Genomic DNA, 72089 nt, shown 5'->3' with positions numbered 1-72089 from the left:
TTTCATATTTACTGTTTCTGGGTACATGGTCGTGTGAAGTACACAATTCTAGGTTAGCAATAAATGCATTTCCACTTGTGGAAAGCTCTATTCTGTGACTTTGGGCTGCATTTTTGGCATTATAAAATTTTGTCTCAGCATTATTATCATTCCTTTGAAGATCACCTCATCTTTTCGTGGCTGCTTTTAAAATATTATTTTTATTTTTGGTATTTTGGAGATTCACTATAGGATGTCAGAGAGGATTTAAGACATGTAATTTTACTTGGAATACACGGTGATTCCTGAATCTTGGATTTACATCTCCCAACTGTTCTAGAAAGCTCTTGGCTATTATCTCTTCACATCTGATCTCTGATTTAATATCTCTGCACTGTCCTCTGGGGTTCTGCCTGGGCTTATGTTAGAGCTGCTCATTCTCCTCTTCATCACTGTTACATGTCCCTTCGCATTTTCGAGTTCTTTCACTCTTGGTACAGCTCTTTGGTAATTCAATCAGACTCTTGGTTTCACACATTTTATTTTTAGCTGTGCATAATTAACCACCCATTGAGGTTTTTTTTTTTTTCAAAATTAATTAACATTTTTATTTTTGGAAGTTCCAATTAGTTTTCAAACCTGTTTGGTCATTGCTGATCATCTTTTGTTGATTGTTCACCTTCATGATTCTAACCTTTCTCTGTGTACTTCAGCCACTGTTGTTATATTTGCGTATCAAGCTGTGCCATCTTTGGGTGTTTCGAGTTTGTTCTCATGGATAGGCTCCGTGTGTGCATGCTCAGTTGCTAAGTCATGTCTGAATTTGTGACCCCATGGACTGTGTAGCCTGCCAGACTCCTCTGTCCATGGGATTCTTCAGGCAGGAATACTGGAGTGGGTTATCATTCCCTTCTGCAGGGGATCTTCATGATCCAGAGAGCAAACCCATGTCCCTTGTGTCTCATGCACTGGCAGGCAGATTCCTTACCACTGAGCCACTCGTGGATACCTACTTCCTTCCGTTTCTGTGACCTTTCATTGTGAGGTCATTGCTTAGTCCTAATCCCTGGGACACTTGTGAGCCTAGATTGAGGATGTTTTCCTCCTGCTATGAGCCTGGATTACCAAAGACTTGGAGACACGGATGTCACCTTTAAGCATCTCAGATCTCCAAGATTCCGAGGTTTACCTCTGTCTTGCTCTCGGTCTTAGTGTTAGGATTCCAAAAGCAATATGATTATTGATGCTCACTCTCAGGGCAAGTGAACTCCCACTTTCTGTGCGTTGCTACCTTGTCCCATTTTGGGTCTAGCTCACATTCTGGGGAGTAATTGGAGGCTTCCACATGCCCCACCAGCTAGCAGTTTATGTCAAAAGTGAACATTTTTCAGGATAGTTGTTTTTTTTTGACATGAGAGGGTGCCATGGAGGACTCAGTGTTCCATACTCCCAGAGTGGAAATTATTCTATTATTCTGTGCTAATCTCTTTACTTCCTCAGCTCTCATAAATACTGCATAATAAAGCTGAGCCTACTCTCAACCTTGAAGTATTGCTATGAGAATTAGAAAGCATATGAAGCCTCTAGCAGTTGCTAAACAAATGATCACTAATAACAATGATGATGGTGATTAAATATTTGCTGAACTTAGTTGAACATATATTGACTGTTGAAGATGCATAGACCTTGTATATATATGACCTCCTGAAGGCTGAGTGCAGAAGAATTGATACTTTTGAACCGTGGTGCTGGAGAAGACTCGTGAGAATCCCTTCAACTGTGAAGTAAACAAACCAGTCAATCCAGTCAATGAAATCAGCCCTGAATATACATTGGAACAACTGATGCTGAAGCTGAAGCTCCAAAACTTTGGCCACCTGAGGTGAACAGCTGACTGCCTGGAAAAGACCCTGATGCTGGGAAAGATTGAAGGCCAAAGGAGAAGAGGGCGGCAGAGGATGAGGTGGTTGGATGGCATCACCGACTCGATGGACATGAACTTGGGCAGACTCTGAGAGGGACAGGGAGGCCACATGCTGCAGTCCATGGGGTCTCAAAGAGTCAGATATGACTTAGCAATTGAACAACAACAGCAACAATCTTGTAACACTCCTAGGTAGGTAATATGCTTTTTTTTTATAGGCTAGGAAACTGAAGCTCAGAGATAATAATGAGCAACATTCTTATTAAATGATATAAAATATATGATAGAGCTAATTCATTCATTCTTTGAACAGATGCTCCGTGGTGGTGGTTTTGTCACTAAGTCACGTCCGACTCTTGCTTTCCCATGGGCTGTAGCCCGCCAGGCTCATCTGTCCATGGGATTCTCCAGGAGAGAATGCTGGAGTGGGTTGCTGTTTCCTTCTCCACCCACAGATACTTACTGAGTCCCTTTGCAGTGTTTGCATCAGGAAGCTCCTGGATAAAATCTCCTTTGAGGTGAGCTTCAGCCCTTTAGGCCAATGGCCCCTGGTAATAACCATGCTCCTATAAATGAGATGGAGCTTGAGAGCCCTGATTTATAAGCACTGTGATGCAACTTTGTTTGAGTTAAGGTGAGGATGGAGTGTGCAAGTTATAATGTGTCGTTACTAACTTAGAAATTAGTAATGTCATTAGAGGGCTTCATGGGTGGCTCAGTGGTAAAGAGTCCACCTGCCAAGGCAGGAGATGCAGGAGATGTGGGTTTGATTCCTGCACAAGAAAATGACAATCTATTTCAGCATTCTTGCCTGGGGAATCCCATGGACAGAGGAACCTGGATATTTACAGTGCACGGAGTCACAGAGTTGGACATGACTGAGCACGTACACACACAGTGTCATTATAAGGGAACGATGGGTACTTGAGAGTGTGCAGCCTGGCTCATAAATATCAGGGGGTCTTGGTGAGAGCCTGTCTGTGGCCAACAGGCTCTCTGGTTCTCTGCAAGAGCTGGCTGGGATGACAGAAGTACCTAGCATCCTGGCTGCTGCTGCTGACATGCTCAGTCACTTCAGTCATGTATGACTCCTTTCAATCTCATGGACTGTAGCCCACCAGGCTCCTCTGTCCATGGGAATCTCCAGGCAAGAATACTGGAGTGGGTCGCCATGCCCTCCTCCAGGGGATCTTCCAGACCCAGGGAATGAACCTGCATCTCCCATGTCTCCTGCATTGCGGGTAGATTCTTTACCCACTGAGCCACCTGGGAAGCCTTGGCTGCTGCTGCTCATCTACTGGAAACTTCTATGACTGCTTGCCACACCCAGCTCTTCCAGGTGCCTGATTAAGTTTGCTCTGTCACCTCCTCCACCTACTCTATGTCCTGCACCCCATAGTCTCCTGGATGCTGATACCTGTGCCCGGGAGTCAGACCCTCTTCTGCAGGTTTCCCCCAGTCTGGGGAAGACAGATCAGGCTTATGGACAATGGTGCAGAAGGGTCCCTGGCTTAGAAGCAGTCACCTGCCTTGGCTCCACCTTGGGAACTGTCAGCGCAACCTGTAAGTAAGACTAAATTGGATGCATTTACATATGGGCCTGGACATGTGGTGGTGAGAGAGATGAGGCTGGCGGAGAGAATGAGGGCAAGCTTTTTATTTTTTTTCATTCAACAAGCACTCATTTAGGACTTCCCAGGTGGTTCAGTAATTATGGGTTTCCCCTATAGCTCAGAGGGTAAGGAACCCACCTGCTAATGCAGGAGACACAGGAGACACAGGTTCGATCCCTGGGTTGGAAAGGTCCCCTGGAACAGGAAATAGCAACCCACTCCAGTATTAAGACTGCACTTCCAATGCAGGGGGACACAAGTTCAATCCCTGGTCAAGGAAGTTTCAAGTGCCATGCAGTGTGACCAAAAACGAACAAACAAACAAAGCAAACAAGCCATTCCCTTATCTAGCATCAAGTCTGCACCACTCCCAAGAGTCAGAAAGAGGATCTGAACCTGATTCTGTCTTGACTCCACAGCCCCTGCCCCTGCCACCGATAGTAATACCCATGTCCCAGGGTGGTTACAGAGCTTTGGTGAGTGTGGGCAGCATGGTACCCGGCATTTCATAATGCAGTCTATGCCATCTTCTTTCTTTCTCTGAGCTAAAAAAAAAAAAAAAAATCTTAAAAGAAATTGAAAATCTGTTGCCTTGGAGAAGTTTGAGAAGGAACCAGAAAGTGTGTGGGAAGGAATTTGTTCAGCCTCTGCCTGGGCGGTCGCACTGGCTCTGGTGGACTCTGACTCCTGGCATCCCCGCTGATGGGGGCATGGAACTGCCTCCTGCCTCCAGGTTTTGTTTCCTCCACCTAAGCCACATGGCTCGGCCGTTACCATGAACAGAAGGACTGGAGAGGTTGCCCTTTTCAATGATGAATTCTGCCATACTCAGCCTTATCTTTTAGTTATTGCGATTTTGCTGAAATTGAAGACGTGCAAATCTGACAGATTGAATATCAGCTCGGAGGCTGTACTTTTCATAGTTCTTGCGGTTTGGGTGGATTTGGGAGAGAGAAAACAGGAGGGAGGTTCTTTGTGAAGAACACATCATTTTCCTGAGTAGTCATTACAGAACATGATTAGACTGTATGTATCTAACTATGCAGAAACGACGCCAGCAAGCATCCCTCCTTTATTTCTTTGAGTCAAAGAAGCACTTGAGGTTTAATAAGCTGAATGGAACACAGGCAATGGGATGAGGAAGGTGCAAAGTCACGGCCTCCGCCTTCTTCCACCTGCTCCTGGGAAGTAGTGGAGAGTCAGATGTGTGGTGTGGAGACTCGACTTCTCCTATGGACATGTCTCTTCACGACTCTGAGCTCATCACTCCTTCATAAAGTAAGGCTCTGCTAGTCTGTGCCTGTGAAGCAGAGCCGCCTACGCGGTGGGATAAAGCAACACTCATTTAGCACTGTTACTGCTCCTGCTTCTGGGGGTGACCGGGCTCAGCCGGGCGGCTCTCGGTCTTCATCGCTCAGGGCGGTATGCTCACCTGCAGGCTTCCCTGGACACATTTGAAGTCACCCTTGTGCATCTGGTGGGTGCAGTGGGCTGTTCGCTGGGATCTCAGAGAGGCTGTGGGCCAGAATATCCACACGTGGCCTTCCTGTGGCCCTTGGGCTCCTGCATGGCATGGGGACTGACTGGGTTCCAAGAGTGAGTGTCCTGCAAGCCTGGAGGAAGCTACTTTGCCATCAAGATTGAACTTCAGAAGCCACTCAACTCCATGTCACTCATCCTCCTCTGTTGGACACTCATCAAGGTGGCTGAGAGCAGCTCTTGACTGGGGGCAAGGCAACTGAGACCCACAGAGCTGAAGGAGGTGGTCAAGGTCATAGGGCTTGGAGAAGGCAGACGGGACCTGAGCCCAGGTTTATGTGACTCTGGGTTGTTCCCTCAGCCTTGGCTCATGACTCAAGTCCAGGATCCAGCCAGTGACATTGAATGGTGTCAAGCCTTCCTCCTCGGCCGCCTTCCAGGGTGTGGCTTCTGTTGCTGGTGTGAGTGTGTGAGATGTGGGCTTCCCCATCATGTGCCAGGCTTGATGGGGCTAAGTGGATTTTTTTTTTTTTAGCGATGATGGACATAAATCATTTGGTATAGAAGATGCCTCCCTACTGCTGGTGTAAGAGAGAGAGAGAGAGAGAGAGAGAGAGAGAGAGAGAAAGGCTGGTTGCAAGGTAGCTCCAAACAGTGAGCCCAATAGGAACAGGAAGGGAAAGCACTCTTGGGAGAGGAGTGGGCTGAAGGCATGTGCTGCCTCTTAGGGATGCCTTGGGTGCATCTTGTCCTGAAATGCAGGCAAAGCATCAGCAGTGATGACCACAGATGTGGAGGGTTAGGCCACGGGAACGGAGTCCTTCAAATCGGGCAGGCATGGCTACAGCTCTTTCTGGAATAACTCAGCCAGTGGCATGTCACTCAGTGGTTCCCAAACCTCAGTGTCTGAACATGTTATCAAGGAGGCCTGTTTAAAAAAATCCAGATACTCTGACCAAATCTCCAGAGATTCTGACTCAGTCCTGTGGGGAGGGTCCTGGAGCCTTTAACAGTCATTCCATGGGGTTCTGGTGTCGGAAATTTCCGAAATGTGCGCACAGCGGGCTGAGGGCATGACCTAGTGATTTTCCGCTGTGGGTTTGAAGTTGCTATGATCCAGCTCAAGAGATCTAACCTCTTTGACCTTCGCTTCCTCCTGCTATAAAATGAGCCGCGAGAATGTCCACTTTGGAGGGTTGCTGGAGGAATGTGGGGTGGTGCACATAGAGCTGCTTCAGTTCTCCATTTACAGGGGGTAAGGGGTAGACTCAGTCCCCAAGAGGAGGACTAGTTAGTGATAATCAAACATCAGGTGACTGGGGCTCCAGGTCTGGCGGACACCGGCTACATTAGTGATAATTCATTCCTTCAGGATTTGACTCAGACAGGAAGACTTCCTTCCTTAGACCTCTACTTAGAGCTTCCAGGACCTTCTATGTGTCTCTGTTCCAAAATATTTGCATACGGCATTAAAGTAGGCTGCTCATGTATTTGTGTCCTGGGTTGTCTAGCTCACCCTTTTAGCTGTAGGATCCAGCACAATACATTTTGCAAAGTTGTACTCAGGATATTAAAGCAATTTTGTATGCAGCCCCCTTGGCCTCTCATCATACGATGAGCACTTGTCCAGGGTACAAAGTCTGAAATATCATCATTTAAGAAAATTTTTGAAGAACCCTCGCTCTTCCTTATGGTTCGGGCTTCAAGGGCTTAGTGGGTTGCAGGATCGCCATTCCCTGACCAGGGATCAAACTCACATACCCTACATTGGAAGGTGGATTCTTAACCACTGGACCACCAGTGAAGTCCTGTGTAGAGCAATCATTTTTGACAGCTGTCCAGTATTCTACTGAAGTGTTGCCCTATCCATGTTTAAAGGACTCTCTCCTTGATCATCAATATTTTTGTCATCGTAAATGACGTGGAAGTGAATATCTTTGGGTCCCTAGTTTGTGTAATGAGCTCCTGAAAATTAACGAGAAAACTAGAACTTCTTTAGTAAACAATTTAGATGGGTCATCCTAACAGGATGGTATACCATTGGCAAGTATGTAGAAAAACAGCCAACCTCACAAGACAGAGCATGCGAAATAAAACGTGCCTTATATTTTGCCCATTAGGTTAGCAAAATTAAAAATAATAGTAATGGTTACTCTTTGGAACATAGAGTCATCTTCTTTGTAAAGAAGGCAGCTTTGATGTAATGCTGACACACCATCATATGGGGTCCAGCCTGGAGGTGGAGGGAAGGTATGAGAAGCCCCTGGGAAGATGAGATTCTTGATCTTGGACTGGAAGGGTCAGTAGCTGTTCATTCACCAGATGGGAGTGCGGGAACAGAGACAAGCAGCCCAGGCAGAGGAGATGGCATTGTGCTTGTGTAAGTGTGCCTGCGTGTGTGTGTGCACACACAGAAGGGTGAGTGTGTGTGTGGGCACTTTGTCAAAACCAGAGGCTGGTCGGATGTGTGGGGATTGTAGACCGTGAAAAACCTGTGTTGGGGGGACTATCCTCTGAATGTGACGGGTGATACAGAATCAGAGAAGGGACCTGGTTGGATCTGGGTTTTAGGAAGATCTCACTGGCCAGTGGGTAGAGGCCAGGTAGGGGGCTGTTGTGATATCTTAGGGGAGAAATGCTGACCCTGGATGTTATGAACTAAAGGTCTGGGTCCCAAAGACGCCAGATTCATATGCTGAAGCCCTAACTCCCAGGGTGACTGTATTTGGACACAGTGCTGATGAGAGGGCGATAAAGATCAAGTGAGGTCACGAGGGTGGGGCCTTAATTCCATAGGTCTGACACCCTCTCTCCTGCCTTGTAAGGTCATGGGGAGAAGGCGGCTGTCTACAGGAAGGGAATCTCAGCAGGAACCAAATCGACCTTGACCTTGGACTTGCCTTTCCCCAGAACCGTGAGAAATCAATGCCTGTGTGTTAGCTCACCCTGACTGTTTTGTTATTTCCAGCAGCCTGAGCAGACTAAGTCACCAGGTCCCGGTGCAGAAAGATGGGGTGGAGGGAAGGAGGTGAAGGGCCCATGTCAGGAGCTCACCTTCACTTCTCCCAGTGGCCCTCCCCCAGGCAAGTGTCACTGGACCATGTCCATCTGGGTCCACGGGGACTCCTGGAAGCCTGTGATGGCCCGGTGAGCTTGGCACATTGCAAACCTGCTAACCGCGCGTGCCGCTGATTACATAACGCAGTTAGTGATCTGCTAGTGAATGGAGGCCCAAATGTTGCTCTTTGCAGGGTAATTATGCTGGATAAGTGAATGGCTGGAATATTTACAAGATTCTGTCCCTTGGTCGATTTCTTTTCTCAGAAGACAGCCGCTGTGTGGGGTACAACAGAAGAGAGAAAATATCTCTGGGGCTTATGCAACATGGCGTCGGGAAAGCTGGTGGTGTTTGAGAGAGGAACATGCAAAATATTAAGTTTGGGTAGAAAAGAGCATGCAACTGTTCCATCCTTGAAATGCATATGTTCCTCCGGATGATTGGCACGGTGCGGGTCGCTCTTGCCTGTTTCCAGCCGAGGAGCGGTTCTCATTTCCAGAACTGGGGTGTGTGCGATGAACTTGCTGTGAGGTTGGGCCCCATGTGGTGCTGGGGTGTGTGGCTAGGTGTTGGGGTTCAGCTGATTTGGATTTGGATCCAACTGAGTGAGCTGAGGGAGTCCAACATCTGAGCCTCAATTTTGCTCATCTGCAGAATGGGAACAACAGTGTGTTTGCAGAGTTGCATGATGGGTCTATAGGGTGAGGCAGGTAAGGGCTCCAAATGAGGCATGGATATAGCCCTATGCTTCCTCCACCTCCTCAAAGAGGTCAAGGGCAAGCTCAGGGTCAGAGAGAGTGGGGTCCCTGGGGATCCTGGGAAACCATGGTGAAGGCTCCCGTGGTGGCTGCCTCCTCCCCATGGACTCAGTTCAGCTGGATTAGGTAGCGGCCTGGCCAAGTGAGGGCTTTCCTGGTGGCTCAGTGGTAAAGAATCTGCCTGCAATGCAGGAGCTGAAGTAGACATAGGTTCAGTCCCTGGGTTGGGACAATCCCCTGGAGGGCATGGCGACCCACTCCAGTATTCTCTCCTGGAGAATCCCATGGACAGAGAAGCCTGGTGGGCTATAGCCCACCGTATGACAAAGAGCTGGGCACGACGGAAGTGACTTAGCATGCACGTGCTAGCCCAGTGAACATGCAGAGGGCTGGGGTTGGGAGGAGGAGAACTGGTTGAAGGCTCTAGCTTCTTCCCAGAGAAAAGAGGATTGGTTTTTCCTACTAAGTGCCAGGCACTGTGAAATTACAAAGTTTTGAGAAGCTTCTGTCTCCATTCTTCAAGGGAAGCATTTGAGACTCAGAGAGGTTCCTTGATGTTCCATTGATACACTGCTCACAGATGGCTGGCGCTGGGCTTGAGCCAGGCTCCAAGGTGTGTTCTCCCTCAGTGAGGTCAGGGTACAGGAGGCTGCTTCGCCTTTGGGTGCGTGTGTGTGCGTGTGTGTGTGTGTGTGTGTGTGTGTATGCATGCACGCTCAGTCGTGTCTGACTCTTTGTGACCCCATGGACTGTAGCCCACCAGGCTCCTCTGTCCATGGGATTGTCCAGGCAAGAATACTAGAGTGGGTTGCCATTTCCTCCTCCAGGAGATCTTCCTGACCCAGGGATTGAGCCCACTTCTCTTGTGTCTCCTGAATTGGCAGGTGGATTCTTTACCTACTGTGCCACCTGAGAAGCCCTTGGGTGTGAGTGGGAGGCACTTAGTTTTCATCCTCAGACTCAAACAGTGGAGGTCCTTAGCTGACCGGGAGGTCAGATGGAAGCTGTCTTTGCCCTTTGTCCTCCCAGCAAGTCCCAGGCTCTGCATCCAATTGGCTTTTCCCCAACATGATTCCGACTTCCTGACAAGGGCCCTTGACCTCCAAGCACCCTCACCTGGCTCGGCCCATGGTGAGAACCATCCTCCTACCACCTTCTGACATTGGCCACCTTCCCAGGCTCCGGGAGGCCCAGCTCCCCTATGAGGTGGGGATGATGAGCCTGTGGATGGGGATGGCTCTCATAGGGCTCTCTCTGGGCAGAGCTGGCCACTTCCCAGCACCCCCATGCACAAGGAGGAAGTCCTAGGAATGGTTGCCAGAGCAGGTCAGAGTCCGGGGAAAGCTGGCGTGGCCAACTGTGAGCTGCATGGCTTCCTGGCTGTGCCTCAGTATACTCATCCATCAAATGGGCACAAGAGTGCTTCCTTCCAGGGTGGTTGGCAAGGACTCCAGGAGAGAATAAGTCTGGTGCTTGGCACGTGCCTGTGTGTGGGAAGTGCACTGTCTCAGGCCATGTGTCATCACTGTCGTCATCGTCGTCCTCGGGTCCACGAGCAATGAAGAGTTAGACCGGAGCCAGACAGAACTGCGGGTGTGGGCACGTGCTCAGAGGCACACGCAGGGTGTGTGGGGTCGATCGCCGCACGCCTCCTAGCGTACTGAGGGCGCCCAGCGCGCGCTCGCACACATCTGCTGCTCAGCCACCGTCGCTTTTCATGACTCCAGCTTGGGTCTGGGTCCCAGGGGGAGGGACGGTCAGCACACAGTGGGGCGGGCGCTGTGCTGGGCCGGCAGGGTTTCTGAGCTAGGAAAGGCAGAGCCCCTGGAGGCTCCGAGGGAATCAGACCCCACCCTGCAGATCTGCTGTGACATGGGCTGTAGGCTGGGTGTGTGGGGCACTCCCCTGGGGCAGGCGCCAGGCTAGGGCAGGGAGGCAGGCTGAGCTCTCAAACAGCCCGCAGCGGGCAGACAGACAGATGTGCACGTGATGAATCGGAGGTGAGAGGGGCTTGGAGATCTCCTGGGTTGCAGTCTCCATCGGGCCCTGGCCTTAGCCGCCTTCCCTGGTCACCTGACCCACGGAGGCTCTTACCCGAGGCTTGCTCTCATGGCTTTGGCCCCCCTGGGCAGCCAAGGCACGTCCTGGGGCTTGGCCGGTCTCCTGCTGCCCCACCGCCCAGCACCCAAGGCTGCGCTGGCCCCGGGGGCAGGGCCTGGGCGGGTGCAGGACAGGGCCGTCTGTCCAGCTGCCTCCCCTAGGTGCCCGCGTGAGCCGCGCACACCCTGGGCCTCAAGGGTCTTCATGGAGACATGGTCCCTCCTCTCGCCTCTTTTGCTCCGTGAGCCCCACACATAGTAGGGCTCGTCGGTGTTTCTTGAACTGGTGAATGAGCTCGAATTGGTAAATGGCTATGTAAACTCTTACATCGCCTCAGAATAAACACATTTTTTTTTTTTTGACAGCAGTTTGGAAACTCTTGACATTGTTGAGTTGAAAAAAACAAAGGGTCGTGATGTACTGTGTGGAATGTTGTGAAACCCTGTTGGCATTTCCAACCTAAAATAACCAAATGCACTAAATATAGTTTGAACCTACGTTAGGTGGTATCTTCTGCTAGCATGAGAAGTCAAAAGGTTAAGAGAAATTTAGGAGAGGAAGAGCTTGAAACAGAAAATTCTGCCTGTTAATGTGTGTGTGCGTGTGCGTGCACACGCTTGTAAGTGTGCGTGTGTCCATGTAGGTGAGCACATGTGTCCATGTGCGAGCAAGTGTCCATGGAGGTGAGTAGGTACATGTGTGCACGTTTGCTTGTATGTGCCTTGTGTGAGCGCGTGTGTGTGAGCACGTGTGTGTGTGTGTGTGTATGTGTGTGTATGAGCACATGTGTTGGAGGCAGTCTTCTATTGCAATAACTCATCATGGGTCTGCTGCAGAGCTTTAGGGGCCCATGAAAGCCTGTCCTAGGTACACAGCAGCTGTTCAATAAATGCTCTTGGGTTAGACTCAGTGAAGGCCCCTGCTTCCCCCCACTTCTCTTCGCCAGGGTGTGTTATTTGAAAATTGCTAGCCAGCAGAGGAAAAAAGCCCCAGTTACCAGATTAATCTGGTGCAAAGATCTGTTAAGGTTTCGACCCTAAAGCACTAGGCTCACCTGTCCATCACGCTTGAGTTCCTCACCAGCGTCTGCTCCTCAGGGACCATAGACATGGAGGTGGACATGGAATTCTGGCTCCCAGGTGGGTTAGTTTCCTGGGGCTTCTGTGACAAAGTACCACCAAGTGGGCATGTCAAACAACAGAAACGGACCGTCTCACGGTCCTGGAAGTCCAAGATGAAGGCGCCCTCGGGGTGGGCTCCTTCTGAAGGCCGTGAGGGGAGTCTAGCCAGGCCTTCATCCTTGGCCTGTTGATGGCCATCTTCCTGTCCGCACGTTTGTCTCTCTTGGGCCCAATTTCCCCTTCTTCGGAGATCACCAGTCATATGGGATCAGGGCCCACCCTGATGGCCCCAACTTAACCTCTGTGAAGACATTCTCTCCACTCCTGCTCATGTCCTCAGGCGCTGGGGATGAGGACTCCAGCATATGAATTTTGGGAGGACGAAATCCAGCCCCGGACACTGGGGCCCAGAGCATGCGTAGGAAGGCAGCATCCATGGACCATCACAAAGGACTTGGACCACGGTAACTTGGAAGCAGGGGAGCAGTCACTGACTCTGCTTAGGAGGACCCGAGGCCTTCCCAGGAGACTATATGTAGGTGAGAGCGTGGAGTGGAGCAAGGGTCTCTGGAGTGCCAGGTGAGTGGACAGAGGGCTGCCCTCTGGCTGACCACGTGCTGAGCTCAGAAGGATGGCTGGCCGAGGAGGCTGCCCACAATGCTGGACAGCACCTCCTGCCACTGGGCTGTTGGGGAGAAGATGCTGCTGGTGGGCAAAAGCCAACACCTGGGCTTTGAATGCCAGGCAAGGACTTGGGCTGGAGTCTGAAAGTCACCGTAGCCTATCAGAGTAAAGTTTACCCTGGGCAGGCACAAGATCAAATGTGGGCTTTCACTTGTACCTTGAGTCTCAGTCTCTCTCTTGATGAATATTCCTTGGGTAATTCTTTCCTCGGAATCTGCAGTTACTCTGTCGTTGAGTCCATCAAGGGTGCACAGCCGAATGAGCTTGGCCACATCATTTAGCCCCTCTGAGGCTTGGTTTCCAGGCTGCAGAGTGAGGGCGTGGCAGCATCTCCTTCCTGGGGTGCTGGGAGAAGGAGGCATTCTAACGGACTGACCACCTCGGGCCTGTTCAACAGTCAGGTGTCCATAAATATCCACTACTCGGGATGGAGGAGAACAGGGAAGAGAGGAGATGGATGAAAAGAGGCAGAAGGGGAGGAGGGAGGGGAGGCGAGAGCCAGGTGCGGGGAGCATGGAGACGAAACTGAGGGGGCCCTGAGAACAGAGCACCCCCTCATCCCTGCCCTGGGTGAGCCTGGGGTGGGGCCAGGGGCGGGCAGGGGCGGGTTGAGGCCAGGAGGAGCCGAGAGTCCTGCAGAGCCCGAGCAGTGCCTTGATTTGGCGGATCTTCCTCCCCCTGTAGGCACTCCCTGACCTGCAGCTAGCCTTGTGGATGGAAGGAGCGCAGGGCTGGCTCAGCGTCTGTATTTCCAGTTTGGACACACAGATGGCTCCCAAAGATCACCTTGAAGATGAACGGTCCCCATGGCTGCACTCTGTGGCATCGGGATTTGGCTTCTTTCCAGGCAGAGTGTCCTCTGGAGGTGGGCATGGCTCTGACTTTGCCACTTTAGTTGCTGTGATGCAGCCCGTGGCGGTCTGCGTCCCCTTGCCTGGCACCTCCTGGTGGTCTGGTCGTATTAATGACCTGGTGTCACTCTGCGGGAGGACTCTTGCCTGTGCTGAGGAGTGGGGTCTGGATCCACGTTCACTCAGCTGTTAGATGGGGCCCCTTGACCCAAGGCTGGTATGGCAGCTGTGGTTCAAGCCTCCTGGATGCCCAGCTGGAAGGTCCTTGGTCCTTGCTGTTGCTACATGGATCTTGAGGTTGTGGGAAGAAATGAAATGAAGGCTCTGTGCACTGTTAATGTGCAACAATTGACTTTCTGGGGAAAAAATTCCTGATTTGGAGCTTTTGCCAATTTCCATGGTGTAAATACTTCTAGCCAGTTCTAAGCCCCTAAAGGATGCTGCTGGGCCCTGAGCTGGGAAGAGCCGAGTACCGTCAACTCCTGGTGTGAGTCAGATCCCCACACCACTGATGCCCTGGGGGTGGGAATACAGCTCACACCTATTAGAGAGTCAGTCCTGAATTGGAAGGACTGATGCTGAAGCTGAAACTCCAACACTTTGGCCACCTGATGTGAAGAGCTGACTCATTTGAAAAGACCCTGATGCTGGGAAAGATTGAAGGCGGGAGGAGAAGGGGACGACAGAGGATGAGACGGTTGGATGGTGTCACTGACTCAGTGGACATGAGTTTGGGTAAACTCTCGGAATTGGTGATGGACAGGGAAGCCTGGCATGCGGCAGTCCATGGGGTGGCAAAGAGTCAACTGAACTGAACTGATCAGAGAGCAGATGGTGTGATTCTCTTCGGGTGTCACACAAAACATTAATGCATGTTATCTTGTTGCATCCTTCCATGGTAGAGTCTTATTTTCATTCTCTAGATAAAGGAAAGGGGACCCAGTTGTCTAGGTTCCCCAGACAACAAGAAACACAGCTCAGCCTTTAAAGCATGAGGATGATGATAAAGATGGTCAATAGTAACATTTACAGAAAACCTTCTTCGAGCATGTCTTGTGCCAAGAGCACACAACATGCTTATGAGGTAGGCTGATGATGAAGATGCTTTGCCCCAAATGCAGATGATGAAACAGAAGCTCAGAGAGGTTAAGGAATTCACCCTAGGCCACACAGCTTGGAAGTGGTGGAGCTGTCACTCGAGCCCAGGTCTTTCTGCTTCTAACACTCAAGTTACCTCCCCACTCTTCCACTGCTGGTCTCCTCACATGCCTTCTGCTGCCTTCTGTTGGCAAAGACTCTCTAGCTCTAGCCCCCAGGCTTTTACAAAAACAAATCTCATTCTGGATGCCCTGCCAAGCGCACATGGAGATGGAGAAATGCCTGGTGCAGATGGTGAGCTTGAACACTGGACCAGTGTTTCAGAGTTCACGTTGCTGTCCCTGATTACAGCCTCAATGGCCTTGGGCAGGTCTCCTCACCCCTCTCACCGTCTCTGGATGCTGAGACGCGGCCCATGGGAGAGGAGGGGGCGGTGAACACAGTTCTCCCTGGCGGTGAGTCCAGCCGGTCCTCAGCTGGTCTGGGGAAAGCACCGAATGTTTGCCCCTGGAGCCACAGCCCAGCTGGTGAAGGGTGAGCAACAGAGCCTTGGGGACAGGCCAGGTTCTGATGCTTTTCCTGCCCATCCTGGGAGAAGAGAGGGTATTGCAGGGCAGCTGGTGGGTGGCCAGTGAAAGAACGTTTTGTAGCAAGATCTCTGTGCTCAGAATGACCCAGGTGGAGCAAGAAGCTGAGTGAGGTTGAAGCCTCGGGGGATGGGCTGGGGGTTGCTCAGGGATCCAAATGCCATTCCACCCAGCTGGGTCTATTCCAGCAGAGCTGAGAGAGGCAGGTGGATGTTTGGGAAGGGAGATTCTACGAGGAAGAGGGGAAAGAGCACAGGCCTTGGAGAAAGAGACACCTGGGTTCTTGGGGATTGTGGGCAGGTCACTTTACTGCTCAGAACTTCAGTCTACCCAACTGTATAATGGGTATGATAATGTACCCTCCCAGAGGTGAGACAAAGAATCTCAAGTGCCTGACACAGTGCTTGGTATACAGCAAGCACCCAATAGATAGAGATTTCCTCCCTCGTCCTCATGGTCCACATCACTCCTCTTTGCAAATGGCCAGGGGGGAAGTGTTGACTTCCAGGTGCTCCTCCAGCCCCAGGGATAGGCATTGGCAGGTGGCCTCCTAGGACCTGCCTTGCTCCTCCCTGGATGCCCTTGCATTTCCGGGCTCTGGACCGAACCTTCCAGAGCTGAAAGGTGGCATTGTGTACGTGGGCTGACGCCTTTGGCCTCCCAGAGCTCTGCAGAAGCTGGCTCACTGGGGCCGGGACAAAGCCCTATTATGAAGGGCGCTCACACACACACATCTGAAGTGCATGAACCTGCCGCCCCGGCCCGCCCCGGCCCACGGAGGGCTGGCATCGCTCTGCCCAGCCACTGTTCCCACAGCACCAGGGAGGTCACCCAGGGTGGTGCTGCCCAGGGGCGCCTTTGTGGGTGTGGACCCTGCGCCTGCCTTCACTGAGGTGGGACCAGCTGCTCTACACCTCTGCTGTGCTCCTGGCCACAGGCTGTGGCTCTGGTGGGAAGGAAGCGTCTGGAAGGAGCGATGCCCAGATCCTGTTCAGCATCAGGGTGGGAAGCCAGGTCCCAGGTTCCCTGTAAAATGGAGTAGGTGTTACCCGGAGGATGCTGCATGTGTTGGTGGCAGAAAAGAGGACCACATTTGTTCTTTTAGTCAATCAATGTTTGTCAAGAGCCCACGATGGGCCAGGCTCTATGGATGCACAAAAACCGGTATATACATATATACACACTCAGAGAGGCAGAAACTCATGGCAGAGTTGATTGAAGCCTAGGTCTGCCGATTCTCAAACTTCTTTTTTTTTTTTCCCCTAGATTTACATTTTTTCATCCACAGTCACGGCTGCATAAACCAGAGGAGAAGCTGCGGAAGCCAAGGCCCAGAGAAGGTACACAGCTAGCCACTGTCACACAGCAGAGTTTGGCACCCGAATAGGGTTGAGAGCCCCAGCCTGGTCTTGCCAAGTCTGCCAGCTCTTGTGTCCTGAGATTGGGGTTCTTTGAGTCTGCAGCACAGACTGGACAGGAGGGAGGGGAGAGGAAAGGGCCTTGTGGTCGCCTGGAAGACGGGAATGGAAGGATGGTCAGTAGGTAATGAGACAGCGCCTGGTCCGTCTCCTGCAGGAAGGCAGTGGGGGTTCAGCCAGGTGAGGACAGGTAATTTCAGCAGGGGTGAAACTGCAAAATCCATGTTGCCATTTTGACTAGTGAACTGATTTAACACTGGGGCCTGTCTTACTGTGGACAGTTGGGCAAGGTGAGAAGGGCCCTTTGCAGGCGCCGTAATTCCCCATCCCACCATTCCCGGGGGCAGGGAGGGACCATTACTTGAAAGAAACTTCAGCTAGAAAAGAAGTTTACCCTCCTCAGCTTTGCCTGGGGTGCATTTCTTATCTGTGAGTAATAGGTTTTTCACAATCCACCTTTTATGTTCATTTCAATAATGCGCCCAGCTAAGCCAAGGTTCTCTTAAAGGAGAAGGCCCTGCTTATTTCCCGAGTGGTACAACCCAGCTAAGAGGCGCAGCAAACCTTGGGAGCCTCGTCTTCCAAGTCACCTTCTTGTCAATGAAAAATTATACCAAGAAGACATATTTCTGCAACATTTAGACCAGAAAACCAAACAGAATGAAAACCTCCAAGTCCCAAAGATTTCAAAGCAAACACAGCTTTAGGGGCTTTTGAAGGGGAATGTGAAAACCCCAGACGGTAAATATACCGTATGTCTTGCAAGTCACACGTGCTGGTCAGTGATCCTGCGACCAGAGGTCACTGTGCCAGGCTGGTGTGAGGGGCCCTTCTTCCTGCCGGGGCAGAGGCTACAGCACCGATCTGTCTTTTGTATTCATGAACCGTGAGTGTCTGTCTATATCCTTGTTCACATGGGTGGGACATTTCCTAATCCTCTGCACAAGCTTAAAGTACCCGTCAAGCAAGGTGGAATTAACCTCTATTTAGGCACTCTTCAGGGGCTTCCCAGCCCTGTGAAAGTTTGTTTCTTTCCCGTTCACAGGGCCGCCCTGGTGGCTCAGTGGTAAAGAACCTGCCTGCCGACGCAGCAGACATGGGTTTGATCCTTGGATCAGGAAGAGCCCCTGGAGGAGGGCATGGCAACCCACTTCAGCATTCTTGACTGAGAAATGCTATGGACAGAGGAACCTGGTGGGATACAGTCCGTGAGGTCACAAGGAATCGGACCCAACTGAGGGACTAAACGACAAGGCACTCTGCAGCAATTCTGTATAAATTGTTGCAATTCATTAACGAGGGGTGGTTATTTATTTATTCATGTTTTTGCTTATCTATTTCCAGGTGTATAGGCAACAAATGCTCAGAGAGGCCAAGTGATGGCTCAAGGTCACACAGCAGGTACGGAATGGAGCCAGAACATAAACCTGCTTCTAAGGCCCTTCCATCAATTCTATACCATGGCCGGTCATCATGCCCAAGAAAGTCTCAAAATAAGTCCCATTCCATCACATCGATTCCTCCTCTCCCTGTCTTCCCATGGCAGAGTTGGGTGCTGCTTTTTACCACATTCATCAACTTTTAATGTCTTGCTTTTTGAAAATATCTATAGCTGTGTGTCGAAGAGCCGAATGAGGGTGCCTAGTGGGTGTCCGAAGGTTAATTTCCAGCCTGTTAATAAACAAACTCCCGGGACTCACATAGAACATTTTTTAGCGACTTGCAGTTTTGGTAAGTGACAGTCTTGCAAATTGCGGGTAAAGAACTTAAGTGTCTAATTAAATCCCGAAGATGTACAGGAGTTTGAAACCCGTGATTGATGTTCACGGAGGTGCGGGTCCCTGATGGAGGCTGCCTGACAGAGACTGCAAAGCCCGCTCGGCGACTGATGTCTTGTTGTGATCTGGGTTGTCATTTTTTCATTACTGATTAAAATTAAAAATCTGCTTGGCAAATCCATTGTAAAAATTCCCTTCATGAGCATCGACGGGTACAAATTATTTTGTCAATCGTCTGGCAATCAAAACGGGGCTGGAGACGGTTTTCTAGCCCACACTCCTTTTTTATTCCCCTCGCGCTCACGCCAGTGACTTTTCACAACAAAGTTTTCAAAAGCGAAGGTAACAGTCTTGGCAGTGCTTAAAAAAATGGAAGATTCATCTCTATTTTTTTAATGAAATGTTCTGTTTAGGTGTGCGCCTCCCCCTGCCAAGAGTGGAGGGGCAGGTACGTGGTGGGAGAGTCAGTCTGTGCTCTATAATTGTCTAATGCCTTGTAATGACAGGTGGATAATAGTAATAAAAGCCTTTATTAGGATAGAAATCTGTTTTGAGAATGGAAGCGTAAATTGTCTAAAACAGCAAGGCAGAAAAGGAATCTTGCTAACCTGCAAGCCAAATGGAAACTATTTACAGCGACTCCATTGAGATGGTTTTTGATTTGCACCCACATGTCACTGGAGGATGAAGGAGGAACAGGAGATGCGCAGGTGGCCTGGAGCTGTGCACAGAGCGCTGCGTGGGGACACCCAGATTCCAGGCTTGGCCCGCTGCTGTGTGCCTTTGGGAAGACGGACTCCCTCCCTGGGCCACATTTCCTCTGTTGTAAGATGAACTAGTTGGGTCACTCACCTGGCGCTGGCATCCTCTCCAATGCACACTCTGCCATCAAGTTATTCATCTGAAGTCTGGAGTCGGCTAGGCATTTAAAGATACCCAGGATTCATTTCCGAAGGCAGAATGTGGTTCTGGGGAGACAGCCTTCTAGTTTGTAACTAGATCGGGATGGATCTCGATCTGCCACCTCGTCTGGAGAATTTACTCTTGTCTTCGAGTCTCAGCAGGAGATGCAACCAGTCAACCCTAAAGGAAATCAACCCTGAATATTCGTTGGAAGGACTGATGCTGAAGCTGTAATTGTTTGGCCACCTGATACAAAGAACCAACTCATTGGAAAAACCCTGATGCTAGGAAAGATTGAAGGTAGGAGGAGAGGGGGCGGCAGAGAGTGAGATGGTTTGATGGCATCACTGACTCAGTGGACACGAGTTTGAGCAAGCTCCGCAAAATGCTGAAGGACAGGGAAGCCTGGCAGGCTGCAGTCCATGGGGTGGCAGAGAGTCAGACACGACTGACCAACTGAACAACAACAAGCTCTTGATCTGACTGGGCTTCCCAGATGGTGCCAGTGGTAAAGAACCCACCGGCCAATGCAGGAGATGAAAGAGATGAGGGTTTGATCCCTGGATTGGGAAGATCCTCTGGAGAAGGGCATGGCAACCCATTCCAGTATTCTTGACTGGAGAATCCCGTGGACAGAGGAGCCTAGCGGATTATGGTTCATAGGGTCGCAAAGAGTCAGACACGGCTGAAGTGACTTGGCATGCATGCACGCACCTCTGATGTGACTAAGTGATCAAATAAGCTAACATCCACGGAGATCCAGTGGGTGCCTGCCACATGGTAATCACTGAATCTATGAATTAGAAAAAATTCACAATCAAGTGGACAAAGAGATCTTTGAGGGCTTCTGAGAAAGAGAATGACTCCTTGGACATGTGGCACCCAGGCCTCTAAACCCTGGGAGATTCTGATCACCAGTCACCATGTGTGGATTTTTTCTCCCCAGCAAGCAATTCTCCCGACACTAGCTGGGTGTCCCACAGTTCTGGTGCTACCCACTCGGAGACAGAGTTAGATCCTACAGGTTAAAGGCTCCGTCCCGCAAGACCGCCCCCCACCTCCACTTCAGACAGCAATCATAAGTCTAGGTGGTCACCTGTGCTTCTGACTGGTGATTCTTGGCAGTTTCGGTGAACTCCCCCCAGCCCACCCTGCCACCAAGCCTTCCTCTACCCGCCCCCCTGCAGCCGCTTCACTACCAGCTCAACGGATTTGCTAGAGCAGAAAACAGAGCTAGTGAAATGTTTTACTTACTAGATCACCAGTTCATTAGAAAGAGCTATAACTCAGGAACCGTGCGATGAAAGAGACGCATAGGGCAAGGGATGCAGGAAGAGATGTGGGACTTCCGCGCCCTCTACAAGGCTGCCCGTCCCCGAATGAATCTCCAGTTGTTAACCCACCTCCAGCCCTCCCTGGGGTCAGGCAGGCGGAACTGAAAATCCCAGCCCTCCAATCACAGTACTGGTTCCCCTGGCAACCACCCTTAGGTGCTTTCCAAAAGTTACCTCTTTCCCATAAACTCAGGTGAAGTTGAAAAGGTTTGTTATGAGTATCAGGACACCTATATCGCTCAGGAAATACTGAGGGTTTTAGGACCTCGATGCCGGAAGCAGGGAGAAAGACCTGTTATGTGTTTCCTGTTTCAAATCACCATATGACACTTCCCACTAGCTCCCATAGGCAACTCCAACCTGCTGGTGGGCCCCTTGCTGGTGGGTGTTATACTCAGTGGATTTGGGGGGCACTGTTCTTAGCTGTAGGTGTTGGGAGGGCAAGAATTGATCTCATCCATTTCTGGGTCTTCAGATTCCTGCCTAGGGCTTTGTCCTAAATAGATGCTTCATACACGACTTGGAATAAGGACTGAATGCTTGATCTAGGACACTGACAGGGAACATAGAAACAGATGTCCCCCAACGAAATAAGGCTAATCACAAGGAGATGTGAAACCAGTGCCTGGTTCTGGGCACCCGGCTGTATCCAGCTTCATCCTTATAAGCATCTCATTCCACTAACACAATGTCTGTGTCCCAGGGTGGGATGCCATGCTCTCTGTGGTTCTTAGATATTCACAGGAATGAAGCTGCAAGAGGCACCTTCTGGAACTATAACTTAGACTTAGTTAAAAAATACTTCATTCTGTTTGAGGTTGTTTGTTTACAATTTATGCACGTCATTTTCCCCTTCCTTGCTTCTAAAAACCTAAAGGTTTCCATTCTTCCAGGGAAGGCAAAAGCAGAATCTATTTTTGAAAGACTGAAATCCCAGGGTCATCTTTAATGAAAAACAATGTGCCTTCTGTCTTTTTATAGACCTGTCTGCTTATTAAGTACCTTGAACAAATCACAGGACAGAGAAAGAATTTGTAAACAATTGAAATCAGGAGGTTCAGAATTCCAAATCTCCGTGCTTTTACAACTGAACTGCAATATTTATGTCTCTTCACACATTTGGCATGTGAGCCTCACACGGAGAATGGGATATTATAAAATGCAAATAAATCCACATTTTCCTCCCTCCATAACACAGCAGGAACAGGGCTGTTGGGAATAAAGGCCATGGATATGTGAATGGTTAAAAAAAAAAAAAGCACTTTAATGATTGGGCAATTTTCTATTTTGGAAAATGGTTCATTCCATTTTATAGGATGATTTCCCCAAACCTATATTTTGTGGATATTCTGCTAATGTGCCAACCCGCAGCTGGAGAGATGAGTGTGTGTTTTCCACACCCCTAAAACGGGAGCTCAGGCAAGCATTCCTGGATGCTGGTGAGAAGCCTGAATCCAGAAGTCCTGGGGCACCAGGTCCTCTCCTGTTCCCATCTCAGCGAGGCTGATTGCAGGCAGGACATTTGGGGGAGTGTTATCTGAGACTCCACTGTCCATTTGCATGTCCACCCACTTACCTTATGGACTCATGATTGTTGGGCAAGTTTAATTTAATTATTTTTCTCCCCACACTCACAGAAGACCTTGTATTACATGCAGGCAGTGGGAGAGCAGAAATTAATCAGACACAGTCTTTGCCCTCAAGAAGCACCCCAAACTAATTGGAGAGACAAACAGAGGCAAAATAGGAGAGAAGGGCTGGATAGGGGAAATCTGACAACAGGAGGGGTCACCTGTGAATTCCACTGGGGTTGAGGAAACTGTCAATCAACAAACCTTCTACCACACTTCCAACCTGTATCAGTGGCAGACATTACTAATTGATTGCGGCACACTTTCTATTTCAGCCAGGGGTAACCATTGCTGATGCATTGAAACTGGCCCTAGAGGTTAAGTCTGGGTGTTAGTTGGAGTCTGGTGGTTGGAGAGAGCTATGAGTTAGGACTCAGGAGACACGGTTGCTGCTGGTTCTCTGTATAACACAGGCAAGAATATTAAATGAGGGAATGATGGAGGATCTTTTAAAGTCTTTTCAGCTCTGATATGTTAGTCACAGGTAAATTACTGAGGACATATTTCAGTCGATACACACTGATTGGGCACCTAGTGTGTGCTGGAAATCACACTGAGCTGTGAGGAGTAAAAGACGCTGCCATTAGGAGGAGACAGGCATGTACATGGCCAATCCCAGTATCTTCTGAGAGTTAATGAAAAATAATAGCAGCCTGGTGAAGGGCTCTGGGAGATAGGAGAGGAAAAAGATGAATTGTGGGGAAGACTGGGATGGCTTCCTGGAGGAGGTGACATGTAACCTCAGTCTTGAAGGACGAAAAGGAATCTGATAAGCAGAGAGGGTTCGATTTGCTATGAAAGTGAGGAGATTCCTATTTGTCGCTCTCTCTGTCTTCATTTCCTGGTCTTCCAAGAGGGACCATAACCACCATCACCTCTCATCACGATCGAGCAAGACAGGGGCTGGGCAATGCGCCTTGGCATGTGCTCTATAAAGATTCATACAAATGTCCATTATGATTATTACATTCATTCATTCAGTCAAGAAGTATTTATTGAGCACCTACTATGTGCCAGGCCTCCTCAAACCATGGGGATAAAGAGGCCAAGGAGAGGTAAGCGTCTCTTCCTAGGAGTCTGCATTCTAGCTGGCATCTTAACTTGTGTTGAACATCCGAGTGTGTGAGCGTGCCAGCATAAGACACTTCCACTTGCCTTTGGAACTTGGTGAGGTTGACCATGGTGAATTTCACAGACAAGTGAAATACTATTTCAAGGAAATAGTTTGTCCTTAGGAGGTGGCTCTGCTCCCCTGGCGATCTCCCAGAACTTTTGTGTGGGTGAGACGAATCATCACCATCAAGGCAAAGAACATGAGCTAATGCTCATGGAGGGCTTAACATAGCTCCTGGCCTGGTCGCGCTCTGCAGACACAGACTGAACTCCGAGGTTTCTTGCAGGCCACTGGGCAGAGTCAAGGCCGCAGCCGCATTTGACCCTCCCAGGAGCTCATGGACCCCCTTACAGCTGTGGGCACTGAGGTTTGCAGCTGATGCCTGCTCAGGGTCACACAGCCTGCATGCGGCAGAGTGGCTGTAGCTCCAGGGAGCCCAGTTCAAGCCAGCTTGCCCCAACCCCTTAGCTGGGATCAGTTCCCTCACCTGGGTGTTCCCTGGTGCCCAGGCCTTGTGGGGACAGTGAGGGTGGGCAGGGTGAGGGGCGTGAGCCTGGAGCTTGGGTCTGAGCCAAGTCCTGGCTTCCTCGCTTGTTAACTGTGGGCTCCTGGTCACAGCGCCACTCTAAGCCTCAATTTCCTCATCTGTACAATGGGTAGGGTGGAGGGCAGCAGGAATGGGCAGGCGGAGGGGAGGCAGAGGACATGCAGACGGTGCTTAGGCAAAGGCCCTGCTCCCTTGGAGCCTCTGAGGAGACAGCAGGAGGCCTTTGGGCCTCTTTGTCATCCACCCAGAAGCTGCCACCACCAGGCCGCAAGCACAGGGTGTCCTGAAACGCTCCCTGCTTCTCTCTCGAGCTGATACATACTTGTCGTGGGCGATGTTCCCACTATCAGACATTTGGTGGAATCATAAAAATCCATTCCCACTCTGCTTAATACATTTTCATGCTTCTTCCTTGACAGGCCTGGGCACGTCGGATTTGGGGTCTCACTGTCTTGGAGCCCACGCTTCTGGTGTGCCTCAGAACGAAGGTGTTTGGGGACATCCAGGCAAGAGCCTCGGGCCGCTGGAACACAAGGAGAGAAGGTGAGGTCAAGGTCAAGAGCAAGGCGGGGACCCTGGGTGTGTTCACGGCTGCTTCTTGCAACCTCTGTCAATCAGAGACTTGCACACACTCAGTGCTGGGGTTTAAGCCCTGGTTCTAACTATGCACCCGCAGTTAATCTCTCCGAGCCTCAGTGTTTATGAAACGAGAGTAATAAAAATGCTCACCCATACAGCTAAGCAATTGCATGGAGTGATGCTGGAAGACAGCTGTGCCTGTACCCAGCTCCCAGGAAGAACCCAGTGATGCCGCAATAAGATGGTATAAATATCGTAAGTCAGCAATTGTAGGTATGTCATTTTAAAAAGTCACAGTAACCCGGGGGTTGGGGGAGGGTTTGTATCATCCTTCTTTTGTTGATAAGGAGACTGAGGTTTAGGGAGGGCAGTGATGTAGCAGAGTGATGCCCCAGGATTTTGCCAAATCTGCCAGTACGGTCTCCCTGCCAGACCCACTCGAGTCAGGTTCAGGGCCTCTCAGGGCGGCGATGGCCGGCTGGGGACTCCAGAGCCACACGCCAGCTGATTGCAGCAGGTTTAACTCCTGCTTCCAGAGGTCCCTCCCTCTGGAGATGCAAACACGCGGGTTCCCAGGACTGGAAGCCTCAGCATTTGCGGCCCTGAAACCTCAAGGGGGGTTTAGCCACTGTGGCTGTTCTGGTAACAAAAGCTTTTGATTTATTTTTCAAGCCAAGTGGCTAGCTGAGCGCAGCAGCTACAACCTGCTATTAGATGCTCCTCGTGGTGGTCTGTGTGAAGGGCTCAGGGGTAGAGACCCCGTGTGTGTGGCAGGATCCTAGGTCTCTCCTTTCTGGGGATTTCTTTTTTTAATTTAAAATTGGAGTATAGCTGAAGAAGTGATGCTTTTAAACTGTGTTGCTGGAGAAGACTTTTAAGAGTCCCTTGGACTGCAAGGAGATCCAACCAGTCCATCCTAAAGGAAATGAGTCCTGAATATTCATTGGAAGGACTGATGCTGAAGCTGAAGTGTCACCTGATGTGAAGAGCTGACTCATTGGAAAAGACCCCTGATGCTGGGAAAGATTGAGGGCAAGAGGAGAAGGGGATGACAGAGAATCAGATGGTTGAACGACATCACTGACTCAGTAGACATGAATCTGAGCAAACTCTGGGAGATGGTGAAGAACAGAAGAGGCTGGCATGCTGCAGTCCAAGGGGTCACAGAGTCGGATGTGACTTAGCGACTGAACACAGACACACATAGACATTGAACTTTTGGATTTTATTCATTATATGTTTCATTTTTAGCATCTCTAGTTCTTTTCAGGTATCCTTTTACTTTTCCATGCAACTTTGTTGAAGGTAGTGGCACCCCACTCCAGTACTCTTGCCTGGAAAATCCCATGGATGGAGGAGCCTGGTCGGCTGCAGTCCATGGGGTCACGAACAGTTGGACACGACGGAGCGACTTCACTTTCACTTTTCACTTTCATGCATTGGAGAAGGAAATGGCAACCCACTCCAGTGTTCTTGCCTGGAGAATCCCAAGGATGGTGGAGCCTGGTGGGCTGCCATCTATGGGGTCGCACAGAGTTGGACGCAACTGAAGCGACTTAGCAGCAGCAGCAGCAGCAGCAGCAGCTTCCTATCTCTCTTTGAAGATTTTACATATGCTTAAAGTTTCAACTTTTTATTTCTAGTTCTTGGGGTGAATTTCTCTATTTTGCTATGTCTTTTGATTGTACTAGACCTCAGGGCAGATTTTTCTTGCTGCTGTGGATTGTAATTTTTACCATGAGCTCATCTTTAATGGGGCAGCTTTCCATAGGAGCCTTGTTCTCTTGAGTTTTAGAGGTACCCTTTCTGGTAGTTTCACATGTGCCTCTTTGTTGGGATCCTGTGGGTTTTATCAGCTCTGGATGGATTTTATAATAATGTTTTAGCTTGGAGTTTCATGGGTGATCCATGCTCCATGGCTCCTGGCTTTAGGAAGGGGGTCGGACATAGACTCTGCCTCACTTAAGCCTGAAGATTCCTTTCTTCCCCTAGACTCCAGCTCCTATAATCCAACACTGATACCCTATAAGTTGTTTGTCTTCAGGTTTTATCAACTACTCTGGTTTGAGTTTTATCTTCATTTTGAATTCCTGGAGATTTTTCTTTCCTTGCTTTTGAAACTGGCTTTGTGTTGAAATAATTTGATGTTACATTGTATCCAACATTTTTATTGGTTTGTACTGGGGGTGAGTGGGGTGGAGTCATTCAGGGTCTGCTCAGTCTGCCATCTTGACTGGGCATCAATTATTATGGATATTTTTATTAACATGAGAGCCACTTAAGTCACCAGAAAGGAGACAACAGATGTAAATCTGTTTCTGAACTTTAAAGTTTGCTACCAATGGAAGGTATGAGGGGCTCAGTTTCCATTCCTAAAAGAGGGATTTAAAAAAAGAAAAAACCTTGTGTGTTTTATGCAACCTATGGAGACAGTTGCCTGCATTTGCCACATAGAAAGGGTCTGTGTTAAGGTGACCAATGTGACCGCCATCTGGTCAAATCCAATGGTGCCCTCCTCTTACTCAGTTCAACTAACTACTCCCTTCTTCCTGATCCTCTTTCTTTGCAACACTTCCAGAATACTCCTTTACACAGCTCCTGAAGGTTGGCCACCTCTGGGCTCTCTTCTCTGGGTACCATCTGGCTCATGGCCCCACCTCCCAGCTGTATCCTCAAATTCAAATGGCTTCTCCACCCCTACTGCTGTCACGATAGCCCATCGTCTTTTGCTAGACTGAGAAATTCTCTTAACTGGTCTCTTTCTTTTCCAATGTATCTTGCCATTATCCTGACTTCATCCAACAAAGTCAGGACACAAATGAATCCTGTAATTCCACGGCTTTGTTGCTGTTGTTCAGTTGCTCAGTTGTGCCCAACTCTTTGCAACCCTATGGACTGCAGCACGCTGGGTTTCCCTATCCTTCACTATCTATCTCCAAGAGTTTGCTCAAACTTACATCCATTAAGTTGGTGATACCATTCAACCATCTCATCCTCTGTCACCCCCTTCTCCTCCTGCCTTCAATCTTTCCCAGCATCAGGGTCTTTTCCAACGAGTTGGCTCTTTGCATGAGGTGGCCAAAGTATTGGAGTTTCAGCTTCAACCACCAATGGCTTCTCACTGAACGTAGAACAAAGCCCAATACAACCTTTATCATGGCCTTTAAGGCATCCTCTGATCCACCCCCACATTCCCCTGCAGTGTTATATCCTCCATCCCCCAAGAGTTCACATGCTCTAGCTTGGTCTTCTCAACTGCCCCGGGGCCTTTGCACTTGCAGGCCTTTGCCCCAGCCATCTTTTCACGGCTACTTCCTTCACATCATTCAGCCTCAGCTCAGGTGCTAGCTCCTCACTGATGACTCTTGCCAAGGCAGCCAACCCCCTCCCCCAGTCATTCTCTCCTCCATTACCCTGATATTCAAGACTTTGTCATCAAACATGATCTCACTTATGTCTTTACCCATTTATGGTCTCTCCTCAACAAGAATGTGAGCTCTACCAGGGCAGGGATGGGGTCTGCCTTGCTTGACTGTTGGTTTTCCAGTACTGAGAATAAAGCCTGGCATTTTGTAGGCACAATAAGTCCCCTACATACAAGCCTTCAAGTTGTGAACTTTCAAAGATGCAAACATGCATGCCAGCCCATGTATGCCAACTGTTGTACACTGGACTTTTCAAGGAACTGCACTGTAAGATTCAATTTTTTAATTTTGTGTTTTTTATGTATATATCATTTGTGTGAAGAGTATTGTAACCCTATTACAATCAGTACTATATAGCCAATTGTGTTACTTTGGTGCATGCGTGTGAGCTAAGTCACATTAGTCATGTCAGACTCTTTGCGACCTTATGAACTGTAGCCCACCAGGCTCCTCTGTCCATGGGCTTCTCCAGGCAAGAATACTGGAGTGGGTTGCCATGCCCTCCTCCAGGGGATCTTCCCAACCCAGGGATCGAATTTGCACCTCTCACATCCTCCTGCATTGTCAGGTGGGTTCTTTACCACTGTGCCACCTGGGAAGTCTTGTTAGTTGGGTACTGAGGCTAACTTTGTTGGACTTACAAACAAACTGGACTTATGAATGCAAGCTTGGAATGAAACTCAGTCACAGGTAGAGGACTGACTGTACTCGACAATTATCTCTGGAAGAAATGAGTGACTCTATGCCTAACATATCTTATCTCTTTCAAGTCTCTCAACAACCTTACAGGTGGAACTTACTGTGCTCCTTAAATGGGTGAGGAACAACAGGGATCCTCAGAGATTTCCAAGATTCCCAGAGTCCTAGAGTCAAGAAGAGGCAGAGCCAGCGGCCAGGTCCTTCTGACTGGATCCAAGGTCCGTCTTTATTGCCTTGTATTAAGTTGCTTTTTGTGAGCAGATTTGAGATTTGAGTGCAGAAGTCAGATTTGAGTGCAGTGCAAACAGTTGTTGAGTCAGGATCTCTTTTGTTTGAGAACAAAACCTTTTCTTTAATGAAGAACATCCAAGTCCCCAAAGTCTCAGCACCGGATGGCATGCTTCCCTGAAAATGCCCGCACGATGGGCAGCACTGTGCCGAGGCAGTTTTCTAGTCCACTGTGTTTTGGAGTTTTTCGAGCCATAAAAAGACCAGTGCGAAACCACAAAACTTCTATGTTTCTTACACTCTTAAAACTAAAGAAGGAAAAAAAAAAAAAAGAGGGGGAGGGGGAATGAGATTATTTGAACCATATTTTGCAAACCTTAGCTTCTCTCCCAGTCTGAGGAAGCCAGTGCCAAGTTGCAACTCGCTGCACATTTTTATGAGCTGGATTATTAACCTTTGCAAATAGATGCCCGTAGTGGAACTGCCTGAGCCCCTGTCTCTGGACAAGAAGAAGCATCACTAGGAAGCGCCCCAGATGCCAGGCCTTCCACCCCGGCTCCAGAGGTTGAATCTATGCTTTGGCCACACATGCTCACTGGCGCTGCAAGGAAGTCTCTGTTCTTTCATTTCCTTAAGACTTGGAAATTTGGGGAGTTGGCAAGAGCAGCGCCTTGGACCACAAGATAGGACCAACCCAGGGGATCATGAGACTTAATGCCTACATCACCCGGAAGTAGTGTGGAAGCGGGCAAAGGGCTTCCTGGTTTGACAGGCTAATTAGAATCCAGGCTTCAGCTGCGGATACTAACTCTGTATGTCCTTCCGCCAAGGACTGGATCCAGCTCGTCCTCAATTCTCTTGTTTGTACAGCGGGGCTCAGAAACTTGCCTTGTGGGCTGGGGGTGAGGGTTGAATGAAGCTGTGCCTGGTAGAGAACGTGGTGGGATGGCTAAGAGCAAGGACTTGAGGGTCTGTGTAGACCCATGTTCAAATCCCAATTCCATCTCCAACCAACTGCGTCATCTCAGGTCAGCATTGACTAAACACCTTCTGGTCTCAGTCTCTCCCTCTCATGCAAGAGTTTAAATGAACTAGTGCCTGGAAAGGTCTTGGCACAGAGCTTGCCTGACAGTTCTTAGTAAACAAATACCAGGACTTGCCTGGTGGTCCAGTAGTTAAGACTTGGTGCTTCCAATTCAAGGACTGGGGTTTGATCCCTGGTCAGGGAACTAGATCCCATATGCTGCAACTAAGATCTGGCACAGCCAGATAAATAAACAAATATAAAAAAACAGATGCAGTTTTTGTCTTGTTCCTGATATCCAGTCCCCAGGGCTGTGGGTGACACTGATCATGTTTGAAACGAGAATCACCAATATGAAGAATGTATTCTTAGGCTATTTGCTGATGTAAAATTTTTTCTAGGTTAGTAATCATAACGAGGTTTTGCTTGTGTGTTTCGCTTAAACTTAGACAAATTGGGGGGAAAAACAGAAAGAAATTTCTTTGTTCAGCAGAGAACATGTTTCAAAGAAAAAGTCATCAGCCAAGAATATTCAGACCCTTTTGTTATGTTTTGAAGAGATGATTATTTTGCAGGCTCTGGGGCACTTAAACTCTGTTCAGAAATTCCTTTGGTAAATAATAATAATAGAAAATATCCTTTGGAAATAATAGAGGGGATTTAACAAATGCCTTTCTTGCAGGGATCTCAAAAGGCTTCCACATAATTTTAGGGCTTTAGTGATTTTCTTAAAAGAGTTTGACTTTCTTTCCTGCATCAGTCAGAGTATGTTCACAGGAATTGGAGAACTTGAGAGCTGGAACGGGTCCTAGGGCTGACTCTGTCCAGTATGTCTGTTGAACCAGTGGGAGGAATGGGAGCCAGGGCAGGAGAGGATGAACACTCCTGAGAGCCAGCTCAGTGTTCTTGACTTGGAGACTCCCTAACTTCTGCAGGTCCCATGTTCTCAAAAAACAAAACAAAACAAAAAAACAACATCTGAAGGCTGACTTGGGATTGACATTTGACACATTTTTGCTCACTTCATCTTTGAGCTTTTGCTTGTGTGGGTTTGACAGAGAGGGACAGGTGAATTACCAGGGCCTAGATTTCACCTGGGACTCATGCCTTGGAGGGTGAGTGCCCAGGCAGGCAGAGGACCCAGGCTTGGCTCTGGAGTTGGGCTGGCTGCTCAGACGCCAGCTGTGACCTTGGGTGAGTTCCCTAGGCACTCTGGATCTCCTTGGCTTCCCTTTAGAAGGCAATTGTTGATCATTAATTAGGTGGATTTTTGGTTGGAAGTTGGGCTCCCCGCTGGTGCAGTGGTAAAGAATTCACCTGCCAATGCAGCAGATGCAAGATCCCTGGGTGGGGAAGATCCCCTGGAGGAGGAAATGACAAGCCACTCCAGTATTCTTGCCTGTGAAATCCCGTGGACAGAGGAGTCTGGTGGGCTATAGTCCATGCGGTCTCAAAGAATTGGACACGACTGAGCACGCAGGCACACCACCTCTACCTCTGTTTAGAATTTAAAGCCTGTGTGCCATGTTCATCCAGAGCATGGACCATCATTTTCCACGTCAGATTTGTCTCCCTGATTCAGGAAATGTCAGTTTACATCATCTTGTTTTTTTGGCTCCTTATCTATTGAGTGTTTTTTTAAAATTGAAGTATAATTGATTTACAATGTTGTTTTGGTTTCATGTGTATAGCAAAGTGATTCAATTACACATATATTTATCTATTACTTTATAGATTCCTTCCCCTTACAAATATTACAAATTATTGAGTATAGTTTTCTGTGCTATACAGTAGGTCCTTACTACTGTAACCTAATTGGTTATCCATTGAGTCTGTTCATTCATTCATCCAATAAAAGTCTTCTGAGCCCAACTATGTGCTAGGCATGGGATGTCATGATAGCTAAAATCCAGCCATGGAGAACTTGATAAAGAAAAGCCGGAGCAGTGAATCTGTGTCTTTATCCTGAAAAGGTGCCTCAGTCAGGATAAGATAGGTTACGCTGCAGTAACAAACAGCCCCCACGTGCAGTGGCTTAAATACAACACAGGTTTAATTTTGGCTTTTGCTACTTGTCAACACTGGTCAGCGGGCGGGCTCTGTTTCCCCTGGAGGCTCAGAAACTCAGGCTGATGGAGAATCACCTAGATTTGGACTTCCATCTTCACTGAGGCAGCAAAAAGGGAGCACGGTGAGTTGTAGAGAGACACTGTAGAGCTTCTGCCCATAGTGAGGCATCACTTCCACTCATATGTTGCCTGCCAAAGCAACATGAACACAGCTAATTTTAAGATTGGTGAGGACCTTCCGTTTTATTGTGTCCTGGAAGGAGGACGGTTACACCTACAAGCCTCAGTTTCCCCATCTGTACAAATGAAACAGGACCAGCTGGTCCTTTCTCTCCCTCTGTGGCAGCTGAGATTGGAGGATCGTGCTCTCTGAAGCAGAGTTGGTTCTGCTGCTGGGCCATGCAGCAGGGATTGCTCCCATTCACCTTCAGGGAGCTGGTGGAGAAGTGCGTGCAGCCAATGCTTAGAACTAATTTAGGTTTTCAATTTCTAGCATGATGCTTTTATTTTGGGCCTCCTTTCACTTCTGCTCTTAAATTCTGGCAGAAGTATTTTCAAGGTTATGCTTATTATATCAATTATTTTTCTAATCTCTTTTTTGAGTGAATTCATTTTTTGCAGAGCAAAGAGGGAGTGGTGTGAACAGGGCTTCGTCAGTGAAGGGAGGCCCTATTTTGGCAGGAGATTCGTGACTTCTGCAACGAGTAATTATGGACGGGGTGCACTTGAAACCAATGCTCACAGCGAATTCCCCTGCTGTTTCCAATTGGTTTTGCTGGTTAGTTTTAAATCTTGACCTAGCTTTTTCCACTGCTGCTGGAAATCCTTCCCACATGGCCACTGGCTTTTACAGAGGTGACTACATTTCTCGTGTTGCTGAATACGCAGGGGTCATTTTGAGATAGAACTTGGAGGTCTGTCTCTGCAAATCTCAGGCCACTACCTAGGGGTGTGCCAGGGACCCCCTTGAAGGCTTCATTCCAAATGATAGAAATGCAACCCAGTTAATTTAGGGTGACCTCTTGCCCTGGGGGTGAGTCTACATCCTAAGGGGTTCACAGAGGTGAGTGTGAATGGTCCATCCGTGGTCCTCACCTGTCTATGCTGGTACCACTTAGACTTCCTGACTCTGTGTGGTCCCTGGTAGGTTCCTTGCCTTCCCAAGGGTCTCCCAGATGCTTTTGGGTCTGCAGAGAGGCCCAGGGGGCACGTCCCAGGTCACTAAGAGCTGTTTGTAGCATCGCAGGCCCTCATGCAGCTGTGGTCACATCACTGTTCCTGGGCCGTCCTGCTGGGTGGGAGGGACGCCATGGGCTGGCTCTCCTAGAAGCAAGGCAGAGCTCTAGTCAGCTCTCAGAGTTGGCCAAACACCTCCACATACCACTGAGCACAGGGCTTCTTCTCAATAAAAAATACCAGCTCCTAACTCTCCAACTTAACTTTTGGCAAGTGATTGACCTGCATTGATTGACATGTGATTGACCTACACTGACCTACAATGATGGGGACCATGGGCTTGGGTGAAGATCAAAGAACCAGGTTTGAGATGGTGTCATCCTCAGGCCTGGGAGAGGGAGACTGAGACTCTTGGGTGGATCTTAGTGGGGCCACCAGTCCTCACTTGGGCCCCTTCCCTCAGCTTGGGGGTAGACTTCACCTCCTCCATCGGATGCCCCTGCCCTTCAAGGGGGCACTCAGGGTCACTCTTCATCTCTTTTTCTCTCATCCCTGGTCCATGGCGCTTCAGTGTTTCCGGCCTCAGAGCATTGGTTATGTTCGAGTCTGTTTGTTGAGCCAGTGGGGGCCTGCCTCTGTACCAGCTGGGGATGGGCAGAACCACTAGAAGGCGTGCGAGTGAAGCTATGAAGGCATCCACTGCAGGACTGAAGCTCACAGGAGTGTACGGGCTGGGCGAGCAGTCCATGTGCGCCTGCTGGTTTCACTTCCGATGCTGGAGCTTCCTGTTTCTCCGAAGGTGTCTGGGGAGGGAAAAGGGCCCTGAGGTGGGATGTGGGGGTCTGGTGGGGGGCAGGAGTGAGATGGGATCCCAGCCATGTGGAAGGCACCGGGATGAGTTGGGACCATGGGTGCTTTGCTGCCTCCAACCCTAGGCACGTTCTCCGGTGCTGGGGGTGGGGGGTCCCACCTGGAGAAGCGGGCGCCCTTCACCATGAAGCAGAGGTGGCCTGGGAGTCGTGGGGGATTGGAGCCGGTGCAGGCCTGCCCACTGCCACACAAGGAGGCCAGACAATATGTGTGGGCTGCAGCGTGCCTGCCGCCTACCGCTGCATCAGCCCTTCCCTCCAAGTGACACATGAAGATGTGTCTTGGGGCCCCTACTCTTGGAGGCCTTCAGGGAATGAATTCTGGGTCGCAGAGCCCCGCCTGGCCAAGCTGACGAATCACCCCCGCTTCTTAGCCTTGAACTGCTCAGAGGGTGGGTGTGTCTGGTCCAGCACATTTCGTTTATTCCACACATTTGTCGAGCGCCTACTGCATGCCAGGCCTGCGCCGCATGCTGGAAACACAGAGATGACTTGGGTCTAGCCTTGGCCCTAAAGCCCTGCTAGGCTGGCAGAGTCTCAGGCTCAGAACTAGGCCGTGCTAACGCAGATGTCATCACAGAGGTTGTCTGGGGCTGTGGGCCCAGGCACACACGGCCCAGGGCACAGGGCAGCCTGGGGAGGGGTGGGAGGTCAGCAGAGGCTTTCTCAGGGAGGAACTGCCTAAAGGATGGAGCAGGAGTTAGGCAGAGAAGCGCAGGAGGAGGAATCTATGAGAAAGCATGTGCAAAGGCCCTGAGATCTAAGGCAACACAACCCTAGAAGGAACCATGAGTCACTCAGTCTGGCCAGAGAGCAGGGAGGGTGAGAGGTCTTCGGGGAGTGAGCAGAGAGGCAGGGGAGGTCAGGGTGGGCCAGCATTTGTGGGAGCTCTTGGAGAGGGAACTTGCCTGAGCAGGCCTGGGGGTGTTTGTAGCCAGGATGTCATTTGGTCAGATCTGGATTTTAGAAGGCTCTCCGTCACCCTGACCTGACTTGGATGGGAGGGGAGGGACAGCAGCCAGGTGGGCCCCTTGTGTGTTAGTGTGACAGTCCCAGCAAGTGATGATGAAGATCTCGACAAACAAAGAGGTGCAGTGGATTCAACTACACCACCTTCCTTCACAGCCTCTGAGGGAAATGAAAGAAAAAAAAGCGGGTGATGGACACCCCAGATGTGGAGGAGGAAAGTCTGTTGTAGACGAAGTGAAAGTGTTAGTTGCTCAGTCGTGTCCGACTCTTTGCGACCCCGTGGACTGTAGCCCGCCAGGCTCCTCTGTCCCTGGGATTCTCCAGGCAAGAATACTGGAGTGGGTTGCCATTCCCTTCCCCAGGGGATCTTCTCAACCCAGAGACTGAACCTGGGTCTCCTGCATAGCAGGCATTCTTTACCATCTGAGCCATCAGGGATCCACCTCTAGACAGAGTGGCCTTTATTTTTCATGCTCTGTCTTCCTAAGACAGGAGCCTTTTCTGCTCTTATTGGGATGATCTGGGGGCTGGAACACCAGAGCTGGGGGTCCGGGTTCCTGCTGGTGGGGAGGTGTCCCCAGACACCATCCGGGTGGTTATGGAGGGGAAAATGGAGCTCCAGGAGGCAGACAGGAGGCCTCAGAGGGTGATAGAATCCCACAGTTCAAGTCCAGCCCATGTCAGTTGTGTGTTCCTCATGCCACTGACCACACATAGCTGCATTCCACAGGCTCCGTCCTGGTACCAGAGCTTCAGCCCGAGGTGGGGGACAGAGAGGCCAAGGCCTTGCCTCTGCTCACTGGCCTTCTATAGAATGTGCTGCAGCCACTGTAGAATTCTCCTTGAGTTTCAAACAAACATGCTCATCTAAACTGTTTTGGGCAGCGGATTATTAATATCACAGAGCTTCTGATACTGCTGAGTCTGCATCAGTAATGAAGTGTGAGTTGCTTAGTCACGCCTGACTCTTTGCAACCTCGTGGACTGTAGCCTATCAGGCCCTTTTGTCCATGGGATGCTCCAGGCAAGAACACTGGAGTGGGTTGCCATTTCCTTCTCCAATCCTTCTCCATTCCTTTTTCCAAGGGAAGTATGGAATTAACAAGGTGACGGCTCCAGCCAACCGACTTGATGTTTAGCAGATTAATTCACGTTTATAGTAAAATGGGTTTTTAACTCAGTGATTTAGCAGGCTGTGTTCTCAGCTTTAAACATTTTCTTTTTAATTTTAGGAGGCCATATTTTTTTATTTTCTTGGCTGTACCTTATGGCATGTGAGACCTTAGTTTCCCTACCAGGGATTGAACCTGTGCCCCTTGCCTTGAAAGTGCAGAGGCTTAATCGCCGGACCCCCAGGGAAGTCCTTGTTCTCAACTTTTCTTTCCCAGTTTTTTTCACTTTAGCCCTGTTGCTTTCCCTTTCTTCTCTCTTCTTTCTCCCCTTCATGTGATGGGCTTGCATGTTCCCTGACCCCGTGTTTCTCTGCAGGAGCGCAGCTCACATGCCCGCTGGAGCTGGCGTCCAGGGGCGTGGGTGCTCCTGAATCCAGGTCAGGGAGAGGGTGGGAGACAGCGGCTCTGGGCTCCCTCTGGCTCTGCCCCCGGTTCTCATGTTGGCTGGCTACCCTCTTCACCTCTCTGAGCCTAAACGTCCCCCTTCTCCAGGGGGACCTGCTGTATTACCTATCATGTCGAGCTGGAAGCTGATTAAGTGAAGTGATGCAAAACGCAATGGTTATAGGCTTGGGCACTCAGCAGGTGATCTGTAAAGGCAGGCAGGTTTTTTCCTGGCCGTGCCTCCTCTCCCGGACCAGGGCTTGGGAGCTGATCCAGGGGATAAGCCTGGGGCTGTGAGGAGTGTGGGCCCAGCCCTGTAACTCACTCATTGCCCATCTGTACAATGAGCTGGATTACCCACATGTTGTGTAAGTGCCTTTCGGGTCCCCTTTTGAGGATCCTGACTGTACAGCGATGGAGGAAGAAGAGGTGGGGGCAGACAGAGGCCAGCATGGCAGCAGTGGGCATCCCACCTGCTGTGTGGGCACCATTTGGCATCCATCCTTCTCCTGGTCCTTACCCAGCCCTCTCTCCTTCACTCTCAAACCCCTCCCAAAGTGAGTAGGGCAAATGTTACCAGCCCCACAGGGCTGGGGGCTAGAGGTCAAATCACACCAGGCTAGAGGTCAAATCACGCCAGGCCTTCAGGGAGAGTGAAGGACCTCCAAGCCATCACAATGAAGCTGTAGGTGAGTTGGGGAGGATGGGAAGGCTCGTGGGGACAAACAGCTTCAGTCTGGAGGACAGGGCAAGTGTAGAAGGACCAGGGAGACGAGCCCTTTCTGGGCCAGGCTTTCACTAGTGGTGGACGAACAGATGTGACTGTCTCCTCTGGGTAGGCAGGTGTGTCTTCTGCTTGTTCACTGGGCACAGACACAGACCCCGGTGGGCACTCTGAGGTCCAAGGAAGGGGAGGAGGTGATGGGTTCACTTGATGAGTAGAACGCTGGTAGCCGATTGGAGCCAGCCCAGCCCTCTTCCTTGCAGTGGACTGGAAGTGACTCAGAAGTAAACCTTCACTGTGCTAAGCCATTGAGGCTTTGAGGTCATCTGTTAGAGCAGGAAGCACACTCTGATACAGGAAGGGGACACCAGTGGGTGGAAGCTGGCAGGGACTCATTCAGAGCATCCATTTCTGTATCTGAAGATGTATTTATAACTGAATCACTCATTGGAAAAGATTCTGATGCTGGGAAAGATTGAAGGCGAAAGGAGAAGGGGATTGTAGAGGATGAGATGGTTGGATGGCATCACCAGCTCAATGGATGTGAGTTTGAGTAAACTCTGGGAGAGAGTGAAGGACAGGGAAGCCAGGTGTGCTGCACTCCATGGGATCACAAAGAGTCAGACATGACTTTGTGACTGAACACAACACAACACACTTTGTTGTACACCTGAAACAAACACAGCTTTGTAAATCAACTATACTACAATAAAAATAAATAACATTTAAAAAATGGTTAAGATGGTACATTTTCTTTTACATTTATTTTACCATGATTAAAAAAAAAAAGTGGTTGAAAAAACCCAAACAGTTCCTGGAGTTCCTGATAGTCACTGACAGGTCAATCTGATGCTGGAGAAACTAGCATCTCCACAGGTCAGAGTCTCTCCACGTGCAGACGCGGGGCCAGGATGGCTCAGTTCTGACCTCCATCCTCACGGAGAAACCAGTACGAAGAGGGAGGGATGTGATGGACTCAGGAACACACGCCATCTGAACCCGCCCCGATCCCTGCAGGATGGAAAACCATACTCAGTCAATAAAGGAAGACGCGCCCTCTGTGCCCTGAGACTGCCCCCTGGGCGAGGCAGCTGGGAGAGACACAAGGTGAGACGGTCGGGAGACCAGCCGCGCGTCGTGCCTCCCTGGCCGGGCTCCTCCGTTGCAGTGCACAGGCTTCTCATCGTGCGGCCTCTCTCGCTGCAGAGCATAGGCTCTTGGCAGACGGGCTTCAGCAGTTGCAGCACGCGGGCTCAGGGCTTGTGGTTCCCAGGCTCTCGAGCCCAGACTCAGTAGCTGTGGTGCAAGGGATTTGTTGCTCTGCGACATGTGGGATCTTCCCAGACCATGGATGGAACCCATGTCCCCTGCATTGGCAGGTGGATTCTTATCCACTGAGCCTCCAGGGAAGTCCTCACCATCTGCTTTCTGTCTCTATGAATCTGACTTCTCTAAGTGCTGCATATAAATGGAATCATACAGATTTGTTGTGTGTGTGTATGACTGGCTTATTTTATTTAGCATGAAGTCTTCAAGTTTCGTCCATGCTATAGCATGTTCAGAGTTTCTTTCCTTTTTAAGGCTGAGTAATATTCCATATAGGAAAAAGAGCATGTCAAGGCTGTATACTGTCACCCTGCTTATTTAACTTCTATGCAGAGTACATCATGAGAAACGCTGGGCTGGAAGAAGCACAAGCTGGAATCAAGATTACCGGGAGAAATATCAATAACCTCAGATATGCAGATGACACCACCCTTATGGCAGAAAGTGAAGAGGAACTAAAAAGCCTCTTGATGAAAGTGAAAGAGGAGAGTGAAAAGGCTGGCTTAAAGCTCAACATTCAGAAAACTAAGATCATGGCATCTGATCTCATCACTTCATGGGAAATAGATGGGGAAACAGTGGAAACAGTGACAGACTTTATTTTTTTGGCTCCAAAATCACCACAGATGGTGACTGCAGTCATGAAATTAAAAGACGCTTACTCCTTGGAAGGAAGTTATGACCAACCTAGATAACATATTAAAAAGCAGAGACATTACTTTGCCAACAAAGGTCAAGGCTATGGTTTTTCCTGTGGTCATGTTTGGATGTGAGAGTTGGACTGTGAAGAAAGCTGAGCGCCGAAGAACTGATGCTTTTGAACTGTGGTGTTGGAGAAGACTCTTGAGAGTCCCTTGGACTGCAAGGAGATCAACCAGTCCATCGTAAAGGAAATCAGTCCTGAATATTCATTGGAAGGACTGATGTTGAAGCTGAGACTCCAATATTTTGGCCACTTGATGCGAAGAACTGACTCATTGGAAAAGACTCTGATGCTGGGAGGGATTGGGGGCAGGAGGAGCAGGGAATGACTGAAGATGAGATGGTTGGATGGCATCACGGACTCAATGGACATGAGTTTGAAAAAGCTCTTGGAGATGGTGATGGACAGGGGAGCCTGGCATGCTGCAGTCCACGGAGTCTCAAAGAGTCGGACACGACTGAGCAACTGAACTGAACTGAATATTCCATTGTTTGAATGGACCGTTCATCTGTCAGTGGACACTTGGGTTGCTCCCACTTTGTGATTAGCATGAAGAACGCTGTTGTGAACACAAGGGTACGTGTATCTATTGAAGCCCCTGCTTTCGGTTCTTCTGGGTGTGTACCAGGAGGTGGACTCGCTGATCCTATGATATTTCCATCTCTGAATTTTTGAGGACCCACTCTGCCATGGCAACCTACTCTAGTATTCCTGCCTGGAGAATTCCATGGACAGAGGAGCCTGGCGGGCTACAGTCCATGGGGTCACAAAGAGCCCTCACAACGAAGTGATGCACACACATATTGTGAGAACTCCTTTTTAAAAAACCACCCCTCCTCCCCGTCCAAGCAAAGGGTTATAAATCAGATTTAAAAAAAGACAAGGGAAGAAGGAAAAAGCCCTACCTTGGGGGCTGACATGGTAGTCCTGACAGGAGAAAGAATTTATTTTGACTAACAAGCCAAGCAGGGATAATCCCAGGAGCTGGGCAGGAGGTGGAGGGGCACTGGGCGGCGGGGGCGGAGCCTTTCGGCCGGATGCCTGGACGGCCTGCTCAGCAGCCGGCAGCCGGCTCTGTGTGGACGGCGCATTGTCACTTTGGTGGAATTCAGGAGTGCTCCTCCCGTCATTCGGTGGCAATCTATAATTAACTCATGCAGAGGCTGTGCGAAGCAGAGGCCTCTTCCTGGGGCAGCCAAAGACAGTCACCTGCCCTCCACAGGAGGGGGCGAGGGGACCTCCTTCCAGCCAGCAGCTGATGCGTAATTAATGGCAATTGTATTGTTCCAGGGCCTCCCCTCCCTGGAAGATTCTGGACTCCCAGCTGGGGGTGGGTCTCCGGAGGTGGAGACCAGCCTAAGGGCAGATGGGGAGAATGACCATGAGAGCGTGGGACCCAACAGTTTCCCCACCCCATCTACCTGGTCACTTTCATTCTTGGCCAGGGGGCCTCACATGCCAAGCTTGGTGAAGGGGCAAGAGTGGACCGAACTCCTCCAGGGGTTAAGCGACTTGAAACATGCCGACAGAAAAGGGAAAAACATCACGATGCTTTCTGACCACGGGCTGCCTGCAGCCCGGTTTCCCAAGCCCTGGGCAGGGTTGGCGTCTGTGTCCCCTCTGGAATGTCTGGGCTGCAGCCGGGCTTTGCTCTAAATGAGAAACAGGCTGGCAGGCTGTGGCCAGCTCCTCGTGCGGTCTGGGCAGGGCTGCTTGGCACCGGCCGCCGCCGTGGAGGACACACGGGCTGTGCCTGGCGGGCCTCCCACCAGCATGGGAGGCTTGGGGGCCTGGCCAGCCGGTTCAGGCCAGCGCCTGCAGGGAGGCAGCGCACCGCCCTGGAGGCAGATGGAGCCGGTTCTGCTTCTGGCCTGGCCCCTCCTTCATTCTGCAACTTTTGGGAATCATGGGGTTCATGGCCTCTCAGTTTGCCCACCTTGAAAATGGGACCGCTGACATCCCCCAGGGTGTCTCATGGCACAGAGCTGGGCAGCAGGTGGAATGCTTCATGAACGTGTAATGTCTGAAAAGATCTCAGAGGGTAGCTCAGTGTTCTGTTTTCATAGCAGTAGCAACCGAGCTTCAGAGAAATTCAAGAACTCACCCAAGGTCACACAGCAAGGTACAGGTAAATAAATTCTCCTATAAGCCAACGATTCTCCATATCAGCACTTTTCCACAAGAACCCAGCTCTTTCCCAGCCTGGTCCTTCCCTCCCTTCGTCCCAGCCCAGGCACTGATCCCATAACTCCTGGTTTCCAGCAGGCGTGCATGTACTTTTGCTAATCCTGTGGGGTGGGGACTCTAGGATGTCCCAGGGGCTTCCAGATCAGAGCTGTTCCTGGGATGGCTGGCATCACACCCTCTCCAGTCTGCCTTCTACCTCCCAAGCAGCAACATCTGGCCGACAGGATGTTGAGGCTGCTGGTCACCGCACAATTAACCAGGGGCCCCAGAAGTGATATTTGCCCCCCACAGTAATCCCAGCCTGGGTTTTTAGCTCCACTTTACAAATAAATATTAATTGGAAGGACTGATGCTCAAGCTGAAACTCCAATACTTTGACCACCTGATGCGAAGAACCAACTCATTGGAAAAGACCCTGATGCTGGGAAAGATTGAAGGCGGGAGGAGAAGGGGACAAAAGAGGATGAGATGGTTGGATGACATCACCGACTTGATGGACATGAGTTTGAGTAAGCTCTGGGAGTTGGTGATGGACAGGGAAGCCTGACATGCTGCAGTCCACGGAACTGCAGAGTGGGACACAACTGAGCGACTGAACTGAACTGAGAGAGGCTCAGTGACCCATCAAAGGTCACTCAGCCGGAAGAGGGGGAAGCTGGGGATGAGCAGCAGCTCCCCGTGAACTGGGCACGGGGCCGCCTGGGGGAGCATGTACGTCAGGGCCTGGAAACCTTCGTGCCTTCCTCTTGGGAGGAAGAGCGCGGGCGTCGGGTTTGTCAATTAGGAGAGCGCGACTTCAGACAACAACGCGGTCTCTCAGGACCTCGGTTTCTCTGCCTGAAATTGAGGGTGATGGTGCAGGAATGTGAAGGCATGTGAGCAGGTGGATGAAGGACTCTCTCGAGGGGGCCCTGAACACCCAATATTTGGGAAGGGTGTCTTGGGAAGGGTGGGGGTCTGCTCTGGAGAAGTCCCCTGGGACTAGACTCTAAAGCAAGGGTCTGCAACCTTCAGGATCTAGTTCCTAATCATCGGAGGTGGAGCTGATGTAATAAATAATAGAAATAAATGCATAATAAATATAATGTGCTTGAGTCATCCCCAAACCATCCACTGCCCTTGGTCTGTGGAAAAAATTGTCTTCCACGAGCCTGGTTCCTGGTGTCACAAAGGGTGGGGGCCGCTACTCTAAAGGACATTGAAAGCTAGTAGAGAGGTCTGAATTACTCCTCTTTGTGGTAGAGACTAGGGGTTTCAAGTGGGAGGTGACATGGTCTGTTGGTGCCTTGGGAAGACCACCCCGCTCGTCACATGGGAGAGGGCGGCCATGGGGGAGGGGGACGAGAATTGAGCAGGAAGAGCAATGAGGGGAAGGGGCTGAGCATGGAGGGGTCATTGGGCAAGAATATCCCCTCCCTACACTCCCCACCTTCCCTTTCCTATGGAATTAGATCTAATCTAATTCTACCCCTGTTGGAAGTTTCTGTTTTAGTTCCATGAAAGCAACAGAGCTGGTTGTGATTAAGATAAGGAGAGAGACAGCCTCAAGGTCAGGGCAAGGGCACAGCAAATCCCTGCTCCTACCTGCCGCCCACCTCCTGCTTCCTCTTCCCTGCAGGGCCCTTGGCCCTGACCCCTGAAAAGTGTCCTCTGGGCCCTGGTGTGGCCAACCGAGGACCCCTTGCAGCCCACCTGAGGTTGGCTTCACTGAGGACGGTGGAGGCTCACCGTAGGGGCTCCCTCACCCGTCTCCTGCCTCCCATCCCTCCAAGGTATGTGCAGACTCCAATCCCACTCACGCTACGGTCCACACCGAAATGGTGAAGGACCACTGGGGTAGCCATGGTAGACATGTCAAGCCATAAGGATGAGCAATTTCCAACTCAAGAAAGCAGGCTGGGATTCGAATGCTTGGTAACAATGCGATTCCAGGGACAGACTCTGCTCTAAGTTATCAAAATATCCTCCAATCCTCTTGTAAATGATTCTTTCCAATAACAAAGTGGGGCTTCTCCAAGAGCTGTCTCCATGGTGCACCTGTGCTTGGTAACATTTGGCTAAGAACTGTTAGGTGTGTGGGTGACACCTCTGGGCAGAGGTTGGGGTGACCCACATGCGAGTTACCCCTGCGATTTGGGGTGGCCCAGAGCAAACTCCATCACCCACCTTCCTGGCAAGGGGAAGGATCAGGTCAAAATGAATACATTTGCCGAGATGCTAAGTGGCCCTTTTGTCTTGGTGTTAAGGGATGGTTGCGGGTTTAGTGGTTTTGTTTTAGCTCACTGTCCTGGTTTATATGGGTCTCGTGTCCGAGAGAGTGTGTGTAAATCAGTGCGCCTACATGGAAGTGCGTGCATGTATGTGGGGGGGAGGGCTTCTCCTGTGCTTTGCAAGCAGCACTTGTGAATTGGTTCCGCCAGGCTTTGGGCCTGGGAGGGGCCATCTCAGCTCCACTCTCAGTGAGCTGCTGTCCCAGGGCAGGTGACGGGCTGATGGCTCCTGTGGCAGTGGGGACATCAGAAAGGGTTAAGGGGCCTGGCGGGCTGCTGCCCCGGTGTTTTGTGCCCCCTTGGTGCCCAGGGAAGAGATCGATAGGCCTTTAAAGTGATTTATAAAAATGGATGGGGAGGCAACATCCTTGCCTCAACTCCGGTGAGTCAGATCAGCATCCTCTCCCGACTATTGATCGTCCGGCTCTGTCTAAACACACATTAGCGGGGCCAGACCATAAAAATGACTCCTCCTGCTTCATCAAGTGGAAGGTCATCTTGCCAGCTTCCCCGGAGGGGAGTGATGTCATGAATGGTCTTGTTGGAGGGAGAGGTCTTTATTAGATCTGGTGAGGCTGTTGGCATAAAGTTAATCGGAATGCTAGACAGAGAGAGAGGCAAGGGTGAATGGAAGGGCTTTGGTGCAGCAGTTACACTGGCGAAGACTCTCTGGCTTCTGCAGCTGCATGCAAAAGACTTCTTTCAGAGTCTCTACCTACTGCTGGCTTCACTGGCCAACTCCTGGGTTTTTAAGGAGTTAGTGCCTTAAAAATAAGGCCAAACCCACTAATACCAGCGATACTAACATCGTCTCTTCCTATGTGCTCCTTCCAAGCCCTGCTGGCCCATCCCTGATATTTTCACACGGCCCACCCACCTTTTTCTTTCCACGGCAAGGGGAGCAGAGGTGGCTGCAGGGCTCCAGGAGGCAGGCAGGCTTGGGTGTGCAGCTCAGCTCTGACTCTTATTTCCTGTGTGATCTTAGATGAGTTGCTTCATCTCTCTGAGCCTCCATTTCCTCCTGTAAACCTGCCTGGCAGGGTGAGTGTGAGTGTTACATCGTATAATTCAGGGTTTCTCAAGCCATGTCTCACATGATAAATTTTTCCCTATTTGTGCACTTTCTCTACCACTCTCTAATATTTTTATTTAAGCCAATTCACCCCTGGTTTCCTCCAGGGTATATGCCTAGAGGAGAGGGTGAGATGTATGGAAAGAGTAACATGGAAACTTATATTACCATATGTAGAATAGAGAGCCAACGGGAATTTTCTGTATAGCTAAGGAAACTCAAGCAAGGGCTCTGTATCAACCTAGAGGGGTGGGATGGGGAGGAAGATAGGAGGGAGGGTCAAAAGGGAGGGGATATATATATATATATCTATGGTTGATTCATGTTGAGGTTCGACAGAAAACAACAAAATTCTGTAAAGCAATCATCCTTCAATTAAAAAAATAAAAAAACCCAATTCACTTTTTTCTACATAAATTTGTTTAAAATGGAAACATTACACTATTGTTTTAAATAACAATTTTTACTGAAGCATAGTTGATTTACAATGTCATCTTAGTTTCAGGTGTATAGCAAAGTGATTCAGTTTCTTCAGATTCTTTTATCTTATAAGTTATTACAAAATATTGAGTATAGTCCCCTATCTTATACAGTAGGTCCTTGTTAGTTATCTACTTTGTATATAGTTTGTTCAGTAGCTCAGTCATGTCCAGCTCTTTGTGGCCCCACCAGACTCCTCTGTCCATGGGATTTCCCAGGCAAGAATACTGGAGAAGGTTGCCATTTCCTGCTCCAGGGGATCTTCCTGACCCAGGGGATCTTCCTGACCCAGGGAATGAACCCGCGTCTCTTTCATCTCCTGCACTGGCAGGCGGATTCTTTACCACTAGCTCTACCTGGGAAGTCCCCTATATATGAAAGTGAAAGTGAAGTCTCAGTCGTGTCCAGCTCTTTGCCACCCCATGGACTGTAGCCCACCATGCTCCTCTGTCCATGGGATTTTCCAGGCAAGAATACTGGAGTGAGTTGCCATTTCCTTCTCCAGGGAATCTTCCTGACCCAGGGATTGAACCTTGGTCTCCCGCATTGCAGGCAGACGCATTACTGTCTGAGCCACAAGGGAAGCCTTGTGGATAAGGGAATCCTTATATATAGTATTGTGCATAACAGCATTACATTATCACTATAAATGGAAGAGTAGATCTTGTACTATAAATACAAGGGAATAATTAAGATAAACATACCTGCAGATGCCATCAGTTTACATAGAAAATTTCAAGGAATCTACAGTAAATCTTCCAGAACTAATAAGAGTGCCCAGCAAAGTTGTAGGATACAAGATAAACACACAAAAATCAATTGCATTTCTATATACTAGTAATGACTACATGAATTGAAATAAAAAAATACAATACCCTTTGTAAACACTCAGGGTGTAAATTTATCAAAACTTGTACAGAACTTATATGCTGAAAACTGCAAAGTATAGATGGAAGAAATCAAAGATGATCTAAATAAATGGGAGAGACACGCTGTGTTCATGTTGGCAGACAACACAGTGAAGACATAAATTCTCTCTGAATTGATACAGAGATTTAATGCAACTGCTATGGAAATTCCAGCAAAAATTTTGTAGGCAAGATGATTCTAAAATTCATATGGAAAGGCAAAAAAACTAGAATATGGACAACACTTCTGAAAATGAAGAATAAAGTAGAAGAAACTGACCTTTCCCTGGTGGTCCAGTGGTTAAGACTCTGTGCTCCCACTTCAGGGGACATGGGTTTGACCCCTGGATGGGGAACTGAGATCCCACATGCTGTGCAGTGTGACCAAAAAAAAATATTAAAAATAAAGTAGGAGAAGTCACTGTGCCTTTGGAGCAGTCACTGTGCCTGACTTTGAGACTCAGTCTATAGGTACGGCTAGCTGAACGATGCTATCGTTTGAACCACCTGAAAGCCCTAACAACATTGTTCATCAAACAAGCACTGAGCAAGTGCGTGAGTCCTGCCTGAGTCCCACCTGTGCTACACAGAGAAATGGGGGGCATCCCTGACTTAGAGGGGCTCCAGTCTAGTGGAGAGACAACTGGAGTGCAGAATGTGTGTATGTGTGTGTGTGTGTGTATGTGCATGTGTGTGTGTGTGTGTGTGTGTGTGTGTGACAAGGTGGGAGGGAGGGCAAAGTGGAAACAGAGCATCACTCAGGATCTCATGCTAGGCTGAGGGACCCACATATCTTCCTGTTATTCCCCATCTTTTTCCTCTGTATTTTTCATCTTCCTCTTGCGTCGTCTCAGCTCTCTTTGGGAGCGCTGCCTTTAAGAGGAAGAGCTGGGCAGAGCAATGGCTTTCATAACTTTCAGCAGTGCATTCTTTTGGAAAAAGTAATTTATCATGGCACCTGCAATAGACTGAATGCTTGTGTCCCCTCAGGTCCACATCTTGAAGCCCTCATCTCCAACGTGGTGGAATTAAGAAGCAGGGGCTCTGGGAGGTAGATGGGAATAGCGCCCTTCTAGAAAAGATGCTGGAGCATTCCCCCATCCCTCCCATCACTTGAGGAGACAACAGAAGGATGGCCAACAGAGGACCCTCAGCAGACACTGAATCTGCTGACCTTTGATATCCCAGTCTCCAGAGCAGGGAGAAGTAAGTGTTTTAAGCCCCTAGTCTGTGGTGTCATTGCTATAGCAGCCCAAATGGAGTGAGAGAGCACCCTCATATCTAAAGCTGGTGAAAGCACAGCCTCTGGGTAGGGTACCACCTCTTCTCTCTGTGCGGGGTAGCCCCTTGGGAGTCAGACACTGAGCTGGAGATTGGTGGGCAGGGCGTTGATTAGGGATGAATACCTGTTGGGGAAAAAAAGCTTTGACAAACCTAGACAGCATATTAAAAAGCAGAGACTTCACTTTGCCAACAGAGATCTGTATAGTCAAAGCTATGGTTTTTCCAGTAGTCATTTAAGGATGTGAAAATTGGACTATAAAGGAGGCTGAACACTGAAGAATTGATGCTTTTAAATTGTGGTGCTAGAGAAGACTCTTGAGAGTCCCTTGGACTGCAAGGAGCTCAAACCAGTCAATCCTAAAGGAAATCAATCCTGAATAGTCATTGGAAGGATTAATGTTGAAGCTCCAATACTTTGGCCACCTGATGTAAAGAACTGACTCCTTAGAAAAGCCCCTGATGCTGAGAAAGATTGAAGGCAAGAGGAGAGGGGGGCAACAGAGGATGAGATGGTGGGATGGCATCACTGACTTGTGGACATGACTTTGAGCAAACTCTGGGAGATGGTGAAGGACAGGGAAGCCTCAAGTGCTGCAGTCCAAGGAGTTGGACATGACTGAGTGACCGAACAACAACCACCACCTGTGGGAGGGCAGGAGAGGCAGAGTGGGGCAGAGGAGGGAGTCCAGCTGGGATGTGGGCTGATAGCACCCTAGCTGGTCCTGCCGTCTGTATGGCCCTCGCCCTCCTCACACCCCTGTTCTCATCAGTGGCTGATGTGGGCTGCTCTGGGAATGGTGTGCTCTTGGGTGAGTCTGGTCTTGGCAGCAGAGTGGGGGCGCCCCTGAAGGGGTGACAGTCGGAGGCCACAAACCCTTTGTTAAGGGGATCTGGGTGGTGCATCTCCACGTCCAGCCGGTCTCACTCTTGTGGTCCCCTTCTTTCTATTTCCCTGGGGAGCAGCTCCTTCAGGATTCTGGTCGCTATCCTTCTGGGGGGCTCAGAAGAGCAAGGTTAGTGGATGAACTGCAACCAATCTCTGGGTGTAACTCATGGTGGGGGTCCCCCCGCCCTGACTTTAGATTGCCCTCCCCTCAGTGAACCTCTGCTGGCTTTAGGGTCTGCCTGATGGCATGAAATGGCCTGGGACCCTGGTCACCATGAGTCTCTCAGGCTGAGGTTCTTGCAGTGATCCGTTCATCATTATAACTGAGAAAGAGAGCATGGCAGGAACCCTGGAGGAGCCCATGGGAGGCCTCTATCTCTCCCCTTGGGGTTACTCCACCTAGAGGTGGCTGATGGCACAAAGACCTTCACACCTGGGTCACTCCCACCTGTCCACCTACCTGCCTGCACCCCAAGCCCCTTGTCCCCTGGCTTAAGGTTTTCTCTTTACAATCCCTTGTCCAGCCAGCCAAGCCATTCAACACTACCCATGAGTCTGCATAGTCTAACCTACACCACTTCCCCTTCTGCACAAAGTGGATGGCCAGGTGCTCTACTCAAAGCTCCACCCTTTGGGAGGTTTTCTGAGGGTCCCTCCTGTAGCTACAGGTGTGATCTGAAGAAGGGGGCAGGGACAGCCATGCTCCACGATGGTGGGAGGGGAGGGTTGGGCTACTTGCTCCTGCAGCTTGTTGGCACACACTGGTCCTGCTTACATTCCACTCCAGAGGCGCACACCCTTCTCTTTCAGGATGGACAGCTTCTGGGTGTCCCTAACCTTATGTCTTGGCAGGTCCGACAGACCCAGCTCATTTTGGGCAGCCCTGGACACCTCAGCATTTCTTAAGTTTTGACTGGGTGTTGCATCTCTGCCTGGGTCCAGTGGCCTGGCAGGATTTAATTTTTCAAAAAGCACTAGTTTTCTGTTGTAGATGGTATGGTCTGGCTGCAGATCCCCAAGGGCCTCCTGAACTGTGGTTTTCTCACCTGGGCTTGGCAGAAGCTTCTCAGAGCCTCCCCTCCCACCACCAATACTTCCGATACCCTAAGACCTTCTAGGTCACATGGATGGAGTGGCCGTGTGGCTCGTATATTGCAGTCTGGTCCCCAGTGAAGTTGGTGGCTCTTTGTGTCCTCTGATACACGGGCCAGAGCAGAATTCCTGGGTGTGGAGTATCAGAAGCCTGCCAACAGGTATGTTTTTCTCTTTGTGGCAGGAGATGTGTATGCTTAGTCGCTCAGTCATGTCTGACTCTTTGCAACCCTGTGGACTGTAGCCTGCCAGGCTTCTCTGTCCATGGGATTCTCCAGGCAAGAATACTAGACTGGGTTGCCATTTCCTCCTCTAGGGGATCTTCCTGACCCAGGGATCGATCCCACATTTCTTGCATCTCCTGCACTGGCAGGTGGGTTCCTTATCATTGCATGGCAAGAGGTAACCCAACACAGTACTTTTCATTTGACCTTGGAGAGGCTCTCCCATGATGCTGCTGACTGCTGGACCTCAGCAGTTCCTGCTGATATGGGGTGCACCTGCTTTACCAAGGGCCCCAGTTTGAGAGCTATTTCTTACTCGTCAGTGATGGACTCTGTGGGGAAGCACCCCTGAGTTTGCTCATGCACCCACACTGGTGAAGGGCCTGCCCAGTGCAAGGTGTGGGCTTAGGTTCTGGGTGTACCATAGTGAACAGAACAGACAGGGTCCTTGCCTGTTAGGGCCTTCCCTCTAGTGGGGACAGAGGCATGAAACAAGCAAAGGAACAGACAAATAAATATGTGATTATAAACTGTGATAGATGCTCTGGAGGAGAACTCAGAGTAACAGGGTAGAGAATAATGTGCGGGTGTGTTAAGTTGCTGCAGTCGTGTCTGGCTCTTTGCAACCCTATGGACTGTAGCCCACCAGGCTCCTCTGTTGAAGGGATTCTCCAGGCAAGAATACTGGAGCGGGGTTGCCATGCCCTCCTCCAAAGAGGATAATGGGAAGGCATAATTTTATTTGGAGGACAGGTTGAGAAGGGATACTGAGGAGGTGACATTTAGCCTGAGGTCTGAGGCACAGCTAGCAGAACCTGGAGTCCTGGGGAGTGAGGAGGTGCAGGACAAGTTTCCCAGGAGAAAGAACAGAGAGTGTGAGGTTCTGAGGCATATTCTCGGGTCTGAAGGACATCCAGAGTGGTGAGCCCAGGGAAGAGGGGTGGGGTGGATTTGAAGGTGAACCCCATCCTGTGATGCCTGGTGAGCGTTTACAAGAAGCAGAATATTATGAGAAGAGGTGTGGGCACTGCTGCAGGGTTTAAATAGGGATGTGACATGACCTAATTTCATTTACAGATGTGACTCAGGTCATTGAAAGTAGAACAGACGGCAGGAGAACATGTCAGAGCGGGCTGGTGGTCCAAGCGGGAGATAATAGAATGGGCAGGCCTTGAGGATGGGGAGAGCTGTGTGGTCGAGGGAGAGAGAGGGACCAAGAAAGACTCCTGGGTTTCTGCTGTGAGAATCAAGGGTAGAGGTTGGTGTCACCTCCTGGGGCTGGTTCCAAACAGTGATTGGGCTGAAAGATTATGTCGCAGGCTTCAAAGCCTACAGTCTAGTTGGCAGGTTGGTCATCCTTTCCATTGTCCATCAAGCTGTTTGATAGAAAGGTGCTAGTGTTTACCACGGTGTGGGACACTGGAGTTCCAGGTACAAAAATGTGAGTTTCTGGTTTAAGAAGCTGGCACACTGGTGAGAAAGGCAATAGCATTGGAAAGTGCATAATTGAATTCAATTCAGGGACCACTGGGGAGTGTGGTGCAGGTGTGGGCAGTGTGATACTGTTTGCAAATTCCATGGAGGGGAATTTGGGCACAGGGGGCTCTGAAGACCCAAAGATGTGGGGGGAGGGGTGCAGGGGGAAAGTGTTAGGCAGAGGATGCAGCCCATGCCGAGCACAGAGCCAGCACCGCCTGGCCCGGGTGGACTAGCTGGGCTTGGAGGGCACTGCAGGACCACCAGTGGGAAGGAGGGTCCAGAAGAGTCATAAAGTCCAGGGGGTGCATGCTCAGTCACTTCAGTTGTTTCTAAGTCTTCCTAACCCCATGGACTGCCAGGCTTCTCCATCCATGGGCTTCTCCAGGCAAGAATACTGGTGTGGGTTGCCATGCCCTTCTCCAGGGATCTTCTTGATCCAGTGATCGAATGCTTGTCTTTTTCGTCTCCTGCATGGGCAGGCAAATTCTTTACCACAGAGCCACCAGGCAAGCCCATAAAGCCCAGGCTTGCTGTCTTTTGCTTGCTTTATAAAATAGCATCTCAGAGCACAGAGAGAAAACACCATGCATCTCTCTGAGCTTGTAAATCAGAAAGTGCTTCTGGTATTGTTCAGATGAGGAGGGATGCTTGAGGTTGTGGCAGATGAGCAGGTCGGAGGCACCACCCTGCCCTGTGTGGAACCTTCCTCCACTGGGTCTCCCTCAGCCTCCTAGTTCACTCTGTGGGGAGAGGCTGACGTGAACATGTTAATCCAGCCCCGTCTGGTTCTTTTCCAACCAAAGCTTCAATATGCATCTGATCTCAGGATATTAGATTTTTCTTTGAGGAAAGAAATAAATGACTTATCTGGGGAATAAGCCCAGAGTTCGCTCCATGCATCGCACATGCTCTATATTGGGCTGAAATAAAGTTTGCTGATTCTCATGTAAATCTCTAAAGCCTGGGTGTCATAATATGAGTATTTTATGTGCCAGGTGAGTGGGCTACATCCCCAGAAAAGAAAGAAAGAAGGCAAGGAAGAGAGATTAGTGATTGTATCCAAGGAGAAAGGGAACCAATTCAAGTACTTTTAGTGCCTACAGCTTCTTGATGCGATGGACGAGGAATTTGATTCCCTCTGAGAAGCAGTCCTTTTGGTTTATATTTGGAATTGATCTTGAAGTCTGGCAGATATGTTCTTTTTGTAGTTGTCGCTGCCTCATTTCTTTTCCACCTTCCTTAAGCCTGACAAAATGATGCTTCATAAAATCCTAGCGGTTTTTGCTTCTTTCCTGTGTGGCTTGTGCAGCATGGGTAACAGAATAAAGTACCGTGCTGGCTGCATCTATTCATTGGGTGACTGGTTTTGGCAAATGGGTCCTTCAGAGAATCTTGCTCATATTGTGGTGGGTCTGAGGAGTGAAAAGCAAGGAAGGCCCACCACAATCGTCTCAGTATGATTCTTGGTTAAGAGGAAAAAGAGGTATCTTTTCTGATATTAAAGCCAGTGGGAAAATTTCAGGGCTTAGCAAATACAAACCAAGAATCCAGGTGAGTTCCAGGGGGTGATTTTAGCTGATGTCAAATGCATACCTTGTTAGATGGCATGGGTGTGTCCCCAACTTTATCTTGAACACAGAAGTCTAGAGTCAGAAGGTCTTTTAATATATTTAGTCAATTCCCTTGTTCTGTTGATGAGAAAACAGAGCCGGGCAAGGAAAGCAATTTACCCACTGTTAGAGTGAGCTGGGTTTGAGAAAAGTCTATCACCAACTGTAACAGGCTGTATTTCCAAAGATGGATGCAGTCACATCTCCCAATCCATAAGCTCTTCTGCAGAGCAAATTTGCTACCCTTCCCAATGTGGGATTATGTTGGGACTGCTTTGACCGGTAGGCTAAGGCAGAAATGATACTGTACCACTTCTAGGCACAGCCCTTAATGGTCTGCTGCTTTCCTTTCTGGCTTTTGGGGATGTTTACTCTGGGTGTTCTTTCTCTTTGAACCAAGGCACCATAATGTGAGAAGCCCAAGTCACATGGAGAAGGCATGTGTAGGTTTTCCAGTTGACCTCCAGCAGGGGCTTTCAGCCCTCTGGGGGTACCATCTTGGATGTCCAGCACAGTTGAGCGTTCAGATGAGTACTGTTCCAGCTGAACCAAGAGAGAATCACCCAGTTCAACTCAATGAACCATCCCAACTGTGATGGTTAATAATAAAGTATTGATTTAAATGACTAGTTTTCAGGTTCTTGTTAAGCCGCAGTGGTGAATGGGAGCATTGCTGATAATGCTGATATGCAAACTCATACTTGAATATCACTCTATGATTTTACCAACTACTCTCTCATTTATTCTAAAATCCAATGTTTTTCTAGTGGAAAGTCATGACTCATTAGTGAATCATAAGGTTATTCTAGTGGGCTGCAAAAAATTGAATCATATTGAATAGACTTTATCTGAGTGCATGACACGCAGAAGGGTAAGAATTGTGAAATATTTGTTTCAACTCTGTGTGTGTGTTCTAGATTTTATTGTGTCGGTAGAATATATTTCTTATTGTGGATAGCAGTCCAAAATGTTAGGAAAACATTGTTCTAATTTGAGCCTCATTATGGCTTTGACAAACAAGCAAGGGAGGTTTTGTGATCTCCTTTTCCTCAACAAAAAAACCAAAATCAGACCTTGCTAATGTGGCGGATCTGGGCTTTTCCTCATCTGTCATCCAAGTCCAACCTCTCACGCTGCCTTCTTCTCATTCTTAAAATATAAAAATCTTTCAGGTCTTGAGCTGGTCTGTGTGTCCATATACGTGCATGCCCTGTATTTGGCCTTCACTGTGCTAAGGATTATACAACCAACACATAGAGGCGCTCTGTGGTTGTTATTCAATCTCTAGGTCATGTCCAACTCTCGGCGACCCCATGGACTGCAGCCTGCCAGGCTTTCCTGTCCTTTGCTGTCTCTTTGAGTTTGCTCAAATTCATGTCCATTGAGTCAGTGATGCTATCTCATCCTCTGCTACTCTCTTCTCCTTTTGCCTTCATTTTTCCTTACATCAGTCTTTTCCAATGAGCTGACTCTTCGCATCAGGTGGCCCAAAGTATTGGAGCTTCAGCATCAGTCCTTCCAATGTACAGTCAGAGGTGCTCTAAAGATGTCCTTTATACAGGCAAGGAAGTCAAGGTTCAGAGAGGCTGCATAAGGTGGCCAGTGCCATGCTTCCAGTAGGTGACAGGGCCAGAATCCTAATCTATGTAAGCTGGCCCCATGTCTACACGCTCAACCATCAAACTAGGTTCTTCTCTCTGGGAAAATTTTTGCGTGAAGCGGAAGCTTCAGAGGCTGGAGCGCAGTGGCTCCCATGTCCCGTGGGGACACACACATTCAGAGTTGCCACCTGTCCCCAGCCTGGAGAGGGGCCAGGCCTTTCTCAGAGCCTGGGAGGGAGAGCGTTATCTGGCAAACCGCTTTCCTTCTTGTTTACAAGATGAGAATCAACTCCGTGGTTAAATAGTTGATGTTGGCAGAAGACTTCAGATAAGAAAGTCTGTGTGATTTTGGAGGCCCGTTTCCTTTCCCTCTTGCTTTACTTTCACTTCTGATTGTTTACTTGTAGACTAGAAGTCCTTCAAGGAGAGAAAGACTGGCCAGTGAATAGTCCCTGTTCCTTGGTTTCCCTGCCTTGAAAAAAGTAAGAGCGTGAATTGGCAGAATCCATCGGTTCTCAGCTGGGAGCAGTCTTCACTCCCAGGGGACATCGGGCAGTGCTTGGCGACACTTTGGGTGGTCACGACCTATAGGAGGATGATATTGACATCTAATAGACAGAAGAATGGATGGTTCTAGATATTCTGCTACAAACCGGACATTCCCCACAGCAAAGAAGTATCGGCTTTAACTGTCAATAGCACCAAGACTGAGAAACCCGGATTAATTTCTCAAGGCAAATATCCTGGCTTATTGAGGGCCTGCCACGTGCCAGGTGAAAACAAAAATATGGTCTCCGGTCTCAAGGAGCTTGTAATCTAGTGGGAGCGTCAAATGCCTGATTCCATTCAGAAATGATCACTGCCAGAAAGGAGATGGATGGGTTGTGGAGACACATAACACTGATGGGCCAAGTGCTTAGTGAGCTACTGAGGACTTCACAGAGGAGGTGCCCCTGGGATCAGACCCCAGGGGGCCAGGGAAAGGAGGAGTAAGGTAGACGGGAAGGTGGGCAAGCATGGGGTGCACCCAGCGTGATGGAGTGTGGGGTTCCTGGGAGATGAGTGCGGAGAGTCGAGAAGAGGCCAGGACTGTCCCTCCTGCCTTGGGGCTGTTTGCTCTCTGACATCTGAGCTTTAGCCTGAAAAGCTCTGCATGTGCAACCTGCTTCTGGTTAGGTCGGTGACTTCCTTGCATCTACCTTGCTGACTCCTGTTCCAGGAAGCCCTCTCTCTTTCCCCCAGGACTGAGTTAGGTGCCCTTCCTCTGTGTGGTCAGAGTTCCTGGGCTTACCATGGTTTTTGCACACTTGTTGCACTGAAGTTGTCTCCAGGAGAGGTTGGGTGGTGTTCAGGCAACCAGCATGGAAGCTGGCATATCCATCTGTGCATTTAATGGGCAGAGCCACAGATGCCAGTTCCTCCCAGTTAATTCCTGGATCCGGCTGAGAATAGATCTAGGCTCCTTGGGAGCCTCCTTATATCAGGAAAATCCTCCGTGGTTCTGCAAACCCATGTTCTTATCTATTTTCATGTAAATTTATAACAAAACCTATAATTTCCAGCTGCCTCTGCCCATAGTGATGCTAGAACTGAGGCCAAACTTATGTTTCAGTGATTTAGTGGCACCAAATAGAAGGAACATTAAAAAAAATTATGAAAATGACCGATGCAATTCTTGAGTGAGTCCATTACATGTGTGCTTTGACTGGACATTTGGGGTGAAGATGTTGAATTGCTCAAATTTACACTGCTCAGTATTCACAGTAAAATGGTAAGTTTAATGATGAATATTTGCCATAGAAAACTCTTAGCTGAACAGATATATGCACCCCAATGTTCATTACAACATTATTTATAATAGCTAAGACATGGAAGCAACCTAAATGTACATTGATGGATGAATTGATAAAGAAGATGCAGTCTGTATATATATATATATATATATATATATATATTAGTTCAGTTCAGTTCAGTTGCTCAGCTGTGTTCGACTCTTTGCGACCCCATGAACTGCAGCACGCCAGGCCTCCCTGTCCATCACCAACTCCTGGAGTTCACTCAAACTCATGTCCATCACTCAGTGATGCCATCCAGACATCTCATCCTCTGTTGTCCCCTTCTCTTCCTGCCCCCAATCCCTCCCAGCATCAGAGTCTTTTCCAACGAGCTAACTCTTTGCATGAGGTGGCCAAAGTACTGGAGTTTCAGCTTTAGCATCATTCCTTCCAAAGAACACCCAGGACTGATCTTTAGAATGTACTCAGCCAAAAAAAAAAAAAGAGTGAAATAATGCCATTTGCAGCATTATGGATGAACCTAGAGATTACAATATTAAGTGAAGTAAGTCAGAAAGACAAAGACAAGTATTATGATATCACTTATATGTGGAATCTGAAAAATGATACAAATGAACCGATTTACAAAACAGATTATAAACTTATGGTTCACAAAGGAGGAAGGAGGGGTAAATTAGGAATTTGAGAGTAACATATACACACTACTATGTGTAATGTAAAGCAGATAAGCAGCAAGGTCTTACCATATAGCACAGGGAAATATGTTTAATATCCTGTAATGGAAAAGAAAAAGAAATGATAGGTATTCATAGTGATCATCAAGGCATTGGACAGGCTTGTCTATCAGATGTGTTTCCAGCTCTTAAAATCCCAGCAACAGAACACACAGGCTGACTTCGCACTCTCACCTGCATCACTTCCCACACATATGATACAGTCCTAATAAATGTTAGTGATGGGGTGTCAGGCATCTTGCTAGACACTGGGAGAGTTTAGAATATAAATCATACCTGATTTCTGCCTCCAAGGAGCTTCATTGTCTTATAGGAAATTTATGATATATACGTATTCTAAAATTAACATGTATAATATTTATTTATATATTAATGTTAATATATATTAAACATATATATTTAATCCTAGACAGACAGTCAATGACAAATGTGGAAAACTAGAGCAAACTGGGACGTTTCAAAACAGGATAGATAAATTCTACCTGGAAGAGTTTAGAGAATGTGGAAGAGATCATATATGATTTGCATCCTGAAAAATTATACATTTGAAAAAATAGTTACTCCTGTATCTTCTTGAGACACAGAGTTGAAGGTAAGGGTACTCCAGGTAGGGAGGATAGCCTGAGAAAATGTCCAGAGGCAAAAAAAATAAGGTCATGAAGACATTACTATGTTTTCTTCTAGAATATTTCTAATTTTAGGTTTTATATTTAGGCTGATGATCCATTTTGAGTTAATTTTTGTATATGGTATGAGGTATGGATTGTGGTTACTTTTTGCTTCAGAGATTCCATATAGATCCGATATTTCCAGCATCAGTTATTGTATCATGCTCTTTAAAAAGATCATCCAGCTGGTGATATTTAGACCTTTTAAATATGATTATTGATATAGACTTAAACCTATCATCTTGCTATTTCATTTTCTTATTGGCCCAGCCTGTTGTTTTTATTTTCCTCTATTCTGCCTTATTTTGGATCAACTAAGTATTTCTAGGATTACCTTTTGTCTCCTTTGTTGAATTATTAGCCTTAACTATTTATTTGAAAATTTTATCACAGCCTAATTTGAAGTGATATTTTGTGTTTCTAAGTACACAATAAGAATTTTGTAATAAGATAATTCCATGTCTACCCATCTCACCTTTGTGCTACTGTTGTCCTATATTTTACTTTTTACTTCTTATAAACTCCACACTGCATGTGATTATTGTTACTTAAATAATTTAAAGAGAATTAAATCATAAGAAAAACATTTTACACATTGACTTCCATATCTACCATTTCTGGTACTTTTTTTATTTTTCTGTATTTCCACCTGCTGTATTTTTCCTTTTGTCTGATGAAGATATGTGTTTGGCTTCTGCATGTCTTCCAAAGTATTGATTTCCCCTTCATTCTTGGAAGATATTTTTGCCGGCTATAGAACTCTAGGTTGACAATTTGTTTTTCTTCCCTCTGTGTTAAAGATGTGGCTTCCCTGTGTTCTAGCAGGTATCGCTGCCGACAAAAGCATGTTGCTGTCACAGCCTTTACTCTCCTGTTTGCCTTAGCTTTCCTTTTTTCCTCCTACTGCTTTTTTTGGGGGACTCTCCAAACTGAAGTATAGTTGATATACAATGTTATATAAATTAAAGGTGAAAATAGAGTGATTCACAATTTTTAAAAGTTATATTTCTCTTACTGCTTTTGAGAGTTTTCTCTTTATTACTGGTTTTGGACAATTTGGTATGTTTGGTATAGTTTTATTCACGTTTCTTGTGCTTGACATTCATGGAGCAACTTGGATCTGTAAAATATAGTTTTCATCCAATTCAAGGAACATTTCAGCCATAATCTTTTCAGAAAAATTTGACCCTTCCCTTCCTCATCTTCTGGGAATCCAATTTCAAACACAACTCACTGATGCATCATTAATTATTTTCCTCGATGCTTCATTTTGTATAGTTTCTATTTTGTGTCTTTAAACTCACTGTTTTGTTCTTCTTCGAGGTCTAATCTGCACATAAAGAATATCATGAATTGTCTGTCTCACGTGTTATAGTGTTAATCACTAGGAATTCTATTTTGTTGTTTTCATTGGTCATACTTTTCTGCTTCTTTGCATGCTTGGTAAATTTTGCTTGGTTGCCAGACATTGCGAATTTGACCTTGGTAGGTGATCAGCTTAGTTGTGTCCGACTCTTTGCGACCCCATGAATTGCAGCACACCAGGCCTCCCTGTCCATCACCAACTCCCAGAGTTCACTCAGACTCAAGTCCATCGAGTCAGTGATGCCATCCAGCCATCTCATCCTTGGTCGTCCGCTTCGCCTCCTGCCCCCAATCCCTCCCAGCATCAGAGTCTTTTCCAGTGAGTCAACTCTTTGCATGAGGTGGCCAAAGTACTGGAGTTTCAGCTGTAGCATCATTCCTTCCAAAGAAATCCCAGGGCTCATCTCCTTCAGAATGGACTGGTTGGATCTCCTTGCAGTCCAAGGGACTCTGAAGAGTCTTCTCCAACACCACAGTTCAAAAGCATTACTTCTTTGGCACTCAGCCTTCTTCACTGATGGATGTCCAACTCTCACACCCATACATGACCACAGGAAAATCCAAAGCCTTGACTAGACGGACCTTAGTCGGCAAAGTAATGTCTCTGCTTTTGAATATGCTATCTAGGTTGGTCATAACTTTTCTTCCAAGGAGTAAGCATCTTTTAATTTCATGGCTGCAGTCACCATCTGATTTTGTCTCCAGTGATTTTGGAGCCCCCCAAAATAAAGTCTGACACTGTTTCCACTGTTTCCCCATCTATTTCCCATGAAGTGATGGGATCAGATGCCATGATCTTCGTTTTCTGAATGTTGAGCTTTAAGCCAACTTTTTCACTCTCCTCTTTCACTTTCATCAAGAGGCTTTTTATTTAGTTCCTCTTCACTTTCTGCCATAAGGGTGGTGTCATCTGCATATCTGAGGTTATTGATATTTCTCCCGGCAATCTGGATTCCAGCTTGTGTTTCTTGCAGCCCAGCATTTCTCACGATGTACTCTGCATAGAAGTTAAATAAGCAGGGTGAGAATATACAGCCTTGACGGACTCCTTTTCCTATTTAGAACCAGTCTGTTGTTCCATGTCCAGTTCTAACTGTTGCTTCCTGACCTGCATACAGATTTCTCAAGAGGCAGGTTAGGTGGTCTGGTATTCCCATCTCTTTCGGGATTTTCCCCAGTTTATTGTGATCCACACAGTCAAAGGCTTTGGCATAGTCAATAAAGCAGAAATAGATGTTTTTCTGGAACTCTCTTGCTTTTTTCATGATCCAGTGGATGTTGGCAATTGGATCTCTGGTTCCTCTGCCTTTTCTAACACCAGCTTGAACATCTGGAAGTTCACGGTTCACATATTGCTGAAGCCTGGCTTGGAGAATTTTGAGCATTACTTTACTAGCATGTGAGATGAGTGCAATTGTGAGGTAGTTTGAGCATTCTTTGGCATTGCCCGTCTTTGGGATTGGAATGAAAACTGACCTTCTCCAGTCCTGTGGCCACTGCTGAGTTTTCCAAATTTGCTGGCATATTGAGCGCAGCACTTTCACAGCATCATCTTTCAGGATTTGAAATAGCTCCACTGGAATTCCATCACCTCCACTAGCTTTGTTCGTAGTGATGCTTTCTAAGGCGCGCTTGACTTCACATTCCAGGATGTCTGGCTCTAGATGAGTGATCACACCGTCGTGATTATCTGGGTCGTGAAGATCTTTTTTGTAGAGTTCTTCTGTGTATTCTTGCCACCTCTTCTTAATATCTTCTGCTTCTGTTAGGTCCATACCAATTCTGTCCTTTATCGAGCCCATCTTTGCATGAAATGTTCCCTTGGTGTCTCTAATTTTCTTGAAGAGATCTCTAGTCTTTCCCATTCTGTTCTTTTACTCTATTTCTTTGCATTGATCACTGAAGAAGACTTTCTGATCTCTTCTTGCTATTCTTTGGAACTCTGCATTAAGATGCTTATACCTTTTCTTTTCTCCTTTGCTTTTCACCCCTCTTCTTTTCACAGCTATTTGTAAGGCCTCCCCAGACAGCCATTTTGCCTTTTTCATTTCTTTTCCATGGGGATGGTCTTGATCCCTGTCTCCTGTACAATGTCATGAACCTCATTCCATAGTTCATCACGCACTCTATCTATCAGATCTAGGCCCTTAAATCTATTTCTCACTTCCACTGTATAATCATAAGGGATTTGATTTAGGTCATACCTGAATGGTCTAACGGTTTTCCCTACTTTCTTCAATTTAAGTCTGAATTTGGTAATAAGGAGTTCATGATCTGAGCCACAGTCAGCTCCTGGTCTTGTTTTTGTTGACTGTATAGAGCTTCTCCATCTTTGGCTGCAAAGAATATAATCAATCTGATATCTGTGCTGACCATCTGGTGATGTCCATGTGTAGAGTCTTCTCTTGTGTTGTTAGAAGAGGGTGTTTGCTATGACCAGTGCATCCTCTTGGCAAAACTCTATTAGCCTTTGCCCAGCTTCATTCTGTATTCCAAAGTCAAATTTACCTGTTACTCCAGGTGTTTCTTGACTTCCTACTTTTGCATTCCAGTCCCCTAAGATGAAAAGGACATCTTTTTTGGGTGTTAGTTCTAAAAGGTCTTGTACGTCTTCATAGAACAGTTCAACTTCAGCTTCTTCAGCGTTACTGATTGGGGCATATACTTGGATTACCATGATAGTGAATGGTTTGCCTTGGAGATGAACAGAGATCATTCTGTCATTTTTGAGACTGCATCCAAGTACTGCATTTCAGACTCTTTTGTTGACCATGATGGCTACTCCATTTCTTCTGAGGGATTCCTGCCTGCAGTAGTAGACATAATGTTCATCTGAGTTAAATTCACCCATTCCAGTACATTTTAGTTCGCTGATTCCTAGAATGTCAACGTTCACTCTTGTCATCCCTTGTTTGACCACTTCCAATTTGCACTGATTCATGGACCTGACATTCCAGGTTCCTATGCAATATTGCTCTTTACAGCATTGGATCTTGCTTCTATCACCAGTCACATCCACACCTGGGTATTGTTTTTGCTTTGGCTCCATCCCTTCATTCTTTCTGGAGTTATTTCTCCACTGATCTCCAGTAGCATATTGGGCACCTACTGACCTGGGGAGTTCCTCCTTCAGCATCCTATCATTTTGCCTTTTCATACTGTTCATGGGGTTCTCAAGGCAAGAATACTGAAGTGGTTTGCCATTCCCTTCTCCAGTGGACCACATTCTGTCAGACCTCTCCACCATGACCCCCTGTCTTGGGTGGCCCCATGGGCATGGCTTAGTTTCATTGAGTTAGACAATGCTGTGGTCCTAGTGTGATTAGATTGACTAGTTTTCTGTGAGTATGGTTTCAGTGTGTCTGCCCTCTGATGCCCTCTTGCAACAGCTATCATCTTACTTGGGTTCTCTTACCTTGGGCGTGGGGTATCTCTTCACGGCTGGTCCAGCAAAGTGCAGCCACTGCTTCTTACCTTGGACGAAGGGTGTGTCCTCACCACCGCCCTTCCTGACCTTCAATGTGGGATAGCTCCTTTAGGCCCACCTGCGCCCACACAGCCACCGCTCCTTCGATGCAGGGTAGCTCCTCTCGGCCACCGCCCCTGGCTTTGGACACGCAGGAGCTCCTCCCGGCCACCGCCTCTGACCTCGGATGCGGGGTTGCTCCTCTCTGCCGTTCCTGCGCCATCACAGCCTGGAACTCTTGGCCGCTGCCCCTGACCTCGGACGTGGGGTAACTCCTCTTGGCCACTGCCCTTCGGACATGGGGTCCTCCCGGCTCTTGCCCCTGACCTTGGACGTGGGGTAGCTCCTCTCGGCCGGGCTTAGTGCACTGGTCGCAGCTGCCCATGCTGCTAGGTGTTAAAGTAAACCAATTTGTTTGGTGCTAGATATTTTTTATTTTTATATTTTTGAAATTTGGTATGTGACACGATTAATTTACTTGACAATATTTTGATCTTTTCAGATTTTTCTTTAAGCTTTGTTAGACAAGGTCAGACTAGTATTTAATCCAAGGCTAATTATTTTTTCTCTATGAAACCCAGTTCAGTTCAGTTCAGTTCAGTCACTCAGTCATGTCCGACTCTTTGCGACCCCATGAATTGCAGCACGCCACACCTCCCTGTCCATCACCAACTCCCAGAGTTCACTCAGACTCAAGTCCATCGAGTCAGTAATGCCATCCAGCCATCTCATCCTCGGTCGTCCCCTTCTCCTCCTGCCCTCAATCCCTCCCAGCATCACAGTCTTTTCTGATGAGTCAACTCTTCGCACGAGGTGGCCAAAGTACTGAAGTTTCAGCTTTAGCATCATTCCCTCCAAAAAAATCCCCGAGTTGATCTCCTTTAGAATGGACTGGTTGGATCTCCTTGCAGTCCAAGGGACACTCAAGAGTCTTCTCCAACACTACACTTCAAAAGCATCAATTTTTCGGTGCTCAGCCTTCTTCACAGTCCAACTCTCACATCCATACATGACCACAGGGAAAACCATAGCCTTAACTAGATGGACCTTAGTTGGCAAAGTAATGTCTGTGCTTTTGAATGTGCTATCTAGGTTGCTCATAATTTTTCTTCCAAGGAGTAAGCGTCTTTTAATTTCATGGCTGCAGTCACCATCTACAGTGATTTTGGAGCCCCCAAAAATTAAGTCTGACACTGTTTCCACTGTTTCCCCATCTATTTCCCATGGAGTGATGGGACCAGATGCCATGATCTTCGTTTTCTGAATGTTGAGCTTTAAGCCAAACCTTTCTAATTGCTCTACCCTATAGTCCATGAATTATGAGGCTTTGCAGTCTGGTGGGTGGGAATGGGACTAGTCCTGGCTCTGGGTGAGGGCCAGGCACCAGTTCCTCTGACCCCATTGGATGGTTCCCTCCTCAGCCTTGGGTAGTTTCCTTACATACATGCCTTGGTCCACACTTAGCTGATGTTCTGGGAGCACTCTGCACATCATCTCTGGAGTTCTCTCTCACTGCAGCCATCTTCTCTTCAGTCCTCTGTTCTGCAAACTCTGTGCACTTTATTCTCCTTTGTTCTTAGCTCCATTTCCTCAGCTCTTCCTGTAAACTCTCAAGGCAGTAAACTAGGACAATCGTGGCACCCAACTTCCTTTGTTCCTCACCTCACTGAGACCACTGTCCTTTATTTGCTTGATGTCCTTCATGGTCTTGAAAATCTTTGATATATTTGATAAATATGTAAATAAATTTTGATTCCCTTTGGCAGCAAAATAGATCCAGTCTTTGCTATTCCATCTTGATTGGAGTAAAAATTTTCCCAGAATTTTAAAAAATGTCTCTAATGAAACTAGTCAGATCTCTCTTAGGCATGCCTTCCTTTCCACCATCAGCATCTCTTCCACCATGGTAGTTTGGCCACCTCCATCTTTTGCTTGGACAACGCAATCATTTCCTGTGTGCTTTCCCCATCTCTACCTCAGCCTCTCTCCAGTCCCTTCTTGTATAGTAATGCATCTGACCTTGCTCAGAGTGAAGTCTTGCCTTTGCCTTCAGTTCCTCCAGGAAATGTCTAAGCCTTGATGGCAGTGTCCTTGTTTCCCTTGGGGTTTTGGGGCTACACCAACGGTTTTTGTGTAAGGTGAGAATGTTGGCTCACAAGGCATCAGCTCAGCCTCTGGTGGAATGGCAGAATGAGCGCAAGTAAGGAGTATGAATATAAAGGCGTGGGTGAGCTTCACGGGTTGGTAACATTCCTGTATATTGTCACACATTGATGCTGGAAATGGTTTGTTATCTCTCACTCCATGGACAGAGGACAACTGGAATTTCTGCATTTGGAATCTTCTGATGCCAAAATCTAGGCCTCTAGGCACCAGTGCTGAATTAAATCTTGGAGTTTTGGGTGAAGTAGGAAAGAATAGCTCTATTGCTTTGCCAGGCAAAGGGTGACAGAGCAGGTTCATTCCCTCAAAAACTGTGTTCCAAGCCAGGGGGGGGGGGATTTGGTGAGGAGTTTTATAGCAAAGGTTCAAGGTGGAGTTGCTGATAAGGATCAAGGTGTGTGCAGAGTCTGCACTCTTTTAATCTGGGCTCAGATGGTCTCTTGATGAGTTTCTGTGGTTCTCAAGGTTGTTAAACTTTGACTTTCTCTGGAATGAAGAATGCTTCATCAAGTAGTTAACATCTTCCATTTGGTGTGGGTTTTAGTTCTGTAGAAGAGCTCAAAGACAATGTTAAGGCTCCCCGCCCTATCCCTTAGGGGAGCCAGAACCCTGCCCCGAGGTTGCACTGTTGTTTCTTGACTTCTCTCCACCCTTCCCACCTTGATTCTGCATCCCTTCCCTTCCCTATCAGCAATTGTTTAAACTGCCCTTCGGAACTCAGGGAAGGTCATGGGGCCTAAATGAAGCCTATTTCCTAAACAAGAAACGGGGGACACAGAAAGGCTTCTGTACCCAGGAGCCCCACAGTGTCCTGTTTGGTTTCACTTCCTGGTCTCAGCCCTACATGCGTCTTCCTTTGGCTGATTTTAATCTCTGTCCTTTAGCTGTAATAAAAAGTAACCATGAATTTAATAGCTTTCATTTGACTTCTGTCTTTTTAATGTATAATCTATGAATGGGCTTGGGGATCCCCAAATTTTTAAAGACTCTCAGATATGATGGCAATCCTCTTCCCTCTAAAATTCTTTTTAATGCAATTGCTTTATCATTAAAAAAATTAAAACACAACTGATAGGCTCCTCTCTTGTTTAAACCCTTTAGTGATTTACTGATAGAGTGTGAACTCTTCAACATGGCCCTTGCAAACCTCTGACTGCCTCCCTTGCCTTGCTCCCTGTTACCCCCCATCCATTGCTGCTTTCTTTTTCTGTTTCCTCATTCTCTTGCTCTACCTTCATTTTCTAGTTAACTCAACTGGCTTTTAAATTGTTATCAAACTCAGGTTCAGCTCCTTGCCACTTGAAAGTCAATAGGCTAGAGACAAGTATTGGTTGGAGTAGGAAAGTTTGCTTTATTCAGGAATTCAGCAACCTGAGGAGAAGGTGGTTCAGGAACCAGCTCTGAAGATTCTAATAATCATGAAAATTTTTAAAGAGAGAAAGGGGAAGTTAATCACAGTTAATCATTTGGGAGGGGGTCGGAGTCTGCCTTATCTTTTACTACGTGCAGACTTTCTTTTGATTGATTGGTGGTGAGGTGACAGAGCAGTGCTCCAGGAGTCCTGTGCTCAGTCAGAAGTTTCCATCCTCCACTTGGGTGGGGGTCTTAGCTCCTTCAGAAGGACTCAAAGATATTGTTTGTATATCCCTTGAGGACAGAAATGGAATGGACCTAACAGAAGCACAAGATATTAAGAAGAAGTGGCAAGAATACACAGAAGAACTGTACAAAAAAAGATCTTCACTACCCAGATAATCATGATGGTGTGATCACTCACCTAGAGCCAGACATCCTGGAATGTGAAGTCAAGTGGGCCTTAGGAAGCATCACTGCAAACAAAGCTAGTGGAGGTGATGGAATTTCAGTGGAGCTATTTCAAATCCTGAAAGATGATGCTGTGAAAGTGCTGCACTCCATATGCCAGCAAATTTGGAAAACTCAGCAGTGGCCACTGCTGAAAGGTCACTGCTGAAAACTGAAAGGTCAGTTTTCATTCCAATCCCAAAGAAAGGCAATGCCAAAGAATGCTCAAACTACCGCACAGTTCCACTTATCTCAGACACCAGCAAAGTAATGCTCAAAATTCTCTAAGCTAGATTTCAATAGTATGTGAACTGAGAACTTTCAGATGTCCAAATTGCATTAAGAAAAGGCAGAGGAGCTAGACATCAAATTGACAACATCTGTTGGATCATAAAAAACCAAGAGAATTTAAGAAAAGCATTTACTTCTGCTTCATTGACTATGCCAAAGCCTTTGACTGTGTGGATCACAAAAAAACTGTGGAAAATTCTGAAAGAGATGGGAATACCAGACCATACCTCCTGAGAAATCTGTATGCAGGTCAAGAAGAGACAGTTAGAACTGGACATGGAACAATGGACTAGTTCCAAATTGGGAAAAGAGTACATCAAGGCTGTATGTTGTCACCCTGCTTATTTAACCTATATGCAGAGTACATCATGAGAAATGCCAGGCTGGATGAAGCACAAGCTGGAATCAAGATTGCCAGGAGAAGAATCAATAACCTCAGATATGCAGATGATGCCACCCTTATGGCAGAAAGCAAAGAAAAACTAAAGAGCCTCTTGATGAAAGTGAAAGAGGAGAGTGAGAAAGCTGGCTTAAAACTCAACATTCAAAAAATGAAGATCATGGCATCCAGTCCCATCACTTCATGGCAAGTAGATGGGTAAACAATGGAAACAGTGACAGACTTTATTTTTTTGGGCTCCAAAGTCACTGCAGATGGTGCCTGCAGCCATGAAATTAAAAGATGCTTGCTCCTTGGAAGAAAAACTATGGCCAAACTAGAGAGCATATTAAAAAGCAGAGACATTATTTTACCAACAAAGGTCCATCTAGTCAAAGCTATGGTTTTTCCAGTAGTCATGTATGGATGTGAGAGTTGGATCATAAAGAAAGCTGAGTGCCAAAGAATTGATGCATTTGAACTGTGGTGTTGGAGAAGGCTCTTGAGAGTCCCTTGGACTGCAAGGCAATCAAACCAGTCAACTCTAAAGGAAATCAGTCCTGAATATTCATTGGAAGGACTGCTACTGAAGTTGAAGCTCCAATACTTTGGCCATATGATGAGAAGAATTGACTCATTAGAAAAGACCCTGATTCTGGGAAAGACTGAAGACAGGAGGAGATGGGAATGACAGATGATGAGATGATTGGATGGCATCACCGACTCAATGGACATGAGTTTGAGCAAGCTCTGTGAGTTGGTGATGGACATGCTGCAGTCTATGGGGTTGCAAAGAGTCAGACATGGCTGAGCGACTGAACTGAACTGAGGAGGAATCAGGACCCTGCTTCATGTTTCTTGATTGCTCCTCCTTTATTTCTGCATTCCCTCACCTCCCTAATTAGAAACTGTTTGTATCTGCCCTTTGGACTCAGGGAAGGTCTGTGAGCCTGAAATTTTTTTCCTACAAACAAGAAACAGGGGACACAGAGGGCTTTTGTGCCCAGAAGGATCCCACAAGGTCCTGCTCAGCTTCAAAATTTCAGTCCTCTTGGGCTGGCAAGTACTTCCCTTCCACAGACCATGTACTTCTTCCATGGCTCTTGGGTTCTCCTTACCCCTTAGGAGGTTGCAGCCCACTCTGCTGAAAGCAGAGAGCCTGGTATATGAAAGATGCTGCTTGTGTCCATGGAGGCCACTCAGTTCTCAGCAGAGGCTGGTCCAGTGAGTGCTGAAAAAGCTCTTTTAATTAACACTGGTTGAAGCTTTAAAGATGGGCTTGAAGCCCAGAAGAATTTTGACCCCAGGGCCCCTAGTTAATTAAAGAAAGCAATGTTCCCAGAAAGAGGCAGCTCCTCTTCTTGGTACCCACCTTCCCTCAATTCTCAATGAGGAAGTGGAGTGGGGACTATGAGTCATATTTCTGGGTCAGATTTCTTACTCTGTTGCCACCTTCTTTGAAGATTTTGGGCAAGATACTTCCCATAAGGGCCTTTGGTTGCTTCTGTGGAAAAGGAAGAGTTTTAACTAGCTCTGTGGTTCCCACCAATTTGACCACAAATGTCCCCTTTTATTTTCCCTTCCTTTGTGAGCATCAGTCATGTTGCAAATGACAAAGAAACTTGAGTCTTGGTTGTTGGTGTGGTCTTATGGTCTAACAAGGTCATACTGGGTGTCACGCCCTGGGTCAGATAACAGGGATACAGGGATGGATCCACAGCCACAGGGAGCCCACAATATTCTGGGAAAGATGAGCACACAAGTGGAGACACTCAATAGGAGCAATAGGGCTTAGTGGGGCCAGTGGAGGGAAACTTCAAGCTGACCCTGAGGAAAAATCGGAGTGTCAGGTGAGCAAGGGCATTCTTAATCCCTGCTAGGTCTAAGCAGATGGAATGCTGCGGGCAGGTGGACCTTCTGTATTGTTATCCAGTGCCCAGGAGCTCTTCCATAGAGATCCCAGGTGGCTTGGGAAACACCGAGGCAGATGTTTTCTGAAGCCAGGGCATTGGGAATTGCTGTGATGTTAGGCAAGTCATGTCACCTTAGTTTTCACCCCAATGCATAGACTTCTACCGTGTGCTTGAGTTCACATGTTGCTGTAAGGTTTTGTCTTCCTGCCAGTTAGCGACAGTCAACACTGTCCTTGGAAGACGGGTTTCCACAGCTGCATATAAAACCCCAGGCCCCATAGACCTTGGTCAGCTGTGTGGCCCTCCCAAAGACTCACATGTCATGCTGATCTTTTGGGTACTTACAAATGTAGGGAGGCAGGAGGGGCATCCCCTGTTTGCTGAGCACCCACCAGGTGGCATTCAGTAGATCATATAATTCCCCTAAGTAGAGAAGGTGGGGTTTCCTCATTGGAGAGGTGAAGGTAGGAAGGTGTAGTGAGGTTCTCTTATCCTTATTCATCAAAGGACAGACAGAATGAAAACCACAGTCACAGAAAATTAACCAAACTGATCACATGGACCACAGCCTTGTCTAACTCAATGAAACTCTAAGCCAGGCCGAGTAGGGCCATCCAAGATAGATGGGTCATGGTGGAGAGTTCTAACAAAACATGGTCCACTGGAGAAGGGAATGGCAGACCACTTCAGTATTCTTGCCTTGAGAACCTCATGAACAGTATGAAAAGGCAAAAAGATACGGCACTGAAAGATGAACTCCTCAGGTTGGTAGGTGCCCAAAATGCTACTGGAGAAGCATAGAGTAATAGCTGCAGAAATAATGAAGAGGCTGAGCCAAAGCAAAAACAATGCCCAGTTGTGGATGTGACTGGTGATGGAAGTAAAGTCCAATGCTATAAAGAACAATACTGCATAGGAACCTGGAATGTTAGGTCCATGAATCAAGGCAAATTGGAAGTGGTCAAACAGGAGAGGGCAAGAGTGAACATCAATATTTTAGGAATCTGTGAAATAAAACGGACCAGAATGGGTGAATTTAATTCAGATGACCATTATATCTACTACTGTGGGCAAGAATCCCTTAGAAGAAATGGAGTAGCCCTCACAGTCAACAAAAGAGCCTGCAATGCAGTATTTGGGTGCAATCTCCAAAACAACAGAATGATCTCTGTTCGTTTGCAAGGCAAACCACTAAATATGATAGTCTATGCCCCAACCACTAATGCTGAAGAAGCTGAAGTTGAAGGGTTCTGTGAAGAGCTACAAGATCTTCTAGAACTAACACCAAAAGAGATGCCTTTTCATCTTCAGTTCAGTTTGGTTCAGTTGCTCAGTCTTGTCTGACTCTTTGCAACCCATGGACTGCAGCATGCCAGGCTTCTCTGTCCATCACCAACTCCCAGAGTTTGCTCAAACTCATGTCCATTGACTCAGTGATGCTATCCAACCATCTCATCCTCTGTCGCCCCCTTCTCCTCCTGCCTTCAATCCTTCCCAGCATCAGGGTCTTTTCCAATGAGTCAGTTCTTTGTGTCAGATGGCCAAAGTATTGGAGCTTCAACTTCAGCATCACTATGCTGATATATATCCCTTCAAGTGAACATTCAGGACTGATTTCCTTTAGGATTGACTGGTTCAAACTCCTTGCAGTCCAAGGGACTCTCAAGAGTTTTCTCCAACACCACAGTTCAAAAGCATCAGTTCTTCAGTGCTCAGTTTTCTTTATGGTCCAGCTCTCACATCCATACATGACCACTGGAAAAACCATAGTCTTGACTAGATGGACCTTAGTTGGCAAAGTAATGCGTCTGCTTTTTTAGAATACTGTCTAGGTTTATCATAGCTTTTCTTCCAAGGAGCAAGCATCTTTTAATTTCATGGCTGCAGGCACCATCTGCAGTGATTTTGGAGCCAAAGAAAATAAAATCTGTCACTGTTTCCATTGTTTCCCCATCTACTTGCCACGAAGTGATGGGACCAGAGGCCATGATCTTCGTTTTTTCAATGTTGAGTTTTAAGCTGGCTTTTTCACTCTCCTCTTTCACTTTCAACAAGAGGCTCTTTAGTTCCTCTTCTCTTTCTGCCATAAGGGTGGTGTCATCTGCATATCTGAGGTTATTGATACTTCTCCCAGCAATCTTGATTCCAGCTTGTGCTTCATCCAGCCTGGCATTTCACATGATGTACTCTGCATAGAAGTTAAATAAGCAGGGTGATGATGTATAGCCTTGATGTACTCCTTTCCCAATTTGGAACCAGTCCATTGCTCCATGTCCAATTCTAACTGTTGCTTCTTGACTTGCATACAGATTTCTCAAGAGGCAGGTAGGGTGGTCTGGTATTCCCATCTCTTTCAGAATTCTCCACAGTTTGTTGTGATCCACACAGTCAAAGGCTTTGGCATAGTCAATAAAACAGATGTTTTTCCGGAACTCTCCTGATTTTTCTATGATCCAATGGATGTTGTCAATTTGATGTCTGGTTCCCCTGCCTTTTCTCAGTCCAGCTTGAATATCTGGAATTTCTCTATCCATGTACTGTTGAAGCCTAGCTTGGAGAATTTTGAGCATTTGCTAGCATGTGAGATGAGTACAATTGTGCGGTAGTTTGAGCATTCTTTGGCATTGCCCTTCTTTGGAATTGGAATGAAAGCTGAACTTTTCCAGTTCTGTGGCTACTGCTGAACTTTCCAGATTTGCTGGCATATTGAGTGCAGCACTTTCACGGCATCATCTTTTAGGATTTTAGATAGCTCAACTGAAATCCCATCACCACCAATAGCTTTGTTCATAATGATGCTTCCTAAGGCCTACTTGACTTCACACTCCAGGATGTCTGGCTCTAGATGAGTGATCACACCATCATGATTATCTGGGTAGTGAAGATCTTTTTTTGTAGAGTTCTCCTGTGTATTCTTGCCACTTCTTCTTAATATCTTGTGCTTCTCTTAGGTCCATATCATTTCTGTCCTTTATTGTGCCCATCTTTGCATGAAATGTTCCCTTTCATGGGATCTCTAATTTTCTTGAAGAGATCTCTAGTCTTTCCCATTCTGTTGTTTTCCTCTGTTTCTTTGCATTGATTATTGATGAAG

Source organism: Ovis canadensis, chromosome 18, assembly GCF_042477335.2.
Source record: "Ovis canadensis isolate MfBH-ARS-UI-01 breed Bighorn chromosome 18, ARS-UI_OviCan_v2, whole genome shotgun sequence".
NCBI lineage: Eukaryota > Metazoa > Chordata > Mammalia > Artiodactyla > Bovidae > Ovis > Ovis canadensis.
Note: the sequence above shows the minus strand (reverse complement) of the source record.